General features: G+C 37.5%; 6 protein-coding genes and 1 pseudogene across 12 annotated transcripts; 5 read left to right on the top strand and 2 right to left on the bottom strand.

Annotated features, from left to right (window-relative positions):
• Positions 1-5,301: 5,301 nt before the first annotated feature.
• On the bottom strand, positions 5,302-9,971 carry LOC126604542 (formin-like protein 6). Its single transcript, XM_050271831.1, has 4 exons — positions 8,321-9,971; positions 8,038-8,237; positions 6,692-6,933; positions 5,302-6,596 (listed from the first exon to the last, which is right to left on the bottom strand). Exons 1-4 carry the CDS (start codon positions 9,751-9,753, stop codon positions 5,805-5,807), a joined length of 2,667 nt encoding a protein of 888 aa, XP_050127788.1. The 5' UTR covers positions 9,754-9,971; the 3' UTR covers positions 5,302-5,804.
• Positions 9,972-20,716: 10,745 nt separating this feature from the next.
• LOC126602875 (uncharacterized) lies at positions 20,717-21,385 on the top strand. Its single transcript, XM_050269711.1, has one exon. The coding sequence runs from the start codon at positions 20,717-20,719 to the stop codon at positions 21,383-21,385; it is 669 nt and encodes a 222-aa protein (XP_050125668.1).
• A 6,462-nt stretch (positions 21,386-27,847) lies between these two features.
• On the top strand, positions 27,848-29,636 carry LOC126605228 (uncharacterized). The gene is made up of 3 exons (XM_050272598.1): positions 27,848-28,014; positions 28,131-29,255; positions 29,351-29,636. The coding sequence occupies exons 1-3, from the start codon at positions 27,954-27,956 to the stop codon at positions 29,380-29,382; spliced, it is 1,218 nt and encodes a 405-aa protein (XP_050128555.1). The 5' UTR covers positions 27,848-27,953; the 3' UTR covers positions 29,383-29,636.
• Positions 29,637-29,743: 107 nt separating this feature from the next.
• On the bottom strand, positions 29,744-33,085 carry LOC126605229 (uncharacterized). 3 transcript variants are annotated; one of them, XM_050272600.1, is made up of 6 exons: positions 32,918-33,039; positions 31,295-31,397; positions 30,975-31,113; positions 30,805-30,877; positions 30,657-30,722; positions 29,744-30,020 (listed from the first exon to the last, which is right to left on the bottom strand). In XM_050272600.1, exons 3-6 carry the CDS (start codon positions 31,004-31,006, stop codon positions 29,925-29,927), a joined length of 267 nt encoding a protein of 88 aa, XP_050128557.1. In that variant the 5' UTR covers positions 31,007-31,113; positions 31,295-31,397; positions 32,918-33,039; the 3' UTR covers positions 29,744-29,924. The 3 variants fall into 3 exon arrangements, with proteins under 3 accessions (XP_050128557.1, XP_050128556.1, XP_050128558.1); XM_050272599.1 differs by lacking the exon at positions 31,295-31,397 and having other exon boundaries at positions 32,918-33,085; XM_050272601.1 differs by lacking the exons at positions 31,295-31,397; positions 32,918-33,039 and adding an exon at positions 32,083-32,209 and having other exon boundaries at positions 30,975-31,108.
• A 5,498-nt stretch (positions 33,086-38,583) lies between these two features.
• LOC126602874 (oil body-associated protein 2A-like) lies at positions 38,584-39,148 on the top strand (annotated as a pseudogene).
• Positions 38,988-39,508, top strand: LOC126602873 (uncharacterized). The gene is made up of 2 exons (XM_050269710.1): positions 38,988-39,155; positions 39,308-39,508. The coding sequence occupies exons 1-2, from the start codon at positions 38,988-38,990 to the stop codon at positions 39,506-39,508; spliced, it is 369 nt and encodes a 122-aa protein (XP_050125667.1).
• Positions 39,509-57,259: 17,751 nt separating this feature from the next.
• Positions 57,260-70,771, top strand: LOC126605385 (BTB/POZ domain-containing protein NPY4-like). Of its 5 annotated transcripts, none has more exons than XM_050272770.1 (6): positions 57,260-57,792; positions 57,918-58,012; positions 58,730-58,900; positions 68,139-68,208; positions 68,455-69,615; positions 69,776-70,771. In XM_050272770.1, exons 3-6 carry the CDS (start codon positions 58,839-58,841, stop codon positions 70,361-70,363), a joined length of 1,881 nt encoding a protein of 626 aa, XP_050128727.1. In that variant the 5' UTR covers positions 57,260-57,792; positions 57,918-58,012; positions 58,730-58,838; the 3' UTR covers positions 70,364-70,771. The 5 variants fall into 5 exon arrangements, with proteins under 5 accessions (XP_050128727.1, XP_050128723.1, XP_050128724.1 ...); XM_050272766.1 differs by having other exon boundaries at positions 58,195-58,900; XM_050272767.1 differs by lacking the exon at positions 57,918-58,012 and having other exon boundaries at positions 58,775-58,900.
• The last annotated feature ends 472 nt before the right edge of the window (positions 70,772-71,243 follow it).

The following is a 71,243-nucleotide window of genomic DNA, read 5'->3' as shown; positions in this document are numbered from 1 at the left end:
TATGGTTTCTATTAAAATTTTATTTCTAGGGTCACTCACCCTTGTTTTGTTTTCACCTTCCAAGTTTTATTAGCTGAACTTTCTTATCGTCCAAGATTCGTGACGATTCTTAGTATTGGAGATTCTTTTGAGGGTACGATTCTTAATTCACTCTACTGTACTTACTTATGCTCTAACGTCACGTGAGAAGTGGGTTCATTCCCGCTCACCAGCGCACTCTGGTATTTAGGCACTCTTAGGTTTAGATTTATTCACATTTTTCCACATCATCACACTTTATGACTTCGTCACCTTCTAGGTGTTGGCCAGCCCAGCTCGATTAGGAATCCTAGTGGACATTCCGGGTCGGGGTGTGTCACTTTTCATTTTTAAAACAATGAAAAAACTAAAAACCAAAAGTTGAAAACTGAAAGGTAAATGTTAATAACTCAAGAGAGTAGTTTTCACTTTTTGAGTTTTTTTTTTATATTTCTAAAATTGAAAATTGAAAGTAACTATCAAACGAGTTTTCAGTTTTAAAAAAAAAAAAAAAAAAAAAAAAAAAGAACTTAATACTAAATGGTTATATGCCTTGGTTTCTAATTGAAAAGGAAGATCACGCTTAACTCCAAACTATACACATTTAGCTAAATAAATCTCAAGTTTACTTTATAATGGTAAGTGAGATTTAAAAACCCACATGCATTCCTATCCTGGGTAAAGTCACACAATCAAACATAGCTTGAATGGGTAAAAAATTCAAAATTTTCATAGTAATTCTTGCGTGAGATTTGTTGTTTCCTAAGACTATTTCCAATGTTTCAGCGTAAAGTTAAAAATATAGTCATATTGGACTTCAAAAGTTATCTTCAACACGCATTTTAGTTTTTTAACTTCTAACTTTTAAATCTTGTGCATCTGCAATGATTGAACTTAAAGCTAAATTTTTGTTTTATTTCAAATCGTAATCTACGATAACATGTATATTTTGTTCCATGACATAAAAAATCATCATCGGCATTCTCCTTGTTGATTCCACAGTGGAAGCATCTTGAGTAATACAAAGCCAAGCCTTATAAGTAGCAATATCTTCTTCATGAGAAAATGATAGACCTTTTGATTCTTTTGGTTTCCTGACTCGAATACAAGTAGTTTCCATGTTATGAAGCTAATTGGATAGAATGTACTTTGGATGAAAAGAAGGGTATGCATTTATAGGATATTTTAGAAATAGTCGTTTCTGATTTTTTGCAAGATATATGTTATGGCCATTGAATACATGTTAGGAGGAACTCTTTAGAAGAAAAAAAATGGCAGTAAGTATTTGAAATAAAATAACCGTAAAGCAAGAATTTTATAGTGTTGATGGCAGTAAATAAAATTATATTTTGTGTAATTCAATGAGTATCCCACTTTAACTCTAGAGTTAAATCTCAATCAAATATGACTCCACACTTGACTTCAAAGTCATGTACAACTTCAATTTTTCAGTGTACTGGAGAGAGATTGTGTCAAATTTGGAGTCGAATACAGCTTTAGACTCCAAACTTTTCGGCTCATTGGAGATAGCCTAAGAGGGTCACATAGTTTTTTGTGAACCAAATTTTAGGAATTCAATAGTTTTTCGTAACAGCAAAAACGTAGTTATGAAAGGCACCAAAAACCCTGCTTAAAATTAGGGGTAAATTACATAGTAGCCCCTCAGTTTTGAGGTCTATTACAACCCCATACAACATCTTTAAAACATTTCACTTTCATATCTCATGTACTATTTTATTTCAAAATAATACATCCGTTACATTTTTCATCCATTGATCCGTTAAGTGCTGACGTGGCTGCCAAATGTGTGCCACGTGGTAAAAAAAAAGTTTTTTTTTATTTTAAAAAACCTAAATCTTCAACAACAAAAAAAAAGACTTAGAAAACCCGTATCCCATCACCCCACCCCCTGACCACCCGGCAAAACCCCATCCCCTTCATCATCTTCCCCATCCACCGTCCTTCCCTACAACCCAAATCCAAAATCACTCCCACCCATCCTCCACCTCCTCCGCGCACCCATCTTCCCATCCCCCCCCCCCCCACCTGAGCCCAACATGCAACCCAGAAAAGGAAAAAAAAAAAAAAAAAAAAAAAACCCATCTTCATCTTCCCCGACCCCCCTTCCCTGCAACCCATCCCTTTCTTCTCCCTCCTGTCTTCCCCAAACCCACCGTGCATCCATCCTCCACCTCATCCTCCGCACCCACTGACTGCAACCTAGAAAAGAAAAAAAAAAACTCATCTTCCTTTCCCTGTAACCCAGATCCCGTGTGTGCGGGTGGGTGGGAGGGTGGGTGCGGAGGAGGATGTGGAGGATGGGTGCCGTGGGTTTGGGGAAGACGGGAGGGGGAAGAAAGGGGTGGGTTGTAAGGAAGGGGGGTCGGGGAAGATGAAGATGAATTTTTTTTCTTCTTCTTCTGGGTTGTAGGTTGGGTGAGGGATAGAGGGAAGGAAGACGAAGTGGGGGTTGCAGGGAGGTGTGTTTCAACTTTATATATATATAGAAGATTCAAGTTTTTAAAAAATAAATTTAATTGTTTTTTTTGCCACGTGGCACACATTTAGCAGCCAGATCAGCACTTAACGGATTAATGGATTGAAAATGTAACGGATGTATTATTTTGAAATAAAATAGTACATGAGGTATGAAAGTGAAATGTTTTAAAGATGTTGTATGAGATTGTAATAGAACTCAAACCTGAGAAGTTACTATGTAATTTACCCTTAAATTAGCTTTCTCCCACGCCACTTTTTTAACCAAACACCATAAAACGTCAAAACTTTCAGAAAAAGGAGAAGCAACTCCACAAAATCCCCAAACGGCCACTTAATCTTCTCTATGAAACTGCCATACGGCCATGTTTTTATTTTATTTTATTTTATTTTATTTTTGATAACCTCATTCTATTGGAATTTATAACCTCTAATTTTCTATTTTATTTTTCCATGTAGATAACTCGATTTTTATGTTTGTAAACCCGAACAAAAACATTGGAACTTGTCAACTAAATATTTTGATTTTTGTCCAATTTTAAGTTTATTTCTTCCATCTATTATTGGAGCAAGAATTTCGTCACGATGATTAAAGAAGCCTTGCAAGTTTGCAACCCTTAGATTGGATAAGGAATTTGCAAGTACTAACGGATTTAAGGAAAATAAGTTAGAAATGAACAACAAAACAGTAGACTGAGAGATTTAAATTGCGCTCTACATGATCATTATAAGGACATAAGCAAAGAATATAAATAACTCATTTCAAATACTCGTTTGCAAATTCCAGTTAATGCATCAATCCCTTCATTTAAACTCTTTAAGTGCATTTCTAAGTAATTTAGCCTAACTGTCTTGGTACTTGCAAATTCCTCATCAAAACATGACCTAGTCTTCTCCTGTGAGAATTTAATAACCACTTGGAGATTATATAAACTGGTAACTATTTAATCTACTAAAAAATATCGAACTAGACCAATATCTGATTAAAGATAACTCAAGTAGTAATGAGACACATCTTCAATTCTCATCCTGCCTTATTTCGGGTTTACTTGAATCCCACGGATTGTCTGAATTTCAATTTAATCTAAATGCAGTTGCAAAATCGATTAGTTAGAATGCTACTGTGAGTTCACATTTCTGAAAATTTGTGGTAATTGGTTAGTCAAAGACATGGCCAGTGTCTCATCACTTTAGCAAAATTTTATTAAAATGTGAACTAGGGTTGGTTTTTTATTCCTCCACAAAATACGTAGACAGTCTAACCTAAAAGTAAGAATTACACGTAAAATAGACTAAAATGCATAAACGCTAGAGTTAACTCAAAAGTTAGTTGTAGGCGTAGAATAGAATATGAAACAGTATTTTGTATTTGTCATCAAAGTAGAAAATACAATCACAAGAAAGAGAGAAGATCACTCACTAAAACTTTCACAAGCGGAACATCAAAATTCTCAATGAAATCATCAATCTACTGGGGTGGACCGCGTAATATCAAACTTGCCAAGTAGGAGGAGAGTTAGGTCAACATATAAAATGGGTGCTCGGCCCACATTGGTTGGCCGTAGACTGTAGTCAACCTGAATCCGCCCAATCGGGCAAGGCCATGGAAAGTCTCGCTAATGGAGCTCCTGTGCACGTATACAAGGATGGTCGTGAACAATTCGCCATTTTGCTGCTTGCAGGTTGAGAGTCCCAGGCGGTTGCATCCATTGCAAGGGAATGTGGCAGCTGCTGGAGTTACACTCTCGCCTTTTTTCTAATTCCCATCACTGCAGGGGGGACGCGAGAATCAAACTCTTGGTGTGGGCATGGCAGTAGCAAGTGATCCAACCACGAGACCTATAAGCCCCGATCTTTCCCCCCATAGTTTCATATTTACATTGCATGCTTGAGTTTAGACCATCTAACCAAAACCGATAATGGGCTATGCTCTCAACATGCCTCCTCATGTGTAGGACTTGAGCCGAACATGTAGACAACTTATATTGGGCCGACATTGACTGTCTATTTTGTACCATGTAGAATTAGGAGCATCCAACCAAAACCAGTTGTCAATGGGATGGAGAGGCCCGCGACCATATATATTGCGAGACGTGTGACACAAGGCTCGAGAGTTCCCGATGTGAGATTCTATACTAAACAAGGTCAGTTAAAGGAAGCATGGAATACTGAGTTTTGTTTTGCTTTGAGCATGAATGTTCATATTTCACGTTCTGGATTGTTTTGTTTTGTTTCGTTTCGTTTCAAACCGCATGTTGTGACAAGAATTTAAATGGGACCATTCCCTTATGATACATTTACATTATGCTCGTATTTGATTGGAAAAGTTTGCTTCGAAATTGAAACTTCTTAGGCCCTGCTTACAAGGAATGAGATCATTCTCATACATGCGTTTACTAAGACCTAAGGAATGTATAAATATAAGTCCCACATTGATCATGGTGACAGACCGAAAAATCAACGTACGGGATAACCAAAGAGTTGTTTGTTTCATACCCATTCCTTCTCATCCCCGTTCATTCTCATACGGTCACACACATAACAAGTAAACTTGTCGTTAAGATACGCACAGAGCTTGATTCCCTTCAGTGTAACAACAAACAATTTCATTATTTCTGGAATTATTTTTCTTTTTCATAAAGGTGATTAGAACTTTAGAACGATGTAGTCTTTGTTTGCTTTCCTTAAAGTGGTTAGTGTTTTGAACATAAATATGAAGACATTGACAATATGTCTCCTCCTCCCCCTCAATTATTTTCATCAAACAATAAACAAACAAGACAATACTGAAGAATAAACATAGCTACTAATTATTATTGAACTATATTTTAATTTGTGAAATAAATGCAGACACCACCATCAAAACATTCTGCTTTTCCCTTCAAAATGTGTGGGACTCTGGATCAAGATGAAGAATCCTATCCTAATTATAAATGTTTGTAATTTCCAATTTTTCTTTCCCTTTTCTTTTTCTTTTAGCATGAGTGTAAAGCTCTTCTAAGTATCGTTCGATGCTTAACTTTTCGGACAATGCATCCGATATTCTTGTACAATATCTCAAGAGACTTACCTGATGAACTGACTGGGGAATCTCTCCGTCTGAATTGGGATTTTCTTTATACTGGAAAGGGTATCAAGAGTGCCTTCCCTCCTCCTGCGTTTCTTCTATTCCTTTTACATGCTTGTAACAAAACAAATATACCGGTGCGGCCGCTTCTTCAGTTTGGACGTGTTGATGACTGTGGTACTATCCTCTAATTTATGTGTCTGTGTGCTTCATATACATATTTTTATGGTGACAAGCTTTCATCATCCGAACTGTTATCTTGTCTCACGTTATACCTGTTGAGAACTGGTAGAGGAGCAGTTGATGTTATGCGGAATGATCTAGCAGAGCCCACCAGTGTTCTATCCTGCAGCATCCCCACTTCCTTGCAAACTTGGTCCAGTACAGTTAGAAAATCTCTCACGATCATGAAGATTCTGAAAGGATGGGCTTCCTCCTTTGTTGTATCCCCATGAAAATATTCGGTAACCTCTTTCACCAGAATTAAAGCCTTTCTTTCATCAGCCTTGACCCTAAGAATTTCATCCTCGGCCTCTTTTAAAAATACCTTCATCGAGTTGAAGAATTTCCCTTGCATATCGGGCTTCTCATACTGCAAAACCTGTTTGACCTTCTGAAGCCCCATTTCAAGCTTCGACACGTAGCTACTTAGGACATCTGAGTCCATTCCTGCTGCCTTCTTGACGTTGCTGAGGTCTCTGCCCAGCCCTGCAACCATTTGTAATCCTTGCTTTCTGAAACCATCTTCCTTGGTATTGACAGGCATGTTTTTAGCATTCTCATTTGTAGAATCAACAACTTCACCTTCGGATTTTATGATCTCTTGGACCACAAAATGGAGCAATGTGGTCTTTCCATCTGTTGCCTTTACGTCTACTAGTTTTAAAAGTGTATCAAGTTTGAAAGATTTAGCATCACCACGATTGGTCCCAACATTCATTCGGTTCCCTGTCTTGAGAACAGCTTCAAGGAGTTTGAGGAATAATCGACTGCTCTTTAGTTCTTCACTTGCTTCCTGAAGAATGACAAGATATTATGTATCAGGTTTTATGTCAATATTCATGGATTTAAGAGATCAAAAACCAAAATTTTAAATTTCAGACAAAATACCTCCAACGTTTGAAAGGACTTTCTCAGGTACTTCACTTCTGTATCAAAATTAGCTCTGTATAGCATTGCCTCAACTCTCTTAAAGGCAAATGGGATATCGAGCACAGCTTTCAGAAAGCGTTCAGCAGTCCCTAATTTTGAGACGTCACCCTTGTAGTCTCGAAGCTTAATTTCTTCTTCCTTTGTTGGAGCCATCTTCACCAGAGTTTCCAACAGCTCAGTGCCCAAGCCTTCGGGGTTACCTGTTATGTATAAGCAAATAATGCACATGATGTAGCAAATATAAATACCACCGAAAAGTGGAGGGTCGAGAGAAGGTCAACTAGTGGCTGTGACACATTGACATCAAGTGATCGAACTTTCTAGAGGTGAATATGAAACACTGATAAAAAAGAGCATTTGTTTTTGTTTGATGTAAGCTTTTCTGTGTGCTTGCATTTTGAGTTCTGAGGAATAAGAATGTTTCGACGATTGTTCCTGTTTATTGGAATGTGATTACATAATGGGTTAAGCTGTTTGTGCAAATCAGATTTCACACATTAATCAGATTTCTACGTGGCTAAAATTGAAAGCAAACCAAGACACGCTCGCATGGTCGCACCAGAGACCTTTAAGAATGCCATTGATAGGAGCACAACCAAGTATAAACATCAGTTGCAGCAATTATTGCATTTGCAGTTTTAAGAGAGGATAAAACTTCAAAGTATTCCTCATAGTGTAACCTTCATATCTATTGAAAGTTTTAATCAACAGGGCAATGCATTCCTGTTGACAAAGGTTTCACCTGAACCTATTGCTTCTAACGGAACACTTCAATTTTTACAATATGTAATTTTCACAAGGGAGGTTGTTGGGAATTGAAAAAACTTCACAAAAATTGCTGGGTTAGCAGCTACAGTCAGTGTTAGTAATTTGCTCTTACGGCTCTATGGTGCTTTCGTTCTCTCCTCTTCCTTACAAACCAAAACTGACATAATCATGTGTGTGGAATCATACTGTTAAACTGCTTTTACTCTTATTTTCCAAGTAACAATAATGACTTCTTGCTTAAACCTTTAACTGTAACTTCTGTGTTGACATCCTCCATTATCTCCTCTTCTTTCCTTTCCCAAACAGTGGCTCGATATACAATGTGTGCCTCCGAACAATTTGTGCTACTAGAAACTCATTTAATTTATAATTCCAAAACGCATTAAGAAATTCATGATATCCATACTAGTTTAATGGAGCCCTAACATTGATATGCTTTCAGTAAAGTAGGCAAACAATTTGATGACAAAGTTTATATATCGCTACGCAGAATTAAGGAGCTAATTACTCATCGGAAATGGAAAAGAATCACTTACCATCTAAAAGCGCTTCAGTGACCTCATCTCGTGCTACATTCAGTGCTCTCAATAGTATTGCTATGTTCTGTGACTTCTTTGGATCCAAAACCCTGTTCTCCTGCTCAACAGGAGGAAGAACTGATCGTCTAGTAGTCTCTTTCGGGACTGAATTCGCCGGGTTACACCCGAAAAGAGTCTCCATCATGTCCTCATTTAACCTGCAAACAGATTTAGACATCACCAAAAATCAGATTGCGCACACATTATGCAATTAGCTTGATTTCGGCTTAACTTTACTTACTGGAATGAGCTCGATTTCAGCTGATCCCACACGGTAGCGCGGTCGGAGGTTGCCCGGACCTTGTCCCAGTGCAGAGGCTTCAGCTTGGGCTTTGCCCCTCCTGAATCTTCATTCTCAAAACTCTCTGAAGACGCCAAGCTCTCATCAACAAATCTCTCGGCAGGTTTTCTTGTCCCATTTTCGAAAGGCCCTTTTGGGATTGCTGCAAAGGAGGATTGTGGCTGTGGCTTTGCGGGAGCTTGGGCTGGCCTTGCAGAAACAACCCTTTCTGAATCCCCAACTTGCCTTAATATCGTCGGTCGCGACGGCGGCGGTGGCGGAGGAGGCGGAACAGGGGCTCTAGATACACGCACCAAATTTGGTGGAGGTGGTGGAGGGGAGGAGAATTTCGGCCTCTTATTAGAAAACGATGGAGCTCCCTGTTGGGCGTCGTGGGTTTGAGTCTGAATTTGCATTGGCGGCGGGGGAGGTGGCTGGGGAGGCGACGGAGCGGCATGGTTCCTTGTGGTGGAAGAAACCGAAAGCCGCGATTTCGGAGAAGTTCGTTTCGAGTGGGGAATTGAACTGGCAACGTGAATTGGAGCACAATTGGCGACTCCATGGTTGCTGCTCTGCTTCGGCGTGTAGTAGCTGTCATCGTAGCTGATGGAGGAGCAGTTCGGCGAATGAAACGCCGTTTCATTGCTCTCTTCATCGGAAGACGACATAGCTGACGGCGAGTTGAGGTTCTGAGGAGGTTTGGTCAGAGGAGGAAGCGGCTGCAACTCGGGACTCGGCCGGTACCGATCCGATCTTTTGACAGAGTTCAGTCTGTGATACGGAGACCGGTTCAATTCCACAGTTGTTGGTCCGCTAACGGCTTCGCTGCTCGTCGTCGACGTGTGGCTGGGTTCGACTGTGCCAATGTAGAGGAAGTTCGAGGGTGGGACACTCGGGTCGTCGGCGAATCTCTGGGAACCGGGTCCTCCGCCATTGACGAGTTTCTGAGACTCGGACGGGTGTTTGACTCGGTGGCGGTAAAGGAAGAAGGCGAATCCGGAGAGCATTCCGAGAGTCACAATTCCGACCAAAGCAGCAATGGCGACTTTCTTCGTCCCCTTGGTCGGTTGCGGCGCTTGTGGATTCTGCACAGTGGTGGCGTTCGACGGCAGCGGTGCGGGTTGAGTCTGATCTGGGGTCGACCCAGATGGCAATTCATGGAAAAATGGCTGGTCGCTTGAAGTGTCCGGCGGAGGCGGCGGTGGAATCGGCGGCGACGGGGTGTCCGGCGGAGGGGAGGAGCTGTCTGGAAACAGGGGCTGGTGGAGAATTCTTCTGTGAATTGCAGTGAGCGTTTGAAATTGAAGAGCGTGGAGGGGAGTGAGGGAGAGAGAGAGGGAGAGGGAGAGAACAACGGAGAAAATGAGATGGTGAGGAGGAGCTTGCAATTTCATGGTGGAATTTTAATGGCGGAGTGATGGATTCTGGTTTTGTTTTTGTTTCGGAAAATAAACCCAATTCATCGTCGTCGCCTTCTTCCTTCGTTCGCTCTGTGGTTTAGTTGTAGGGTTTTGGATTGTTTCTGTTTGTTTTGGTTGGATTGGAAAGACAGAAATTGGAAGAGCGAGAGAGAAGAGGGGGGTGGGGGTGGGGGTTGAAGTGAGAGAGTGAGTCGAAGCTTCTTTTGGCTGCAAGATCTGGGAGATGCCAATAGTAGCCGCTGACCTCAGCAGGAAGCCACATTCTTTTTTCTTTTTCTTTTTCTTGTTGCTTTTCATTTACATTTTATTGGAAGTTTTAACGAAACACTTCTGTTACTGTTCATTTTTTAAGTTAACGATATGTTTACTTTAAAAAATCTCTCTTAGTATTATTCACTTATAACACATTTTTATCCTTTTGGTTAAAACTCAAAATTTTCAAATCATTTTCATTAGTTTTCTTTATTTTATTTGGTCATGTGGATTTGTTCATTAGTCATTAAAAAACTAACGTCTTAGATTAATGAAATGATACATAAATACTTTATTAGTGGTTTTTTGTTTAAATAATCCCTAATAGAAAACTAATCTATATCAAGAAAATTAGAATGTATTATGAACAATATTAAGATGATGTCATCCGATTCAAATAAAATTGAGTTTGTAGGGTAATGATTGTGGTTGAGATGGAGATACCAAGATTTTGAGTCAGACTGTATTCATATAATAATTTGAATTATTTAATTTTTTTTAAATTTTAGTGAAAGGGATGCAAAAATCTTATGTAGCTTAAATCTGACTCATTTCTCCCTCAGCATCCATCATAGCTGACCCAAAAAAAAATTTGTATGTAAATACAAATTGGTCATTTTTTTTTTTTTAACAAACGATATTATTTATACTATAGGAGAGGGAGATTGGCTAAGCCTCACAATGAATCAGTAATAATGTGTTTCAAATTCGCCTTTAAGGAGAATCAAACTTAAAATCTCTCACTTACAAGTGAAGATAAATACCACTAGACCGTATTAACGGTAACAAATTGGTGTTTTAAATCGAGGGAAAATGATTAGTTTATAGCTTGTGCTAGGTTATGTGAACAAATTATTAGTAACAATGATACTAGAGGTGTTTTAGAGTGTTGATATTAAATAAATAGGGTAATACTAAGCAGATTAAAATTATCGATGAAATTTACAAATCAAATGATGTGTCACCAATAAAAAATGAATACGTTTATTATCCCTTAAGTAATAATCCAATAATCAACTTTTATGTCATTTAGTTTACAAAATTTTATCTACAAATTTAACTTTTCTAGCATTATTCAAATGAATAATATGAAATAAATGGAGAAGTGAGGAGAATTTAGTTTGGTGGTCGATATCAAATAGATGAAGGGATGATGATGACGACGTAGTGCTGATATTAAAAAGTAAGAGTGTGATATCCACACATTTCTTATTAATTTCTGTTATTTGATTTTCTTCAATTCGATTGTCAAAAATTAAAATAATGTGTAAGAAGTAAACAGTGGTATGTAGGTAGCACACCCTTAAAAAGTTTTGTTGTCCATTCTTTATTTTTAACTCTTATTTTACCATTCATCGAGGTGGAGGCCGATGCCCAACAACGCAAAGGCACATAATCCCTTCACCCTCCCTACTTACGCTTTAGTCATATTTTTTTCAATTATGTAAATAAAAAGTTTTACGTTTAACTTTTATGGATAACGAACTTAATAAACAATTATAATAAGCGTACGTAATTTGGGACTACATGCACGTAATTTTGGAGGAATTAAGTATAATATTTAAGCTATTTATATTATAATATGTGAATTGATAGTATCTTGTGTAGTTGTAACCGCGAAATCTAAATATTTTTCGGTGATTTTAGTACAAAGTTAAATGGGCTAAGTTTCAGTGTTTTGTTTGTTAGTGCTTTTCTTAGTTTCTTTTGCTGATTAGATTTGATCCACCGACCCTCTGTACACCCCCTTTTTTTATGGCGGGGACGGTTGGGGGGACATGCACACGCCCAAGGGCATATGCTTTCTCACTTTGACTTGTCCCTTTCCCTTTTGTAATGGTATTTTTTGGGACAATCAACAGTGTTATCCTTCAAAAACGTAGGTTCTACAAGGTTTTTTCTGTCAATGCCTTTTATGTCCCAGTCTCCAAATGTCCTAGGGCTGTCCAAATTGTGTTTTCCAATTCCAGACTCTCCATTTAATCTGTTGTGAGGGATGCTAACGGATTCCCAAAAATGAAATTTTTTATAGACTCTCTGTTATTTTGTAGTTTAACACTAATTTTCGTATCACATTATAAAATATTATACAAAAAATATAAGGAGACAAAGAGTTTATGGAGACTTCCACTTTTGAAAAATCTTCTTAGTATTTCTCATATTTTTATATAAGAAATGCTAAGGATACTCTCAAAAAACCTCATATTTTTTGCACAATTGCCAATATTATGAAATATTATACAAAAAACATGAGGTTGCAGTACTTTTGAAAGAGTCTTTTTTATACACTAATGTTGGAAAAAAAATGAGAATCTTTTTTATTCACTAAGGGGTGAAATAATAAAATGGTAGTAAACTCGTTATTTATGAAATTATGATCTGCCATTTACAAATAAAGATAAATACTACTTAACTGTAGTTCCAAGTAAAAGAAAATTGAGATTTAACTGTTGAGATTAATGTAAGAATCTAAAACCATCCATTTTCCTGTCCTTATTGTTTGAGATTTAAGATTGAGGGTTATAATTTGCATGTCCTTGTAGTATATAAGGATTGAAAAGCTATGCAGACTTCTTATGGTGCAAGCATCTCATTCCATCCAATTATGTTCATATGGATTTAACAGTTGAGATTATCGTAGTCTCCACAAAACAATATATTGGTGTCATAAAAGACAATTTTTAAGCAAGTTGGGAGGGTTGAAAAATGTAGGGATTTGCTACGATACTTATATGTATTTAATACAATCATCATTTAAAGGTCAAATATAATTCTTATAAATATATGTATTTTATACAATTTATCTGACCGTTAAAACAATAATTGTATTAAATATATGTAAATATTGTGGCTAAATCTCCGAAGTGAAAATTGATCCTATTCTTAAACCCTATTCAGAATGAAAGGGTTGAAAAATTGTAATTGGAATTAAACAAGATGGGTTCTAACGTATTTTTCTCCTCTGTCTAGAGTCTAGTGCACTAGTACCATGCCATAAACACTAATAAGAAGAAAAACAAAATTGACTCCTTACATGCAGTGTAAAAATTCTAAAATGCATCAGTGAATGAGTAGTATGTGTGTAAAGGCTAAATTTACATGATTAAATTTTGATAATCACCAATTTAACGGTTCAAGCACTAGTACATCTCATACTGATTCTAGTGAAAACACACAAGACGTCACCATCTTAGACCATATATATGTTTGGATGGTGGAGTATGCTTCTGCCAGTGTGTAAACAAATACGTACTAGGAATAAGATCAAAGCAACACTCCTTAATCACGTATATTATGCTAAAACAGGGGGAAATCGACGATTAATTGGCTTTTAGCTGCCATGAGATCCTATTGACCGACACTTTTATTTGGTTTTTGAGTTTATTTATCTTTTAAAAATGTCACTAACAATGTTTTATTGTTACAATTTAATCATCGAAGTTCCAATTATGCCTTTTAAATCATTGAAAAGGTTAACTGTAGTATAAGTTTATTGTCGTTGTGACAGCATTATCAAACAAAATAAAGAAATAATATTCAAGAGGGCAATTATTAATCATGGAATGTGGTGGAGGCAACCAAAGCGGTGTGTGATTTCTTTGCACTTGGGGGCCTACTGTCTTGGAAGTAATATTAAACTCATGGTTGTGGACTCAATTTATTATTTAATGGCTGAGGCATAAATAATTAAGCAGGAGATTTTCCAACAAGGAATTGGAATATCCATTAAACAAGTAAGCAATACTACTAATTAATTAAGGATTAAAGCTAAGTAAATGACGTTTCATCGCAATAACGAAAGCAATTATGCATATACATTATGGTGCGAAATCAATTTCCATAAATTCCTTCCCTCTTAACAACTATAATTTAAGTTTTAACCTAAATGACGATGTATTAGAATATAAGTGGAAAGAATTAATGATTCAAGGCTAAAAGCAGTAGTCAAAACACTACATCTTTAATATACGTGAAGGAACACTAAAAAATATATCTATTCTTTAATTATGATATGACACCTGATATACTAGCTCGTGCTAAATACACGAGAAATCTCTCATTCACTAGTTATATGTGACGGTTTTGTCTGCATCCCTCCTTACGTAAAAATGCCCAAACTCAAATAAAATATAGAATAGATTATATTTGTATCTCTCGTAACGAAATTTCTTGCACTGTACAAAGGGATACTAAGGGCTGGTTTGGTATTGTTGTGCTTTGAAAAAAAGCTGCTGTGAGAATAAGCGGCTGTGCTGTGAGAATAAGCGGCTGTGAAATAAAGCCAGTAGAGTGTTTGATAAACTTTTTTGTGAAAGTGCTTTTGGAAAAAAAAACAGGATGATAGTGTGTCTTTTCATTAAAGGAGCACTATAGCTCCGTGTGCTTTGAAAAAACTGGTTTTTTTTCAAAGCAGCAAATAGCAGCTTCAGCTTTTCCTTTGATTTTCAGCTTATTCTCACAGCAGCTTTCAAAATAAGCCCTTTTTTTTCAGTTTACCAAACACAAAAATGACCCTCAGCTTTTTTTCACAGTGGCTTTTTTTAAAATCACCTCAATCCCAAACAGGGCCTAATTCTCGTGATGTGGAGTGTGGAGGTTCTAGTCTCCTATGCCACGTCAAGGATCTAGGTTTGCTTCATTGTCATGCAATCAGAAATAAAAGTGAATTGGCATTTGGCAGAGAGGTGGCAATAAATTCCCATATTAACCATAGAGCAAGCACCAAGGTACAATCATTAAGGAAAGTCTAAACACACACGTCAAGTATGTCCCATTACATCATCTTTCCTTTACTTTTATTCTCAGGTGCATGCATTATTAGAAAAGAAAGATTAATTCCCAAGATTTTGTAATTTGCTACCGTAATGCTTAAACGATATCAACTAGTATATACCGTATAGTTGGAGACAGTTTTAGAGACAGTTTTAGGGCTATTTTCGATCATTTTGCCGTTTGGATCCTTCGATTGGAGATAGCCTAAGGATGGACACTATCTGAATTGGATCAATTTCAACCCAAAATCATAATCAAACTTATTAAAATATAAGAGTAAACTGTCAAATTTCTCCATGAACTTCACTTAGCTATCATTTTCTCCCCTAAACTTTTTAATTAGAAAATCAAGGACTTTAAACTAACTTTTTGGCCGATTTCCCCCCTACGGTTAGTTTTCCATAAATTTCATTCAAATTAACGTTAACTCTTATCACGTGCACACCACATTACTCTCATTTGAAGACAAAAAGCGTCACTTCGCTAGACCTTCAGACACAAAAACGATAGAATCAAACATATTTGCATAGGTCGACATTTTAGAAATCTAGAGTTTTCAATTATTTTAAAAAATGAAGCGGCTAAGCTACATTCACATGTTGTGCATATACTTCCATTTAACAAAAATTTGGATGGACTGAATGAAAAACGAACACTAGGGGGAAATCGGCCAAAAAATTTAGTTTAAATCCGTAATTTTCTAATTGAAAAGTTTACGAGGAAAATCGAAAGTTAAAAAGGGAAAATTCAAGGAAAGAATTGACAGTTTACACTAAAATGTAACAATTTAATTCGGTTTAATTTTGACTAAAATTACTAAACAAACCAAACTAATGTTGAACTATTTGATTTGGGCCTAAACTCAAATTGTTTCTTCCTTTTCATTTTTTCAACTTTTTAGCACTTCAACAATAAAAAAATTCAGCAATTTTCTACATGGAAAATTTCTATGGTACATCAAAAGCATCCTAAAAAATTCAACATACTATCCCATCAAACTTGAAAGTTTAGTAACTAAGATAGTTACAAGTCAAAGATCTTTAATGCTCTATCAACCTTCAAATTCAACATCCTTATCTAGTTATTACTTATTAGCTAATAAAAAGACCAACTCGTGTAAAATAAAATCATTCAAATACCAATATGTAAGTGATCAATCCGGTTCAATTTATGTCGGTTTACAAAAGTTAAAAACCTTAATCATATCAAACCGGCCCCCATGATTAGGATCGGCCGGTTTGGTTTTCCGAATGAAAAAAAAAGTACAATAGTAAATATCTGAGTTAGGAACAAGATCTAAAATATCGATGATATCGGAAATATCGATAGTCCAAAAACACAGAAATTTTGATGGAAATATCGGAATATTATCTGACACACCCCGACCGGAGTCGAGATGTGTTGGCCGTCACGTGAGAGTGACGTAGCCATGAGCGCAAAGCGGAAGCGATAAAGAGTAAGAGAAATACTAACAATTTAAAACCAAGCGACTAACAATCCCAACTAAGAAAGGATACTAGTGAGAGTTTAAATGTATAAATACACTTTCAGAGCAATAAGAAAGTCTAGTTGCAGTCAAGTAGGACAATTACTAAGATACAACACCAGAGGGTGAATCCTATTTTTTCGGGATCTGTCAGAATACCGTTGAATTCCTCGTGACCACCAAACTCTGCTAACTAAAACCTAGAGGGGCAAAAAACAAAGTTGAGTGGGTCAGTAAAACACATTTACATGAAAACCTTATTTTCCTTTGAATATACTAACACCTTGCCGTAAAACAAATATAATTTTTCCCAGAATTAATATATAAGAATATATATAAATATATATGTGTAATTATATCATTTCAATCATGCTTCACATAATCATAAACATATGTGTGTCAAGCCACGATATAATAGAGTAAGCAAATCAGGTAAGAATATTTTCATAGAAATATAACATGTTAGCGGGAACCCCTGAGGTAGTCTATACGGCTGAATTTCTTAGCTCAAAAGTCATTCTAGCCGGAGTCCCTACAATGACCTATATGGCAACATACTGCACAATAGTCAGAATCAAATGCAAGGGTTTGTACGACGATAATGGATGTAATATAATTATGCTCAATACTCCTTTCACATAATAGTTGGCGCGATAAATCGGTAGTCACCTACGAGTCGGAACCATAAATAAGGTCTATACGATAAGACTGTGCACCTAAATTGAATCCAATGTGAGCATATGGTGCGGGAGGTGACATAATAAATAGGCATGTACTTCATATCTCTGGCTAAATTACAATCACCCTAAGTGCATTTTTATGAGCTCAACATTATTCAATCACATATCACATCATTGACAATTCCCATAATCAAAACATAACTCACCTGAGCTTACTTGGGCCTCCACAGCACCATGCAACAATATGCATAATTATGATAATGCATATACTAAAATAAAATATAGGCATTGGCATAGCATGACATTTAAATCACATTTCCTTTAAATACGTTTTCTGGGAAAAATGTGAAGATATATATATATATATATACTGAAAATAATTGCCCACTCACAGATATGTCGATGGGTCGTAGCCCCCGAGCCTCGATTGATTACACACGTCCTGAGAATAGGTCTCACATATAGGCGTAATAACCGAATAAATGTTATTTAACGCACATAACCAACAATAGGTAATAACTTCTCATATATTGCTCAATTTTGGTATATGAATATACCATAGTGACCTACACAACCTCAGGATCATCCCTAAATTTTTAGAATATTTTTCCTAGCTCCCACGCGCCGCCACGCACCGGCCAAGGCACGGCCAGACGCGCCCCCCACGCATGGCCATTTGCCAAGCACACTGACGATGTCAACTGACGCCGTAAGGTATATTCTGGAATATTCCATTTATTCCTTAACAAAACCTAACGGCATGACCTAACGCCGTTAGAATATTCCGTTAAACTTAACGGAATATCCTCTCGTCTTCTACCTTCAGCTCAGGCAACCGTCGCTGTCGCCGGAAACTGGAAAAATTTCATTTCTTTATATCTTCTTCATTTTTAACCCAAAATTTATGAAACTTGAACCATTTTAAAGATCTGACAACGACGAACAAAACCATACTTGATTCGAGCTTTGAAACCACCGGAATCCCACCGGAAAAAGCTTCGATAATCCGGCAAACCTTAAAACTCGTTGTTCTCACGATTCCGACGTCCAATTTCTTCAAACGAAGTACTCCAAGCTTCGTAAGGACCTCCTTAAGCTCTCTATGTCCTTTAAATTCCCTAAAAATCAACATTTTACGTGTGCATGAATAGTAACCCAAATCGGGTTTTGTGGTTCGACGTGAAATCAAAGGTAATCTTACCTGTAATTGGTACCTTTGAACTCGTGAGGACCTTAGGAACACAATGGTACCATTTTTCTTCTTCAATCTATCACGTTTACAAGGGTTTCTGGTTGTGTATGTACAAGAGAGGAAGAGAAGAAGAGAGGGAGAGTGTGAGTTTGAGAGAGAGAGGGCACGAGAGTGAAAGAGAGAAAGTGAGGTGTAGTGTGTGGACCAAATCTCTCCAACCAATCAAAATTTAGTCTTTCTTAATTCCTAAGTGGTTCCAAAAACTTAGGAAATCATAATTAAATCCAACTTAAATACAAGTCATACACCACACAATTTAACGTCCTAGGGTAAACTAGTAATTTCACGTCAACGGAAATTATTTTCCGGAACAAGCTGTCACATTATCGATATCGATAAAAATTGAATAAAAACCACAGAAATTGTAAGAAAAACATGGAAATTTTTATTGAAACTTTGCAAGATGTTTATTTAGTTAATTATCTATTAGTTTATCACAAAAAATTGGAAGGAAAAGCATTGCATGATGGATTTAACTGATTTAAGTTGATTATATAGCGAGCTGGCAAACATTGTGAGTGTAGAAAATATGTAGTAATTAATGAAAGAAGTTTAAACACACCATAATCATTTATATATTATACATTGCATGGTAAGATACATGAGTGACTTAGTACCACATAGAGTTCCTATCAAGGTCTAAAATATCGATGATATCGAAAATATCGGTAGTCCAAAAACATGAAAATTTTGATAGAAATATCGAGATAATGTCGATATTTTAGACCTTGGTTAGGACATAAAAAGGGAGGCCCAACAACCGAGTTCATTTGAAAACCAAGCTTAAGCTAAAATTGGAATTCAAAACCAAGTTAGCTATCACGCGAGCTGTTCTAACATTAGAAGCATGAAGGTTTCAAGGGCCAATATAAAGTTTGGATGGTTGAATCAAATCGAGTGGTTGCAGGGCCATTTTCATTTTTACAAGTCTAATATGGCCCAACCCAACTTCTGTCTCTGTTGTCTAATATTTTCTTGGCCTCCAAGTTGCCAATCCATGGGTGATGGGCCCCATAAAACCAGTCTTACAAACAAAACGGCTAGATTGACTCTTGACTCGAATAATCAATGACAGGACCGAAAATTTTCCTGCACTGTTTTTAAATTTTTAATTTTTTTATTAAGTAAGATGTCTTTCATTACATTAAAAATTAGTATAAGGCCAAAAAAAGAACCGGGTAATCAACAACAAATAAAGTAAAAGGTTCAAACAAAATGAGAACAGCGACTTAAGATACAACGGGAGGCTCATACAAGTTTAGACCCGAAGATTGCAAAAAACAAACAATAAAAAACCCTAATCTCCAGCAGCAAAGATTACACCGCCGCCGCCATCACATTCTCGGTGGAAGCTAAACTCCAAACCAAGAAAGTAGACACCAATGGTTTAAATTCATTTGAGAACCTTGTTGAATGAACCGTTGAATCAACCAACGGTTTAAATTCAAACTTTTTTAAATTTTAATTTATAAATTCATAAAATTCAACGGTTGAGATCAAAATAATCAAATCTAACGGTAAAAAAAAAAAACTGATGTCCCAAAATTAAATATAACGGGTAAAATGACACACCCCGGTCCTAGAATCAAGGCGTGCTGGCCGTCACGCCTTGATTTTAAGATCGAGGTGTGTCAGATTGGTATCAGAGCCTAACCCTGGCCGTGATGTGCCGACAAGGACGTCGGGCCCCTAAGGGGGTGGACTGTTGTTGACCATACATCTATGACTCACCTATGGCCAGCTCATCAATCAATAGTTAGTTAAACTGTTGGGATTGTGGCTGAGTCGTTATCTGATTAGTTAGTTAAAATAGCTTACTATGCAAGATAGTCAAGATGGCTATATAAACTGTATTCTCACAGTGTTAAAGATTCATTTAGAATTAATACAATCATTTGCTTCTGTTCTTTCTCTTTCTAAACACTCATACTGTTCTTAGTAGATTTTCTGCATTCTTTGATACTTTGTTAACATGGTATCAGAGCCGAGTCGATTCTTAGTGACCTTCTTCCGCTGATTTGTTATCGAAAGAGAGGTGAAGCTCTTCGATTATATCGTCTCTGGTTAGGGTACAGTTCAAGAACGCAGTATTTTCAGGTTCTTGGTTCTTTATGATATCTTGCACTCTATATGTTTGATGAAATGTCGCAGTCACATTTTTTGCTTCAAATTGCATAATTGTTAGAGGCCCATAGCCATTAGTGTTGCCATCATGGAATGGGTAGATCAATAAGGTGTTTGTTAGGATAGAGAGGCCGATAGCCATTTCCCTTTTATGTTTCACTTTAGAAAGGCCGATAGCCAGAAGTTTCTGTCATTTTTTTTTGCTGTGATTTACGTACGAAAGTCGAGATTTTATCACTTCAGAAAGGCCGATAGCCAGAAGTGTGTTTTACATCCTAAAGTTGAGATCTTATTGCTTCAGAAAGGCCGATAGCCAGAAGTTGTTAAAGAGTTTTTACGAAGATTCCATTTGTTGCTAAAGTTGATATAATGGCTGATTCAAGTGTCAAAATTGAAACATTTTTGGGAATGTTGACTGTCAAACTTCAAGATGATAACTTTGTTAAGTGGAGCTATCAATTTCAGTTAGTTTTGAGGGGATATGATTTGTTTGATTTCTTTCTTGGAGAAAATCCTTGTCCATCTAAGTTTGTGATTAATTCAGACACCGGTGTAACAAAGGAAGTCACTACAGAGTATAAAGAATGGGTGAGAAAAGATATGGCATTGCTGAGTCTTCTTATCGCTACTCTATCCGATGAGGCTATGGAGCATGTCATTGGGTGCAGAACATCTCATGAAGCCTGGACATGTTTACAAGAAAGATTTGCATCGATTTCAGTTGTTCGAGTTAATCAGTTAAAGACTGAATTACATACAACACAAAAAGGAGGGGAATCTGTGGATAAATTCTTAATGAGGCTGAAGAATATAAGGGATCAACTTGTTTCTGTTGGAGAAAGACTTTCAGTTAATGATTTGATGATTGCTGTGTTATCTGGTTTACGTGCAGAATTTGAAATGATTCGGACATTGATCTTAGCAAGGGATACAACTCTGTCTTTAAAAGATTTCAGGGCTCAACTTCTTTTTGCAGAAGGGAGTATTGAGTCCAAGATGCAATCTTTGACAAGTTCTATGGCTGCAATGTGTGTTTAAGGGGCAAGATCTAGCTCTCAACGATATCAGGGCTATGAACATGGTGAAAGCTCAAATACACAAGGGATGCAAAGAGGCTATAATGGAGAGCAATTTGGAGATAACTTTCAAGGTGGATCTGATTTTCTGGGCAATAGAAATAACAGGAATGGCAACACCAATTACAATACTAGAAGTGGCAGCAACAACAATTTCAAGAAGTTTGGGAATGGAAATAACAACTTTAAGAATTCATCTTCCAGGTTTCATAACAGGAATGGAAATGGGGGTAATAACAATCACCTTGGGAATGGAAACAACAACTATTCTGGAAATGGAAAAGCTCCCCAGAGTGGGAGAAATGGATATTCTGGCAATAGTTATGGAAATGGAGGTTCTTTTTCTAGCAATGGGAGTTCAAATGGCTACTCTAAGTCAAATTGGGCTGGAAACACCAATTTTAAGTCTTCTGTGTCACCAGAGTGTCAGATTTGCTCAAGAAGAGGACATACTGCACCAAACTGTTATTACAGATCTGATAATGGGAATGTTCAGAGTTCCGGTCCTGTGATATGTCAAATTTGTGGAAAAAGGGGGCATATTGCTCTTGAATGCTATCATAGGAACAACTATGCTTACCAAGGTAATCCACCACCTTCTTCTCTTGCTATGACTGCTCAAGCAAACATTGAGTCAAATTTGGCTACGGGTTCAGTATTTCCAAATGAAAATGGACATGGTTTTTCTACTGAAGATCATTGGATCATTGACACAGGAGCTACTCATCATATGACTACTAATCTAAATCATCTCAATAATGTCACTCCATACACTGGTGATGAGAAGATTACTATTGGGAATGGTATAGGTTTATCAGTTACTCATATTGGTTCAACTTCGATATATGTGCCTCATAATGATATAGTATTGAGAAATGTGCTTTGTGTACCTACAATTGCTGTCAATTTGTTATCTGTTAAAAAGGGTAAGGATAATGGTTGCTGGTTTATATGTGATGATATTGTGTTTTTTATACAGGACAAGGCAACAAGGAAAATACTTTACCAAGGAAAGAGTGATGGTGGGGATTTGTTTACGATAACAGTAAATGTGTTTGCCAGATCGTTTGCTGCAAAGTTGGGAAAATGTTTAGCTTTTCTGGGGAAGAAAGTTCACGTTTCAGTATGGCATCAAAGGTTAGGACATCCATCTGAGGAGGTTTTTGCTGCAATGCTAAAGAAGTCAAAGGTGATAGTTAATGCCTATTGTTCACAATCCTTATGTTCTTCATGTATTAGTGGTAAAATGACTAGGCAACCTTTTCATGTAAAACAGTCTAGAGCTACTTTTCTTTTTGAGAAGATTCATACTGATGTATGGGAGCCCTCTCCAAAGGTGTCTGTACAAAGATATAGATACTATATTAGTTTTGTGGATGAATTTTCTAGGTTCCTTTGGATATTTCCCATGAATAATAAATCACAAGCTTTTGAGATATTTGTGAAGTTTAATGCCTTTATTTTGAACCAATTCAATGCTACAATCAAGTGTTTACAATCTGATGGAAAGGGAGAGTTTTTGAGTAAGACATTTATTAATTTTCTGGAGAATAAAGGGATTAATCATATGATATCTTGTCCATATACTCCTCAACAAAATGGCCTTGCAGAGAGGAAACATAGACATGTGATTGAAACTGATGTGACTTTGTTGACTGAAGCAAATTTACCAACCCAATTCTGGTATCATGCTTGCACACATGCTGCATTTCTTATTAATAGGATGCCAACTAGAAATCTAAGTATGAAGTCACCATATCAGGTAATTTTTGGAATAGAACCTGAGATTCAACATCTAAAAGTGTTTGGTACTGCAGTTTATCCATTTTTGAGACCATACAATGAGAACAAGCTGCATAAAAGATCAATTCAGTGTGTATTTCTTTGTTATATGATGGGATATAAGGGAATAGCTTGTTACAATATTAGTACTAGTAAAATAATCATATCAAGACATGTTATTCATGATGAGGAGGTTTTCCCATACAAAGTAAAATTAGTCACAGAAATGCAGAATTCTGTGGAATCAACACAGAATAATCCACACAATTCTTCAGTTCCAATTGTGATACATATGCCATTTCCCAATGGTAATGGTTATACAGGACAGGTTATGGAAGTACAAAATGGGAATGATAATACATCAGTTCAAGCAAGTGAATCACTTGAATTCAGTGGTGCAAATTTACCATCATCTTCACACAAAGATGGCTCTCACAGTCTTGATCAGCATGCTAGTTCCCATCACCATCACTCTAGTATATCAACTAGTATTTCTCCTATGTTGCCTGTCCATCACAATTCTCATTTTGAGGTAATTCTGCCTATCTCACCATTAACTAGTTCATCTTCTGAGCATTTACTTGCTGCAATACCAGAAAACGTAGTTCAAACAAGGTTGAGAACTGGAGCTATTGAACGCAAGAATTATGCAGCATTGCTATCTTTCTGTCCTTAACTTCAAAGTTTACAAGTCACAAATGAAGATCCATTTGTTGGAGGGTTTTCTTTTCTGTTTGAGATTACAGATTCAGTTGAACCTTCATGTTTCAGAAAAGCAGCTTCTATGACTCAGTGGCAAAATGCAATGCAAGAAGAGTATGATTCTCTTCAAGCTCAAGGTACGTGGAAACTAGTACCTAATCCTGAAAATAGATCTATAATTGGCAGTAAATGGGTGTATAAGGTGAAAAAGAACCCTGATGGTAGTATTTCAAGATACAAGGCAAGACTTGTAGCTCAAGGTTTTTCACAAGAGCATGGAATTGACTATTCTGATACTTTCAGTCTCGTTGTGAGGCATACAACTGTAAGGATCATTATTGCATTAGCTGCCATGAATAGGTGGGAGTTGAAACAACTTGACATAAAGAATGCTTTTTTGCATGGGGAGTTGCAGGAGGAGGTGTACATGAAACAACCACAAGGTTTTGTGGATCCCAGTCATCCAACTCATGTTTGTAAGTTGTTGAAATCCCTATATGGTTTAAAACAGGCACCTAGAGCCTGGAATTCAAAGTTTACAAGTTATCTCCTAGTAATGGGATTCACTGCATCAGTTTCAGACACAAGTTTGTTTATGAAAACAGACTCTGCAGACATAATCAACAGTATTTTGACTGGATCATTACTCTTGTATTCAATAAATGGCTTTCGTCACCCTCAGGTGTCGGCCAACACGTGCCTATCAGGGTATTCAGGGAATATCAGGGTCGGGACGTGTCACCCGTATTGTCAGTTATGCAGATGCTAGTTATCTGTCTGACCCACATAAGGCACGTTCTCAAATGGGTTATATCTTTACCGTTAGAGACACCACTATATCTTGGAGGTCTACCAAGTAAACGCTAGTTGTGACTTCTTCGAACCATGCTGAGATTCTCGCCTTGCATGAAGCATTGCGTGAGTGCTTTTGGTTGAGAGCAGTCATAGAACATATTCAAGCACTAGTGGTTTTACTTCCGTCGTTGACCTTTCTACGACGATCTTTAAAGACAATGCAACATGTATCGAGCAGTTAAAGACGGTATACATCAAGAGAGACAACACCAAGCACATAGCGCCGAAGTTCTTTTATTCTCACCAGCAACAACAACATCAGAACATTGAAGTCAAGCAAATCTGTTCCCAAGATAACCTGGCCGATCTCTTCACCAAGTCATTGCCCAAGTTTACTTTTCAAAAGCTCGTGCAAGGAATCAGTATGCGTAAATTATCTGAGTTGAATTGCTTATAGTTCTTTTATTTAGAAGTTATGTCTAATTCAGGAGAAGTATCCTAAAGCATACTCATTTGATCTTAATGTACTCTTTTTCCTACTATTAGGAGCATTTTTCACACTGGGTTTTTGCTACCTAACGAGGTTTTGATGAGGCACTCATCCCGGGATGATCATACTTCGTTGAGTTCGCTACTTTCGTTATGTTAGACGTTTGTTTTAGACATTATGCATACTTTTCACTTTTCTCCTTAGTTTATGGGTTTTCCCCATGCCTTGGGTTTTACCATAACGAGGTTTTGTGAGTTTTACTACCAATGCATACTTACTTTCTTATATTTAAGACTTGCATTCACCTGTTATGCCAACGACTTCATCAACTGTTCTACCTTATTTGCTGAAGATCTGATGCGACGTTTTGTTTAAGTATTTACGCACTCAAGGGGGAGTGTTGCAGTCCTATTGGATTAGGAATATGATTGTGCAAATTCTAGTGTATCTAGGAGTATCTTGTATATTCCCTTTAGTAGTTTAATTCCTATTAGAGATGTAATCCTATTATGGTAAGGATTCTACCTATCATACTACTATAAATAAAGGCATAAGGGGGTGATACAACACACACCTCAGAATAACATATCTCTCTTCTTTCTTTGTTTCCGCCGACCCCTCTCTCTCTGTCATTTATACAGTTTAGTCAAATAGGCTTACAACAAATAACAATATATATAAAAATTCCTAATTTTTTAAATTTTTTTGCTGTTGGATTAATCATGGTCATGGATTTTCAAATTGATGTGGACTGGATGCACCAGAACATATCCCAACGTAACATTTCCATTTTTTTTTACTGTTAGGAATTCAATGGCCCTCATAAAGCCACGTCAGCTAGCCATTGGACTACTGCAACATGATCTATTGCTGCAGTTTCTGTCGGCCATTCACCCCTTTTCGCGCGTGTATTACAGGCGCATGACAAAAAAAAAAAAAAATTAATACAAGGTATGGCTCATCTTGCTTGGACTTTTAGAGGGATAGTGTTTGGTCCACCACTTGCCCTTGTCAATTTGGACCTGTGGAGGTGGTTTTTTGGGTTGAAGGGAAATTTTTGGGCCTTTGCTCTTGCCTTCTACCAATAGGTGGATATATTTTAAAGTTGAGAGTATATTTTATGCAGAGCCAGCCCTGAGGGTAGCCGGAGTAGGCGCTCGCCTAGGGCCTCCATTTTGGAAGGGCCCTCAATTTTTAGGCGGAGCTAGGCAGGTCTAGACGGGGATGGGCGGGAGCTATGTGGGCTTATATGAAAATGTCGGAATCTGGAAATCTTTTGTTGCAGGGTTGGCCTTGCACGAAGAAGAAGACAACCCTATTCCCAACATCATTTTAATTGCACGATTTTACTTAAGATGATCCCACTATCTTTTTTTTATAGCTGCACGTCTTCTCCCTTTTAAATAGTGCCCACCATCTTATTTTTACTTTTTTGCTTCTCTCTTAAATATCACATTTATATTTATTTTTATGGGATTTTATTACCCTATTTTAAGATCACACCACGTATATCTTTATTATGTACCTAAAAGGCTAAAACTCACATTTTTGAAAAATGACATTATTTAATGTTCAAATTAATTAGTTTATATAATATATAATAAATTATTCAAATCCGCCTCGTCTGCCTAGACGCGTATACGAAAATTACTATCATCTTCACTCTAGTATTTTCCGTAGCTGTAAGATGTTATCTCTGTAATTCAACCATTCATTCATTAATTGAATGTAATAAGTAACATTGTAACAATACAAAAATGATTGGAATTTGGCGTACTGAGTAAGGACTAATAAGTTGAATTGGTTGAAAAATTAGATTATATAAACCTAATAAGTGCATTTGCATCTAAAAACGCAAGACGAGTAATATTTGAGTAATGTTTGTACATATTTCTTTTTTCAATATTAATTTTAAAGATATTTGATGTAGAAATAGACTTTTTATGTATTTAGTAAATTTTTTTCACACATGTCAATGTACAAAGGGTTGGGAGTCAGAGAACTCTAGGGGCCCACTTTGAAGACTCGCTTAGGGCCCCCAAATTCTCAAGGTCGGCCTTGATTTTATGAGACTATCTTATAAGGCGTTTCAACTACCAGAATTATCTATATCTTTTAATCATGATCGAAAAGATTACTTGTACAAAAAAATCATTTGAATCCAACAATATTTATTCACTAAAATGTGAAAAAATCATGACCTACTAATAAAGTTGAAATACAAATATGGATAATCGAACAAATAAACAATTGTCGGTTTATTCAATCTTTTATAGAGATAAACCTTGAAAGAAAATACAAAAATTGAATGATTCAGATTGTTGAATCCACTAAAAGAAAGTGTCCTTAACAAAGTTAGTAATGTAGAATGAATGTAGTCACATCTCCCATGGTGCTGTATAGCATCAATATTCCGAGATAAAACATGTAAAATTGCAGAGGGTAATTCTGCACAGAGCGGACAAGGACGACTCTGTTGGTTGGGTCTTGGACTCTTGACCATGCCAATGTGCTGTGCGCATAGAGAAAAGGACAATGCTATCCCTCCTTCCAACTTCCCTAGGCAAACGTATTGGATGCTCTGCTTTGACAGCTTCTTGCCAAATTTTCGTTGCTTTTTGTACTCTTTATTGGGCATCTTCGTCTTTTCGCTTTGTTTTTCGTACTATTACTACCACAGTACCTCTTCGCTCCAAGAAGTAAAACTAGAGAGAGAGAGAGAGAGAGAGAGAGAGAGAGTTGATGCTCTGCAACTACAACAATGTTGAAAAAGATGGTGTTCTTCTTTCATCTTCTTTTTCTCCTTTCGTTTTTTGTTTCTGGTAAGCAGAAGCTTCAAAAACTTCAAAAAATCTCTCATTGTGTTATTTAATTCTTGGTTTTTGTTTTTAATTTTTAATTTTTCTGAAAAAACTCTGGGTTTTTGTTTTCTGTGCAGGTGAAAGGCAAGACTCCATTGTTTCTGTAAAATCTGGAGATCTCAGTGAGGTGGCAAGCAGCATTTTGAAGGCAGAAACTTGGCTTAAAACCCACGTCCTCGCTCACTACCCTTCCATCTCCATCACCGCCATTGTCGTCGGCGGTGGTGGTGGCCCTCTTCTCTGCCGGAAAGAGCAAGAAAACACTCTCGCTCTCGTCCTCCCAGCCCTCAAGAACTTGCACCACTCCCTCACACGGTGGGGCCTCCAGGAACACATCAAACTCTCAGCCACCTTCGCTCCTTCTTGTTTCGACAGAAGCTCCTATATTTTTGGGAAATTTATTAGGCCTGTCCTAGATTTTATCAAGGGCGCATCTCCAACGTTTGTGTCTTCTCACTCCGAAAGCCTTGAAGATTTTATCGGCGTTAGCTTTAACTCCGACGATGTTCCTGTCGTTCTCGACAACCCGGGAGAGAGAAAACCCAGCGGCAGAAAGCTCTCTGCCGACCCCTTTCCGGCGAGACCGACTCCGTTGCCTGAAATCTCGGAAACCCCGCTTCACTCTTCCGTTGGTTTCTCAGTCCCCGCCAATGTGGCTAAAAACCCTCATCCTCCACAGCCCCAAACGGCCTCTCCGCCACTCCAAGTGCCTTCCCCACAACCCCGAACCGCCTTTCCTCCGCCGCCACTAATGCCTTCCCCGGAGGCACAAGCAGCCTCACCACCACAACCGCAAATAGCCTCTCCACCAGATATGTCTTTCTCCTCAGCCCCCGAAAACCCTCCTTTTGTTGATGAATCCCCTCCTCCTCCGCCTTCCCCTGCCACATTTCCACCCTGCCGCAATCCGATTCCGACACATGTGCCGCCTCCTGCCCTGGCCCCTCAGATGGCGGTGCACAAGCTGTGGTGTGTGGCCAAGCCTACCGTTCCTTCAGACACTCTGCAGGTGGCAATGGACTTTGCCTGCGGAGACGGCAATGCTGACTGCAAGGAGATCATGCCAGATGGCAACTGCTACAACCCTGATTCTGTTGTGGCACATGCTTCCTATGCCTTCAACAGCTACTGGCAGAAGAACAAGAGGACCGGAGGGACTTGCAGCTTCGATGGCACTGCAATGCTGATCAACAATGATCCAAGTAAAAAAAGTCTTCCAGTTTTTGAATTTTGATTAGTTTGCCAATGTTCCTCTTCTGCAAGATTGTTGATATGGAGTTTTGTTTTTCGATTGCAGGTTATCTTCAATGTCGCTTCGTTCTCACCTGAATGCGTTCGGAGCGGAAACTGAGACTGGTGGCTGTTGTTCTATGACGGGGTTTTGAATTTTTGGGAAATCGTATTCTGAGGTGACCTTGTAATTTTGCAGCCATCAGTTTTTGTTACTAGTTTACTTTAGCATTATTTAGTTCTAAGTAGTTATATCTGGTTTCTTTTGATATGTAATCCTCCCCTTTTAAGTGCGAGGATCCGAAAGACAAGTGCTAATTCCGAAAGAAATCTTGCGGATTTCTGTTGTTCGACTTTGTATGGAGTGATTTATTTCTCACGAAAATTCTACAACGCTATAGTGCATGGAATGTGCATCAGTGTGTTGGACGGTTGGATTTTGAAATTTCCAATCTGGATGTTCAAACAGCTGTGCACCCCCGTACGCCATAACAGTGCACATCAATTCTTTCATCTTGTATAAGCCAAGTGCAATCCTTTACATGATCAAACGTTGATCGAAACTTCCCTTAAGTAGTAAAAGGGTACAATATTCAAAATTATATGTAGAGTCATTCGACAATGAGAAACACAACTTGAAGTCATCGGCAATCCTCATCGTTACTTGTTTTGGCTATGGCTAATGCTGTGGAACTTCCAATTTCACCATCATCTGAAACCTTACCACGATCTTCATTCTGCAAAAGCGCACACAAATCAGACGAACCAAAAGTTAAGAACTTCATAAATTGAAGTAACAGCCAGGATTGAAAAAAACAAACAAACTAATGGTCTAAATGCCTAAATACAAGAACAAAACTGCGGGTTCTTTTCTCACCAACCATGTATAATCATGGACCGAATTTTACCAACGTTTAATTATACGCATCAAAGGTTGCTGCTAGTCAGATTCATCATACTTTTTCCTTCCTATATCAGTTATTTCTCACTCCAAAGTGGTTCTTTTATATATTTGTACTTCATTTCAATGCATTCTTATAATCCCCAAAGGAAAAAAAAAAAATAGTTAAATTTGTCAAGTCGCTCTTTGATATGTAAGAAACTTCAGCATCAAACAGATTTCCACTTAAATAATTGTGATCACTCTCCAGACAGCAATGTGTAACCAGAGGCTATCGCCATGGTTAATTCACGGAATAGGCACATGATAGCCCTTCCTTTTTTCACCCTTTTTACAGGCTCCTTGGTTATGAAAATATAAAACATAATTATGCAAACAGTTCAGAAAACTTAAAATGATAGGTCCAGATTCCAGAACTACACAACCCATGTAAGCAGAAGCATACAACGAGAGAACTAAGAAAGAATTGTACCCTTTTCACTTTACCATGAGCTGACATAATCTCATAAAACTTACGCATCAGCATTTCCTCTTCTACCTGCAGATTGAACAGCACACTAAATTAGAACCATCTAGAATCTGCAGATTGCACATCATAATTTCCTATATGAACAAACAACCTTCAGTTGATGCAATTCCTCAGACATTGATATTTTGGCTTCTGTGAGGAGCTCGTTTTGCTTCTCCAAATGCCTATACACCAAAAATAAACCAAAATGAACTTACAAAAAACAAAAGATAACGTATCAAAATTAAATTTCATACGAAGAAAATTGGTTGAAAATCTTACTTCAATATCTCTCCTGTGTATCTAGGGTCCATGTTAATAATCTGAAACACTAGCTGTTGATGTGAGCTCAGGATTAGGATCCTTGGGGTACGTTTGTCTAGTGTTATGTTGGACTCAGTCAAGGTATTTCCGCTCTGTCCTGCAAATATCAATTAAAGCAAAGAAAAGAGAATCAGAGATGGATTCAAACCGAATTCAAGCATAAAATCCAGCAGTAACACAAAAGAAAAAAACTATAACACCATTTCACAAGCTGACAGTGGCTTAAATAATTATAATGAATTTACAACCCAAATCTACACAATAAGCCAAATGTATACCACAAAAGAGCTGACACTAGGGTTCACGTTCAAAATCTGAAATCCTAGTTGCTAATGCGTGCTCAGGACAGAGCTAACACTAGGGTTCACGGTCAAATCATCACTGAGAAACAAAGAGTTTCTATTAGTCAACAAAAAACAAAGATTTTCTGTTACTGTCAAATAAATTAATCGGAGAAACCAAGCAGGAGCGGAGCCAGCCTGCAGTACAGAAAGATGCAAAACAAAATAATGAAAGAAAAGAAACCAAACAATACCGTTCACCAATATGAAAGTCTGTTCAATATCTATAGTGATTTAAGTGTCGAATTCTAAAGCTGTGAGAAACAGAAGAAGATATAATGCCAGAGTGCATTCAAAATCTGTACAATAATTTTCTAGCCATCTGATTCGTGTATCAGCGTATGTATTTTGATTTCAACTGAAAATTTAACACGACCATACAACTGCATGCTCCAACTATTTTAGTAGTAAAACTAGGAAATTCCTAATTCTTACTGCTAGGGTATGCTTCCATACATTTATGGTTCCCTATTCTGACTTACCATGAAGAATTATGAGCCGCTAAGGTTACCTTGATGGTAGAAGATGTAGAAATTCATGAGCTACCGGAATATAAGCAGGAGGGGTTTGTTTAACAAGATGAAAATCATTTTTTTTTTTTTTTTGTCAAATCTGAGAAAGTCTGGGCTGATTGATTGACAAGAGAGCGAGCAGAAAGTCGAGATCCAAAAACATGAACCAAATCTACCAATCCGCCATTAAAAGCTGTGAAATTGAGGAAAAACATACAGTGGAGCAAAACCTAATTTGAGAATGAGATTGCATGAGGGGAAGAGATTGAATTACAGCGGTCCGGAAGCTTTCAGAACAAGCAGAGATGAGAAAGAAGAGCAACGTTGAAAAGTTTTTAATTTTTATTTATTAGAAGTTTACGAATAAAACAAATGGTTAAATGGATAGCCGCGATTAACACCTATAATCAGTAATCACCCAGTTATATTTTACGGGAAACAGTTTTAGTCATAATCATGTATTTGTTTAAACGATTATCTATAACTGTAACCATAAGTTTAAATGGACGAATAACCGTGGGTACCACTAGCGGAGTTGTATTTCCCACCCTAGGCTAGAGGAAATATAGCCTCCTTGAAGATGAGGGGTTCGACTTGGAAAACTTTGGATCCATATTTAGCAGGGAAATATGGCTCATAACATAGTTAAGCTCAAGGGATTGAAACAAAAAGACCCTTACTACATCCGAATTTAAGCTCGATTCTCAGAACCAATTCATCAAATCAAATATTACACTTTCAAGTGCAGCAAGTTTACAGTTCATATCAAATTTCCTTCTGCAAGATTTCAGTTCGCATCCAAAGTTTCATAATTCAAACACGAAAATAATTAAGGTATCTGCCATATGAGCTTTCGTCCTAAAAGAACACGGGATAATCAAAGTTATCAAATTGCATACGTTGATAGAGAAAACAATGAAAACTTAGCACAACTTTGAAGGTTTTATATAAACCCTAAACCGTCAAGAAACAGGTACGATACCAAAATTTGCACCGAAAATTTAAAACAAAAGAAAAATGGAAAATTTTCATGAATCCTGAAACTTACCAGCGGATGGCGACGACAATGCAACTCGACGGCGGCTCAAGAGTGTTGACGAAACCGCGGGAAGGCCTTCGACTGCGTTTATCAGAGGGAACGCTTGACGGTTGAGAAGGTATTGGGCTTACAAAATAGGGCCTTGTCGTACTTAGTTGATTGCGAAAGAGGGCCTTTTTGTTGAGGTGAACAACTCGGCCCAAACCAAGCATGAGCACGAAAAATATAATCTTGTACAAGAATATCATGCGGCGCATGCTATAAGACTCACCGTGTATCGTTTCTAATTTTTTTTAGGAAAACTAATGAAAATGTCTTCAAAAACTTGAGTTTTAACAAAAAACCACCCACTAACTTTATTTAATGATAAAAACTAGAGAAAGAAAAAAAATAAAAAAATACCTAGCAAAAGCACGTGCACGCCCTGCACCTTTGTCAATACATGATCCACCACATACAGAGAAGAACAATATGAGGAAGGATTTTTTCAAACTGTTAGTTGGTAGTCTTTTTCCAATCAAAGGTCCATCTCTCTTCAAATCTCTTAGAATTCAACTCTATTTCAATCTCCAAGTTCCGAACATCCAAACAGACCTCAAAGTCCTATTGATTTAAGCAAATGAAGTTGAAGATCAACAAAGCCTGCAATTTCCATACACCTGTGTCAATATGTGATCCACCATCGTGACGATAATGATGATGATCTTCCTGCTCATCAAACTGATCTGAAGGGATAGACCCTATCAATCACATCCCCTTGTTGTAGTTAAACATTATCATCTTGTGTTGGTGGGGTATTGGGGTAGTGCTAGTAAACTCTTGTGATGTCCTCCTCCTCCTGCATGATTTAATAAGATTTTCCTGCTCCCAACTCCAACGGCCTTGTTGATGGTATGATGGAAATTATGATCCCAAAAGGAAAGTTGTTGATGCTGCTCACCTTCAACTTCTTTTCTATGGCAGTTGCAGGCATATCGGTTGAGGCCTTTGAGGGCTTTGATTGTGCCCTCTTCTCCATTGGGCATGAATTCGCCACAACCATCCGTAGCAGTCCCTCCTATGACTGCTGCATGGTTCTTGAGGCACTCCTTGTACCTCACCCCATTGTGCCCAACTTTTTTTATTATTAAAAGTGTTGTGTTTGTAGGGCACAACATTTGCATTTGGTGGAGGAGAAGAGAAAGCTGCATATGGGGGGACAATAGAAGAAAATTAAGTAATTGGTGTAGAAAGTTAAGAAATTGAAGAGATAATTTGATGAGTATTGAAGAAAATTAGAAGAAGAAAATGTGTTTGGAAGGTGAAAATGTGCCAAGAAAATTCAAGAAGAGAAGAGAGAAGAATGTAGAACCATTAAGTTTCATAAACAGTGTCGTAAGTTTTTATAAACAGTGTAGTAAGTTTCATAAATAGTGCCTTAAGTTTCATAAACAGTTTGTGTAAGGACGCGTGGGTCCACGCATCAGTTTTTTTTTTAAATATTAAAATTATGTATTTTCATTAAAATTTAAGTTCTTTTGTCATTTTTATTAAAATTTAAGGATTTTTCATTAAAATTTAAGTCTTTTTAATTAAATAAAGTTACAGCATGGTGTTTTATTAAAATAAACTTAGCCCAAGCCTTTTTCATGAAAGTTCCCTTTAAAAAAAAAGATTTGTTAGATTAGGGAGGGTCATGGTGCAAAGGCAACAATACTTTCCACAACTCTGGTAGAGGGTCACTTGCCCATGTATCTTTTCGATTAAGTACAAATAAAACCAACACGCTTTTTGCTCTCGTTCATTCTGATATTGGGGACATTTTCCTATACCTACTGCTTTTGGGTTTTGATGGTTTGTGACGTTCGTGGATGGTTGCACACTGATGACATGGTTATACGTGTTGCAAACCAAGAATAAGGTCTTTATTTATTTTATTTTTATTTTTTATAATAAAAAGGGGACCAACTGGTGGCTTCGCCACGATAGTCCATCCTTCAGGGGCCGGGATGATCACAAAAGCATTTCAGCCTCCCCCTGACCACCATCGTGTGATTCATCAGTGCCAGGAATAAACATATTTAAGGTGTTGCATAATTTTTGTAAAATGATTCAGACTCAGTTTTCTACTACAACAAGAGTCTTGCATTCTGATAATGGTGGAGAGTATGTAAATCATGATTTTTCTTGAAATTGCACATTCTTCACTTGTTGTGCTTCTTGTAGTTATTGGAATGATAATATCGTTACTGTTGTTTATTTGTTGAATCCCTCTAACACTACTACAAAAAACACTTTGCGCGACAGAATAAATCTGTTGCGCAAAGTATGATTTCGTTGCTCAAAACCTTGCACGATGAAATTTTTGTCGCTTTCGTCGCACAAAGCTTGTGACAATAGGGTTTGCATGACAAAAATTAATCTTCGTCGTGCGAAGGTACTTTGCGAGACAAAATATTTCGTTGCACAAAGATTTTTGGTTTTTAATTTTTTAATTAAATTAATTTAATATTTTGCAAAACAAAATATTTTGATGGGCGATGTTTTTGACTTTTTTATTTTTTTAATTTAATTATATTAATTGTTTGCGCGACGAAATATTTAGTAGCTCAAGATCTTTCAAATTTTTACTTTTTTTAATTTAATTTAATTGTATGACTTTATTTTTTTAATAACTTTAATTTAAATTGATATATTCAAAATAAAATTACATATGAAAAATAGTGATCAAATTATCCAATATATATAATATATTTAAAATGTACACATAAATTAACAAAGTACAATAATAAAATCCTATACAAGTCTATTGTGGTGGTAGTGGCAGGGGATATGGTCCAATAATATCATAATCCTCAACTTTCACTGTCAAAGTCTCGATAATTCCCTACAAACAAAACAAACATGGTCAAATAACAAAAAAACAACATAAAATAATACCAAAAAATGGGCATAATCTCCCCTAAAATTGGCATACCCCAAACTCCACCCCACACCAAACCCAATTAATTAACTCCAAAAACACATATTAATGAAAAAAAATTAAAATTTGGGAAGAAAATACCTTTTAGCAAGATTGAGAGTGAGTGAGAATGAGAGGGATGAGTGAGTGTGAGAGAGTTAGAGGAGATAGTGAGAGAGATGAGATAGTGAGTGAGAGTGAGAGATAGAGAAGAGATAGAGATGAGATAGTGCGTCCCATTTTTGGCGCCCGCCCAAATTTTTAGGGTTTTGCGTGATGAAGTGTTGGTCGCGCAAAGTCTTTAAAAATATTTATAAAAAAAAAATCCCGCCTCCCATTTTTGGCTTTAGGCGACGAAATACTTGGATTTCGTCGTGCAAAGGTTTTAAAAAAATAAATTTTTATTTTTGTAAAGGTTGTGCGCGACGAAGTTTAAAATTTTATGGCGTAAAGTAACTTGACGCGATGATGTTTGTTTTGTCGCAGTGTAAAGTGCTTTGAGCGACGATGTAACATCCCACATCGTCCAGGGGAGTGGATCCTCTAAGCCTTATATGTATATTCCCATCTCTACCTAGCACGAGGCCTTTTGGGTGCTCACTAGCTTCAGGTTCAATCGGAACTCCGAAGTTAAGCGAGTTCGCGCGAGAGTAATCCCATGATGGGTGACCCACTAGGAAGTGCTCGCGTGAGTTCCCAGAAACAAAACCATGAGGGCGTGGTCAGGACCTAAAACAGATAATATCATGCTACGGCGGAGTCCCATGATGGGTGACCCACTGGGAAGTTCTGCTCACGTGAGTTCCCAGAAATAAAACCGTGAGGGCGTGGTCAGGGCCCAAAGCGGACAATATCGTGCTACGGTAGAGTTGAGCCTGGGACGTGGTGGAGCCCGGGTCAGGATGTGACAACGATGTGTGTTTCGTTGCACAAGGTTTTTTTTTTTTTACTAGTGTAAGGTCTTGAAAATTCCAGCCTCCATTGAAGATTATTTCTACTTATGGCCCCTTGCCATATGATTTATTGCTTTCTCCATGAATTGTTAGATGTTTTGCTTATGTTCATTTCCATAAAAATCAACAAACCAAACTTGACTCTTATGCAACATAAAGAGACTGTTTTTCAAGGGCATGTATTGTAAGTGAGAGTTTGATACCAATTTATTCCCTACACCCATTAGTGTAATATATCGTTGTGTAAAAACAGTCACATCATTTCAATTTGGATTAAATAGTCATAATCTTAATTAAGAATAGTCACAACTCAAACAACAATTTTTATTTGAATACATAATTTAATTCCTATATGAATTAATAGGTTAAGTTATGAAAAAACAGAGTGCCAAGAGGCACAATGGTGTTGTAAAAGTTGTGGGAATGAATGCCCACATGTTTTAGCTAAAGATGAAAACTGAGGAAGACTTAAGAATAGTAGCATTGTTGTTATTGTATGATATTTTTTAAGATGCATTCATTTCACTTTTATGATTCTTCACGAATATGGCTCTATATAAGAGCATTCCGTGTATGATCACAACACACAGAAAAGAAAAGAAGTGAAGGCAATAAGATCAATATCTTGTCCTTCCCTTATTTACCTATAATTCTTTTGTATCAGTGTTACGAAAATAAACAGTGTGATACATTGCACCCGTTTCACTCCTGTCTCTAGCAAAGGTTTCTCTTTCACTTTTGCCTATTTATAACACATTAACAACATGACTCTTTAACCCTAACTAATTCTCATTTCCCTTCGTCGAAAATGCTTCCTCCAAGGATCTTACTATTCTTCTTCCTCCTCTGCCTCACTTGCTTGATGTACCTTCACCAAGATCTGCTAGCATCATGCCTTCTTCTAGTTCTCAATATAAAAATTACTTATATTTTTTTATTTCTTATTTGGTGTAGCTCCTGATTACTAACCTAGTGTTTATTTATATAAATTTTATTGCGATTGTAGATGGTGCGGTACAATCGCCCATCTCAAACTACAGATTTAATTTTATTGCAATTTTAGGTGGTGCGGTATAATCGCCCACCATGCACTGCATATAATCGCCCATCCTACGTTATATTGTTTCAATGAGAGTGGTGCAGTATGTTTGTACCATACTTAGGGCCTCTGTATTTATATCTCATACAAATACTCGGGGGACTTAAATGTAATTATGTAATAAAGGAAGGGGCAAATATGTACTAAGTGAGGAGCCCTTATTCTATAAAAGGACTCCTCACTCTCTTCATTAGGGGAGGTCATTTTCTTAGGCCATGGGAAGAGTTCTCTCACTCTCAGAAGCTCTCTCCCTCACTCCCCACACCTATCAGAGAAATACAATATCAGTGTGGACGTAGCCCAAACATTGGGGTGAACCACAGTACATCTTGTGTTATTTACTTTCTTGCAAATTCACGGTCGGGTTTACGTTGTTCTAAGACTTTCGGTTTTGTGCATCAACATTTGGCGCCGTCTGTGGGAAACGATAAGAAAAGTTGTGTTGGTTCTCTTTCATTTTTTCACTTCAGCCGTGAATCTGCAAAATCTGCAAAAACCCAGAAACAAAAAAGATCCAAATTCCAACACTCGTGCTCTTCCCTCCCTATCTATTCTTGTAAAAGCAACATCCAAATGATCCATCTGTTGAAATCTTAACCACTCATCCTTCTTTGTTTTATTGATCTCGTCATCGCCCACATCTTTCAGAGAGATCAGAAGCAAGACACAACGTCGTTTTGAGATGGTTTCAAGTGACAAGACGCCGACTCCGAACCTCGCCTTCAGGCCGGGAGATCAGCCAACGCCTCCGAGGAAGCCGATGATGATGAGACAGCACGTCCTGGACAAGGGCGTTGAGATGATGCAGTCCCTCAAGCTAGTGAAACAGATGAGCTAGCACGTGTGCACTTTTGCACTCTACAACCACGACATGACTTGTCAGATTGAGACCCACCATTACGTCACTTGCCTCAACCACTCGTCAGATCCAGAATTTGGCCAAAACTTACGGCAAATTCTGGTGCACATGGCAAGTTGACCAAGGTGACCGACTTCCACTGAGAGTACCGGCTCGTATGATGTCACCTCAGCCGGTGAATGGAGGCAGACGACGTCGTGTCGGTTTCTGATTAATTGTTTTTCATCATGTCCTGGTGCACGATTGAGTCCGACCCAAGGGTGTTCACTGAACTTATTCAGCAGATGCAAGTAAAAGGCGTGCAGGTTGAGGAACTGTATTCATTGGACCTCAATTCTCTGAACAATCTGAGGCCAGTTTATGGTTTGATTTTCCTATTCAAATGGTGTCCTGCCGTATGTGCCTTGTTGAGGTTGAGAAGTCGCCGAAACTCGTCGCCTCCTATGCCATGCCTGATGATTATTATACCAGTGGTGCAGTACGCGTAAAATCTGGAGAACTCAGATAGCTTAAGGCACTAGGAATTTCTACCGAATTGAAATCAAAGGGCTATGCACTTCTCTGTATGGGTTATCCGTCATCTGATCTTGAAGTAGAAACGCAAGAGGAGGATGAGATATGCTGGCTTCAGTTTGGCAGATATTTTGCTCGGGGACTAATTGAAAGAGATGATTATGCATTGGAGTTAGCTATGGGGAACATGGGTGGGCAGAGAAGGAGCGGAGAAATCAAGAAAAGCAAAAGATAACCTTGCAAAGCAAATAGGTGGTGTCGGACCAAAGAAGATGCCCACTGAATGAGATTTTGTGAAAAACATGTTCATTTGAGCAACATCTATAGCATGCAATTAACAAATTAAAGGCGGAATCATGCTTGCATGCACTCAAAACAAAACATTACCCATTAAATTCAAAGCCTAGTAGATTGGTAAACCTTGACTCAACTTAAAACAACATTTGTTAGTTGAGAAATTTTACCTTTGTAGATTCCTCTTTGCACAAGCAAAGGCTAATCACCCAAAGAGAGGGCCTTCATTCCTTGCATCATAGATCTATGGATTTGGATGGATGAAATGGTTCTCCAAGTTCCCAAAATTGAAAACCTCTAAGTCTCTTCACCAAGGTTAGATTGGAGAAGAAATGAGTGATCTTGGAGTAGTAGGATTGCTAGCTAAACCCTCCAAGGAGGCCGGCCACTTTAGAGAGAAATGAGAGCTTATGTTCTCATCTTTTCCCCAAAAGAAAACCCTAAATGAATTTTGGCTATAAAGTCATATTTATACCTTAATTCATTGGAGTGGCAAACATGTAAATAAGTCCAAAACTCACTCAATCTCTAAATGGCCGGCCTTAGGGTATTATTGGGCTAATTGGGCCTTTGTGAATCATTATTCATTAAGTTGTCATACAACTTAAGTCAATGAGCTTGACGTTCGAAGCCCATTGGGCTTTAAGGTCCAAAACTATCCCGAGGTCTTTAACGAACTTATTCGTTTGATTAATTAACATATTAATTAATCTTTGCCATAAAAAATTAAACCATTTAATTATTCTTACTCATCTCCATTGTTTCTTCAATCTCCACCTTACACGGTATACGATCCATTAGGTTCCTTTTAGCGAGGCAGTGGGCGATTAAAACCATTTGAAATCGATTATGAATTGAAACTTACTTTCAATTCTCCCTTTAGTGATTATACACGTTTAGGGCTTCCACAAACCATGAGTGACACCTAGCAGCATATCATGGTTACCCAAACTAATCAGAAGAGGTGGAGAACCTATTCAGTTTAGGATTACAAATGCAATACGGTCTTTCTCTAATACAATACTCTTGACCACATTGTTTGGTTTGATAGTTTATTCATGTTTACTATCCAATGTGATTCGTGTGCTTATATGCTTACCTTGAATGTGATTTGGAACGACTTCCTAAATCTCATTCATACTCTGGCCAGAGATTCTTAATCATATCATAGAGTATTCTCCCCCAAACGGTTTGAAGGTTAAAGATCCCTTGTTGCGCATTCACTTACCTCCATGGCTAAGTGGCTTAACCCCGACGATGCTATGGACATCCGCGGATGGGGTGACTTTGACATAATCAAAGATCAAGTACCTAACCATAAGACAACTATGATGCCTCAGGTCAAAGGACTACTTTGCATTATCCCAACCATGAGTTCTCATGTGACATGAATATGAGAACTCTTTGTTGATCGTTTTCAGTGAACTCATTCTCTATTGAGCACCTACGTACTTGTCTTGATGTCACACACACCAATGACTCGAGACTAGTCACTTTCCCTGAGAGAAGACACAGCATGTACTGATCTTAACGGACTGTCAATGCCCAATTGGCAATCCTATGATCAGGAACGTTTAGGATGTGTCTACGAAAGAATGGTCTCATGAATCTAACTTCTTTAGATCGCATTCTCCCAATCACATATTCCTTGGACTTATCGTTTAAGCGTATAACATTTATATGAGACGGCTCAAACAATAATCTTTGCCCTTGATATTAAACTAGATTAGTTTAACATGTGAAATGTCCGTAAAGTATCATCATATGATTGGTTTTAGGGCACATTTCCAACACCCACACTCTCATCATGAAGGAGTGCATGTTCCCACTCTTCACAGACAATGATGTTAAAGAAAAAGGAAAAGAAAGTGAAAAAGAAAGGCTGCATGTGACTATGTCTGCAAGTGAAAAGAAAAAGCATGCATTTATCCCTCAGACAGCTCAACCACTCCCACAAAAGCAAAAGCAAAGTAGAAAGCAAAAAAAAAAATAAAAAAAAGCAAACATTATGGGTGTGACCCATTGAGTAGAGGGTTGGATTTATTTTTGAATGATGTAATTTATTTTTCTTATCTTTCCGAGACATCTGTATAAACCCCATCAGAGGGTAATAAAAAAGACACGGCAAAGCCCAAAATAAATGGGTTGGAATGTTGGGTGGAGGGCGAAGGCCCATAAGCCCAAAATAGCACCAACCAGGTGACCAAAAGTACTCACAGTACTACAAAAATTATTCAGCACCCCATCGCTATTATCGCCAATCAGGTGATTAAAAGTACGCCCAGTACTCCAAACAGCACCCCACCGCTATTATTGCCAACTAGGTGATCAAAAGTACACCCAGTACTCCAAATTATTTGGCAGCCTGCCGCTATTATCACCAACTAGGTGATTAAAAGTACGCCCAGTATTTCAAATTATACATGAGCATTACTCATGTTAATCATACATAAACATTCATGAACATCACTCATATCAATCATACATAAACATTCATGAGCATCACTCATGTCAATCAGCTTCAAAAGCTTCATATATAGAGCTCTAGCTTCGAAAGCTTCATTTACAAAAGCTCTAGCTTCAAAAGCTATTTACAAAAGCTATTTACAAAAGCTTTAGCTTCAAAAGCTTCATTTACAGAGCTCCAGCTTCAAAAGCTTCATGTACAGAGCTTTAGCTTCAAAAGCTTCATTTATAAAAGACTCTAGCTTTAAAAGCTTCATTTACAGAGCTCTAGCTTCAAAAGCTTCACTTGCAAAGCTTCACCTACAAAGTTTCAGTGCAGGGTATACAAATACCGCATCCAAACAACCGCCACTTCGGCCCATACATGGATTCAATTTGAAGTCTCTAGCCAACAGACTCTATTGACCGAAGACTTGGGGGACTACATTATATACCATATATTGGGCCTCAACTGGGCCTCATGAAAAATACTTGGGGGACTTAGCCCATTATTTATGTATTGAGGAGCGAACCCTTATTCTATAAAAGGGACTCCCTCACTTTCTTTAGAGAGCACTCATTATTCATGTATTGAGAAGCGAGCCCTTATTTTATAAAAGGGACTCCCTCATCTTCATTAGAGAGCATCGCCACTAGCTGAGCAACTACCTTGCCGCGAGCATCACTCCTAACCCATTATTCATGTACTGAGGAGCGATCTCTTATTCTATAAAAGGGACTCCCTCACCATCATTAGAGAGTATCGCTGTCTACTGAGCAACCGCTTCGCCGCGAGCATCAACTCTAGCCCATAATTCATGTATTGAGGAACAATCCCTTATTCTATAAAAGGACTCCCTCACATTCAGCGAGCCAACCAAGGCAACATAAGCCACAAGCCGAGCAGCCTCTCAACCTCGCAACATGTGCTACTTCTAGTTGAGCATCATTTCAGATTGGGCACCACCTCATATCGAGTATCAATTCTAGACAACATCTAGTTACTTCGGCCCACACATGGACTGAATTTCAAGTCTCTAGCTAAAAGACTTTCTTGACTGAAGACTTGGGAGACTACTGTTTGTACCATTCCTAGGGCCTCCGTATTTAGATCTCATACAAATACTCGGGGGACTTAAATGTAATTATGTAATAAAGGAATGGGCAAATATGTAATAAGTAAGGAGCCCTTATTCTATAAAAGGACTCCTCACTTTCCTCATTAGGGGATGCCATTTTCTTAGGCCATGGGAAAAGTTATCTCACTCTCAGAAGCTTTCTCCCTCACTCCCAACACCTCTTAGAGAAATACAATATCAGTGTGGACGTAGCCCAAACATTGGGGTGAACCACGATACATCTTGTGTTATTTACTTTCTTGCAGATTCACGGTCGGGTTTACGTTGTTCCAAGACCTCCGGTTTTGTGCATCAACACTCTCAATTAAATTAAGACGAATGTGGTATAATTGTCTCAGTGAGTATTTAATCAATAATCAAAGAAGGATATACCAACAATATCATTTGCCCTTGTGTGTTCATTAAGAAATCAAATTCTGGATTTGCTATAGTGGCAGGATATGCAGATAATATGAACTTAGTTGGAACCCCTAAAGAGCTCAATAAAATTGTTGAATATATGAAAAAGGAATTTGAAATGAAAGACCTTGGGAGAAACAAAATATTGTCTCGGCCTGCAGATTGAGCATTGTGTTAATGGAATTTTGGTCCCTTAATCAGCTTACATTGAAAAAAATCCTAAAGTGATTTGCATGGATAAGGCTTATTCACTCAGCACGCCAATAGTCATTCATTTTCTGGACATTAAGAAAGATCAATTTCATCCAAAAAAAGATGATGAAATGGTCTTTGGTCCAGAAGTACCATATCTGAGTGCAATAGATGCTTTATTGTATTTAACACAATGTACTATACCAGATATAGCTATTTTAGTTAACTTGTTAGCAAGGTATAGCTCTGCTCCAACAATTTGTCATTTGAAGAGAGTCAAAGATGTTTTACGATACCTTCGTGAGACAACATACATAGGTCTAGTCTACTCCAAGAAATCCATAAATGACCAAAGCCTTGTTGGATATGCAGATGATGGTTTTCTCTTTGATCTGCATAAAGCCCGCTCATAAAATGGATATGTGTTCAATTATGGAAATACAACAATTTCATGGCGCTCAACAAAGCAAACATTAGTTGCTGCATCTTCCAATCACTAGGAAATACTTGCTTTACATGAAGCCAGTCGTGAATGTTCTTGGTTAAGATCAATGATCCACCACATCTGGAATTCATGTGATCTACCTTCTAAGATATACACTCCAGCTATCATTCATGAAGATAATGTAGCGTGTGTTGCCCAAATAAAGAAAGGATTCATCAAGGGCAATAAGACTAAACATATATCTCCAAAGTTTTTCAGTGCACATGAGCTTCAAAAGGCTAAAGTTAATGAGGTCAGACAAATTTGTTCCAATAAAAATCTGGCAGACTTATTAACCAAATCTCTACCAAAGTGCATGTTTCAGAAGTTAGTGCATGGTATTGGATTACATCGGCTCACCAATCAGTTAAATTTGAAGAATGCGGAATCAGAGGGAAATGCATATCAGGGGGAGCATTCATGATACATGCATGTTATACTATTTTTCCTTCGACTAGGATTTTTTCCACTAGGTTGCAACATAGGCATACTTAACACTATATCAATAATCTAAACAAAGTTGTACTTTTTTTTCCTTTGCTACAGTTTTTCCCACTGGGTTTTTCTGAGCAAGGTTTTAACTTGGCAACTGATGTTGATATGTAGGCATCCATGGGGAGTGTTGTAAAAGTTGTGGGAATGAATGCCTACATGTTTTAACCAAAGATGAAAAGTGAGGAAGACTTAGAAATAGTAGCATTGTTGTTGTTGTATGATGTTTTTCAAGATGTACTCATTTCACTTTTATGTTTCTTCAAGAATATGGCTCTATATAAGTAGCATTCCGTGTACGATCACAACACACAGTAAAGAAAAGAAGTGAAAGCAATAAGATCAATATCCCTTCCTTCCCTTCTTTACCTTTAATCCTTTTGTGTCATAGATACAAAAATAAATAGTGTGATATGTTGCACCCACTTCACTCTTGTCTTTAGCAAAGATTATCTTTCTCACTTTTGCCGATTTATAACAATGGAACAATGTTGCAAACTTCTCATATGAGTTTTTTCTTTCTTATAGGCTAAAGTTTGAGTTTGGCCTATAAGAAACGTGGGCCAATTACCATACTATAATTATACTAGCCTTCATGCACTCGCATCTTGAAAACAAAAAGTCAAGAAAAGTCAACTAACGGTAAACAGTTAACTTTAACAGAATATTCCATTCTTAGATGGAATATTCTGTTAAAGTTAATTGAAAGGTTAACAGAATATTCCCTCCAAATCAGAAAATGATCTGGGGTCGTATTCAGGTTTAGGTCGGGTCGGATCTGGTCTATGGATCTGGTTAGGATTAAAGGGTCATGGGTTTGGTCCCTGTCGTGGTCGCGGTCACCAGTTTCTAGGCTGGTTGGTCGGGATAACTTACTGAGCTCCAATCAAGCTCAAATCTTAACCATAACTCACCATTTAAATACCAAAATGAAGCTAGGAGGGTAAGGATTCGAATTATACTATTTTGGTTCTCCATTGTGGATGGAAAATGGCCAGAAAAGGCCTGCAACACACGAGTCATTCGTCGAAAAACTGGGAAATAGTTTTCCCAAATTATTTATGTCACAAAACCTACCCAAAATCACTTATCACACTTAGATTTACACTAAACAACTAGAGATATTCATCCCAAGGTATTTCCGACTCACCTTCACCGAAAATTTGCAACATCTTGTCGGTGTCAGTGGTGGATGCATCATGTTTTGAGTGCATATGTGCAGTGAATGCATGGAGAAGAGAAATGGCCTCAAGGTTTGAGATGAAGAGAAGAGGGAGAACTGGTAAGGGTTAGGTGGTCACTGGCCTAGACGCTGGTGGTTACAGTCTCATGGTGTGGGTTCGATGGAGAGTTAGAGTGAGAGAGAACCGGAAAAGATGAGAGAAAGGGAAAGTTTGAAGGAAGAGAAGGTCGAGAGAGACAATGTGAAGTGGCAGCAAAAGATAGGTCCCAAAGGTCTAAAAGGGGACACATGAGCAAGGGAAAAGTAGGGTGGAGGCCCCACATGGCTCACAAAACAAGACACAAAATATCTCTAAATATGAAATTACCAAATCGCCCATCATGTTTCGTAGTTCTGTAAAATCTTCATTGTAGCTCCAAATTCGTTTCCGCTTATGCCTATGTATTCGTATCGTCAAATACTTCAAGAATACAGTAAAATAGTGGATCATCCACTTCACAAAATGATGATAAACAAAAGTCAACAATCTCACCTCTAGGGGTATTTTCATCAATTCACTCTTTTAAAATTAATAACATCATAAAAGTAGGGACAGGTTGTCACAATCTACGCACTTTAAAAAAAAATTCATCCCTAAAATTTGAAATAAGTTGTTAAAAATAATATACTCAAGACAAAAAGAGAATATATAAAGAAGAATTCAAGCTAGAGCGGTTGCAGAAAAGAGAATGCCATTCATTCGCGATCGGTGTGCAATGATTCCACTTTTATGCCTCCAACCTCATACTTTCCTTCTCCTTCAGCACAATACTATAATATAATATTTTATAAAAACATAAGGTCAAAAATAGATATATAAAAACATAACATCAAAATACGTATATACAATAAAATAGAATCAAGATAGTTGTACTGAAATAAAAACTGAACATAGAAAAATGTCACCTACGCACTTGTAGCATCATGTACTTCGAGAATAAGTGCAGTATCCTTGGATCAAGCCCAAACAATAAATGAATAAACTAACGTAAATAGCCTTATTGTCCACTTGCTTAACGAATCCAACAAATAAATTATCGATATTACGGTCTACAGCTCGCAATACCAACAACTCATTGTTGTCACAATAAGCAAGCAAATAATTCTTGAGGATGCAATATTACCATCTTACCCCTCATTGGAAATACGCACAAATCATCATATTAACACCTCGATCGCGCTCACGCACTACCCTATCAGGCGACATTGTCAATAGCTCACAATTTGCTACATCTTAATCTCGATCATTCGATTACCTGTTAGCAATACTCGTCTGTAAAGCATGTTCCGTGCGTAAAAATTTCTATACCAAGGCTCAAACAGTACCATAGCCAAACTAGAATAATAAACATCATCATACGCAACATAAGCAGAGATAGGTGTCTAACATAACTGGCTAAAACTATAAAACATACAAAAGCAATATGTTCTCTAAGGTCCGAATAGTTCATTCAGATTGGCCGTTAGTCTGAGGGTGAAATGTGGTAAGTGGAAAAACTTAATACACATGGCCTTCAAGAAGGTTTCCCAAGACTTGGAAGCGAAACGCGCATCACAGTGAGATACAGTAGTGTCATGCACACTAGGCAACCAAACATTGTAATTCACATATGCCTCAAGAAGTAGATTCATTATGAATTTCCACTTGGGTTTAGCCAAAAATTACGCCGAAAAGGCTAAATGAACACTCAAGAATTTGAGAGTCAAAACAAGTCCATCAAATCTAAAGTACAAGATAGCTAGAATGAATACATGACATCTTGCTACAATGGTAGCTTTCGGAAGATTCAATCACCAATGATAAAGATTCATTTAGCAAGGTATTTATTGGGTGATTAAGGAATAAATGGTCTCAACTGCAATTCCAATGTCAACAATTCTTCTAGACAGTCGATCGGCTTCAAAAATAATACGAAGTGTAGTTGAGTAGACACGTACTCAAGTTGACTGCATTGCCTTTCGTCACAAAGAGGTGACTCTGGAATCAAGATCAAGGTAGAAGGCAGTTTTTAAATCACAGCGTACTACGCGCGACTTATATGTTTTAAATGTATTTATATGAGTAAATTGACAAAAGGAAAGTCAAATATTTGAAGTAAATGAATAATTTTAGATCATGCTAGAAGAAACACCTTAAAGACCAGTTAAAGCAACTGAATTCACATAAAAAATCGGTCTCTATATAATTTATATTAAGAATAGAGAAAATAATATTTAAAACAATTGATTGAATCACATTATTGCTAGCCCATTGTGAGGCTAAGCCCACCCCCTCCCCCTTAGTGTAGATAATATTGTTTGTTAAAAAAAAAAATATTTGATAATTAATTTAATCACATTATTATTCGCGTGCGAAAGACATTTTTTATAATCAGCATTACACGCCTTTTAAGATGTTTTGAATTATTTTGGGATGTCTTTGAAGTTTTTTGTCTTGGAGGTATTTTTGTCCAAATATTTTTATTGAAGCTTGGTGACACAAAAAGCATTATTGACAACATTTGATTGAATCACATTATTGCTAGCCTATTGTAAGGTACTAATTTTTTTTAAAAAAAATTGTACTAATTTATCACTGGCACTACGTGCCTCTTAAGATGTTTTGAACACAATATTCATGATTTTCCTTATTTTTATTATATTTTTCTTTCCCCTTCACTTGAGCACCATCAACTTTCACTCATCCTTACATTTTTTTTTATTCTTTTCTCTCTTTCCACTTATATTTATATTATATTTTATGAGACCAAATTACCCCTACATTATTTGATATATTATATTGGGCTGCTTTTGGAATTTTTTTGGTTGAGGGGCAATTTTGTTCTAATTTTTTTGTCGAAGCCATGACACCAAAATTGGCCTTTGACTTTATATATAGACTAGCCTTCATGCACGTGCAAAATGCATTTTTTGAAGCACAACATGCTACGCGCGACTTACACGTTTTAAATGTATTTAGCGTAAATTGACAAAAGGAAAATCAATTATTTGAAGTAAATGAATAATCTTAGATCATGCTAGAAGAAAGCTCTCATAAATCAATTAAAGCAGCTGAATTCACATAATAAAATTGGTCTCTATAGAATTTATGTTAAGAATAGAGAAAATAATATTTAATAAACAATTGATTGAATCACATTATTGCTATCCCATTGTAATGCTAAGCCCACCCCCATCCCCCTTAGTGTAGATATATCGTTTGTTAAAAAAAAAACAAACATTTGACAACTAAGTTAATGTACTATAATCACATTATTATTTGCGTGTGAATGACCTTTTTTTTTTTTATAACCGGCGGTGTCTAAAAATAGAAAAAATAATATTTAATAAACAACTGATTGAATCATATTATTGCTAGTTCATTGTGCGGCTAAGCCCACCCCCTCCCCCTTAGTGTAGATAATATCGTTTGTTAAAAAAAAATCATTTGACAACTAAATTAATCACATTATTATCCGCGAAAAACTTTTTTTTTTATAACCAGCATTACACGCCTTTTAAGATGTTTTGAACGTGTTTAAAAATAGAGAAAATCATATTCAATAAACAACTGATTGAATCATATTATTGCTAGCTTATTGTGGGGCTAAGCTCACCCTCTCCCCTTGGTGTAGATAATATTGTTTGTTAAAAAAAAACAATCATTTGACAACTAATTTAATCACATTATTATCCATGTGCGAATGACCTTTTTTATAACCAGCATTACACGCCTCTTAAGATGCTTTGAACGTGTTTAAAAATAGAGAAATTGAATCACATTATTGCCAGTCTATTGTGAGGTACTAATTAAAAATAATTAAAAAAAACCCCAAAAAAATTAATTATTAAAAAATATTGTTAAAATGACGAAAATGCTCCTACTTTATTTGATGCATTATTTTAGGATGCCTTTAAAGTTTTTTTGTTTTGGGGGTATTTTTATCCAAATATTTTTGATAAAACTTGATGACATCAAAACCACTATTCACTTTTCCATTCTCTTTATATATAAAAGAAGATAACAAAACCGTGGTCAGGAGGTCATGATTTTGGTTAGTACTTTGGCAGTTGGCACTCGACAAAAAATATAAAGCTAAAAAATGAAAGGCTAACTTTCAGGGTTTGGACCACGCAGGCAACAAAGTATCGTTAACTCTTAATTAAAGTTATAAAGAAACCAAGTAATTAACAATACAAAATTCATGTTGTATGACATGCTTGTTTTAGTTTTGAGCTCATGGGATCAATAGGAGCTGCTCATAGAGTGTTCGTATGGCATATTATTTTTTGAAAGCTTATATCTAGAATTGATATATGTATACTATATATACATTTACATTGTCGGCACATATTTTAAATAGTTTAGGTTTTTAAGACCGATGATTTTCTAACTAACGATTAATATGCACTTTAAGTTTGAATTCTTCTCTTCGTCCCTCTTGTTTTTCACCAACAAGAACTTCCATTTGTGAAATGTTATGCTGTGATTCATTTGGAAGTCCATACAACCATGTCATTCAGTAAACCAAAAACTTGAAGTTTGCAACCAAAAGAGAAAATAATTGACGTTTGGAAAATTGACATGCACACTATGTATTATTAAGCCAAACCTTATTCCAACATAATTATTGCTAGACAACTAATAACTGCAAATTTTAAGTTGTTAGGGAATAAGTCAACAATGTATATCAAGTTTAGACCATCCCTTATGTACACTCTCCTCATGCACGTGAAAAGTGGACAAACCGAAAGATAAACATATGGATGCAGTCTCAAAAATTTTAAGCTATTAGGAAATGAAGCAAATGTAGCTGCTTGCTAAAGGATAGCATCTATGGCCAACCAGCCTCAGAAATTAATATTATTGTGCCCAAACTCACCTTAGAAACGATGGAAATAATCATTTCATGCTTTTGGGCTTGCTAATGAAATAGAAGTAGTACTTCCTAAAGGGTTTGCTCAACAAAGCGGACTCCTAACCATACATTAAGAAAGGCAGAAATGCAACTGAGAAAAATTATAAAGGGAGACTTTGGATGCGGTCCTTAACTATGAATATTCTTTGATTGAAATTTTATTGGTTTTTATTTTTGATCGAGGTCCCTGAAATTAATGTAATAATTTATTTCTATGTACGTTACTATATTTTTTAAATTAAAAATTAGAAATTTTAGTTGTTTATATAAATGAGATTTTAAATAAAAAACCATAATTTGTGGGATTAAAAATATTAAATATAAATATTGTGTGTGTGTGTGTGTGTGTGTGTGTAAACATGGGTACATTGATCAAAATTAACCAAAAAAATTCTTCAAAATCACAAAAAAAAAAAAGAAAAAGAAAAAGAAAGATATTAGGCTTAATAAAATTAGTAAATTTCTTTGATTAAACTTGACATGGATACATTTTAAAATCAAAGAACAACGAATTAATGTACCCATATAAGTTTAAAAATGGATTAGAAAAAAATTGAATAGATTTTATATAAAAAAAGGTACATTTTACATATAACAAATTGGTATATTTAAGAATGAGTACATTTTAAGATTAAAAAGTTTTACATGAATGGGTACATATAATTAGCATGGGTACATTTAGCAAAATAAAAAATACAAAAAAACAATTATGGGTACAAATACAAATAAACTTTAAAAAATATGGGCACAAAAAGAAATTAATATATTGGTACAAATTAAAAAAGAATTACAAATTAAAAATGGGTACAAACTAAAACTAAAAATATATGATAAAAAAATTTAGTCATAAATATAAATATACTAATTGCAACATTTTTAACATTAACTGAATATATTTAGAAATAAAAAAATATTATTGAAATAATTAATGATGTTATTAATACCTAAGGACTATGATAAAAAATTGAAAATGAATAGGATTTTAATTAATAGAGTAGCAAAAGGAAGGACGAGAACCTAATTTCCCAAATTCTAAAATTGATCTTTTTAGGGTTACCAACACCAAACTAGTTGGCAGTGAATTTAACTTTTCAATTTCCAAATGCAATTTGTATGTTGTCTAATCTTGGAAGATATGATTTAGTTTATCAACATCTAGCTAACTAAGTTGCTAGCTAGTCAAAAGGAAATAATTAGGACGGCTACATGGAACAGCTTTAAAATATTTATTGAAGATATATGAACTTTGGAAAAGATTTCAGCATCAAAATATAAGGATTACAGATAACAGGTCACTGACTATAATGATAATAATTTTGTAAAGAATGTCAAAAAGGTTTTCTAATTAAGCTATATATATTGTCATGAAACCATTAGCTACCATAATGAATCCATATGGTCCTCACAGTATTACAAGAACATATATATAATTAAGTCTTCTGATGCCATTAACATTAATTATAAAACGATCTGTGGCCATGTGCCTTTCCATAATTACGTGAATTCAGATAAAGCGCTGTTCCTCCTTCTTCATAATGCTGTCTGCAAATAATTTAAGCCTCTCTGATGAGTTGTAAAATGCAGTTCTTCATCTCTGCTTTAACCAGTTTTTCATTTGGTTGCTTTTTTGGACTACAAATCACGTAAATGAAGTAGCTACTTTGGATCGTATGAAATTTCCACTCAAACCCTAGTGCCAAATTATCTTGTGGTTTTAGAATATGGAAAGTCACCATCATCTGCATGAAGATAAATTGAACTATCTCAGTCACACAAACACACAGCAAGATTCATAAGTAGGGTTAATTACTGCTACTCAAGTGGTCCATTACCTTGAACTAGGGAACTTTCCCTTCTGCTGGAAGGAAATAATTTTATCAGGAATAAAAATATATTGTTCTTTTTCTTTCTTACCGCGCGCCTACCACTATGTAATAGTGATGCTCACCACTCCTATTGAATGTCGTTAGATGAGTTGAATTTAATATATGTACTATATAAATGTCAAAAATTCAAACTCATATTACAACAATCAATAAGATAGTAAGCATTACCATCAATTAAAGGTGAAGTACTGAGCAAAAATTCAAACTCATATTACAACAATCAATAAGATAGTAAGCATTACCATCAATTAAATGAAGTGTTGAGCAAAAACACACACACACACACACACTTAATAATAATAATAATAATAATAAATTAGATAATGTTGGGCACAGAAGCTCAAATGGCTTGCAAGACCACTTGGTATGTGTCACAATGCACATATATAGTTCAATCAAAGTACAATTGACATCTACATGTTTCCCCATCTCCTTCTTGTGGTCAATCCTAAGATTTCTATGGTATTCCAATGCCATTGAGATTCAAGTCCAACTTTATATAGCCAGCTAAGTTTAGATTGTAGGACCTAAAAACTTTCAATGACTTGTACAACATGATGTGCAAATTTGCAATGTGGGATGATATAATGTAACCCTTTTGACTAACCCCTAATAATGCTTGTCTCAACCCGACCATTTCTCATGGAGGAGATCTTACCAAAGATTTGTGACTCAAACTTTGTTTCAGAATTTGTTGAGAGTCCAGACATTTATTCAGGAATCAATCTCATCTTGCATAGATCTTAAGGGTGCAACGTTCTTTTACATCTGATATTAATATATATATAATCTGCAGGTGTGCCAAATACAAAGGTATTAAAAAAAGGAAAAATTAGTATCCGGTCCCTAGTTTTTACTGTTCATTGACTAAGACCTTATTAGTTCTCAAATTTTGATTCAAGTCCCTAACATTAATGTGATAATGAATTTACTTGTTTATTATATAAATTTTTAATATAAAAATTAGTAATTAATTTAGGGTTTAATACTCACACCTCTATTAAACTTCTAATTAATTTTCAATTCAAACATTTCCAAAATAATAAAAAATTAAATTAAATTAAGTTTGTACCTATTAGTTTTTTTTTATATATCAAAAGATTCTCAATTTTTTAATCTTAAATGTACCCATTCATGTAATTTTTCAATTTTTTAATCTTAAATGTACCCATTCTCAAATATATCAATTTGTTATATGTAAAATGTACCCTTTTTTTAATATAAAATCCATTCAAATTTTTTAATCCATGTTTAAACTTATATGGGTACATTCTTTTTCGTTGATTTGAGAATGTATCCATGTTTTGGTACAATAACTTTTTTTTGTTAATTTTGGTTAATGTACCCATACATATATGTATATATATATACACACACACAATATAATAGAGAGTATAATTTATATTTTATTATTTTTAATCCCATAAATTATGGGTTTTATTTAAAATCTCATTAATATAAACAATTACAAATTTCAATTTTTAATTTTTAATTAAAAAAATATAGTAACTTACATTATTACATTAATGTTAGGGACCTCAATCAAAAACTAAAAACTAACAAGGTTTCAATCAAAGAACATTGATAGCTAGGGACCGCATCCAAAGTGTCTCTTAAAAAAAATATTACGTGCAGGTTATTAGATTCTCGATGCTAATATAGTAAAATTACACTATGAAAGCATTATTATGGGGATGTGTATTTGGAGGAGAATATATAATGATATACGATAAAAATAACCCTAGTGACTGGATAAAAATTTGGTTAATTTTGTAGTGACATTGGAGAAGTGGATTGGAGCATTGCATGTGTGGGAATTATAAAAGATTGGATATTTCCAGAAAACAAGACTGACTGAAGTTATATAGCAAATTAGCAACGGAATGCATCAACGGATCTCGTGGTTTTCATGTGCAGTTGGTTTTCAGACCATATTTACCACGTTAAAAAATGTAAAACTTGAAAAAAAAAATGTATTCGGTTTTAAAGGTGAAAAAACGTGCCTTGAATGACAAAATTTGAAAGTACTTGAGAAGATTTTAAATGATACTAAAGGGAGGTAACTTTCACCTATGGTAAATTTGGCAAATTTTTATAAGAAAATAACAAAAGAGAAGCAAGACAGAAGGGCATGCATCATGCAAAAACCCCTAAGGGGAAGAACGAAACAACTCATAGACAGAACCAACTAAAACAAAAGGGCCAACCCTCCTCGTACTTAAATCTATAAATATAACAAAAAAGTCGAGTAAAGTATTGAAGAAAAGCATCCCTTGCCCCGCATTATGGCGGTGGAGAATTTCATTGATCAGAACAAACACGTACAATGAATGTATACAATGAGGTATTAGATGGGTACATTTTTTCAGTGATCAAATATTTTAATATGAAGATAAATCTGCATGCACAGATTCGCAAATAAGAAAAACCCTACACAACTACCACAACACAAAACCATAAGTTACCCTTATAGATCTACCACGCGTTGTGCTTGAACATATATATAGCATACATTTTTTTAGTAACAAATATAATATATTCTACATTGTTTTTTATATTATGCTTAATGTATAGGTATCATGCATATTTAGTATATAAGTTGCCAATAAGAAAGGGAGAGAAGAAGAAGAAAATTATTGCAAACGTTAATATAAAATTCTAACCATACACGTAGGGTAGTTTCGAATCCGAGACAAATGGGTGGAAACCCAACATCATATCCATTATGATACTGGATAACATGCAAATTAACCCAAAAATCTATCAAGAATGAGATAACTATACACATAAACAAAAATGTAGGTCAGACCTAAGGATATGTTGGAGGAGATGAGTTCGACTCTTAAATTGATTTTTGCGGGTGTGAGTTCAAATTCACATCTTTTACAAAGCAATGAGTTTATAACTTAAGTGGTTACGCACATTTATCTTTGTTTTAAGTTTAAATTTATCCTTATCTATTATCATTTGAATTGATGCACAAAATCTTACACTAGGTTTGGATGAAGAAATTTAAGATTACTAAGAAATTTTAAAATGACGGAAATTTAAATGATGAAATTTTATTCTATATAATTTGTGGATCTTTTTGTTTGGGTAACCTAAAAGAACAATGAAATTGAATCCGGAATTTGTTGTTTTTAAACTCTCAATCATAGAAATTGGAAAATGACATCTATTTACATGGAATTTAAACTTGGGAATTGGAGGTCCCAAATTCCAAGTTTTTTTTTCCATGCAGAAATTCTAAATTTCTATGTTTATGAATTCAAACAAGAGAATTGATGCATGTCAATTTATAAATTCTATCTTTAATCCAAATTTCAAGTTTATTTCCCTCGTCCAAACATAGTGTTATGGTACAAACAACTTTGATAAAAATAATAATTGAAGAATGATCTTCTAGATGTCAATTAATATTACATTCTACACAAATGAAATAAGTTAAACGGAAGAAGACGAGGCGTGCCTACGAGAGAATGAGGGAGTAAGAAAGACGACATGGTGTCAGTGACAAAGCAGTGAGGCATATAGAAAGTTCTTTTGATGTGCTTCATAGTGTTTTTAGAGAGTAATTAGGTTTGCAAATTGAGCGAATGAAGAAGGCAATGAAAGCTGGACCTATTTGAGGTGACGGATCCTTTGGAAATATTTGAATCGGTTTTATAGTCGTACCGAATTAAATACACTTAGAATCTCGCTCTTTGTAGTTTAGATGAATTTAATGTAAATTAATCAAGTTATCTTTTATCAAAAGAAAAGAACACGAATGGAGATAGGTATGGGTTCCTATTTTCTTGCCCACCTCATAGTTTGAGAGCTGAAAAACATTAGCATATTGCAACTAGCATTACAATTTAATGTTATTCCTCTAATTTGTGAATTTGTAAGTGAAATTTTTCAAGTTTATTAAGTTCAGTACTTATGTTTTGAGGCTTAGCTTTAATCCCCTCTCAATAACGTGTTATATATATATATATTATGTATACGTATATGTATAAACAACAAGCATATATGTTATAGAAAACAATAATATATATATAGATATATATTATGTATATGTATATATGTATAAACAACAAGCATATAAGTTATAGAAAACAATAAGCCTAATATTAGCAAAAGTATAAATTTAGCCTAACTGCACCTAACTTTCGTTTCATGCTATAAGGGAAAAAAAAAAGGGTCTTTTGATATGGGTTCAATTGGACTAAAAATTAGACATATTTCAAAAGATGAGCTATAAAATTGGACCTCTTTCAAATTTTCCAAAAAAAAAAAAAAACAGTTAGCCCATTACTATATCAATCTTTGATATTTTAATCGTATTGCAATGGGTATAGTATAGGCGATTAGACTATGGTATGCACCACAAAACTATACCTAACAAGTAATGAAGATTTATAAGTTCATTTTCACAGTTAAGTTGCATGTTTATAGGAAAAGAAGAAAAAGAAGTTGCATGTTTTCATATTTAACCGTTTGATTTGGAAGTGTCGGGAACGGAAAATGATGTGCATGTGTGGTGGGGGCGGCGGTGTTGATTCCAGAGAGAGAGAGAGAGAGAGAGAGAGAGAGAGAGAGAGAGAAAGAGAGACTGAGGTGGGAACAGACTGAGGTTGGCTTTAAGTGTTTTGTTGCTCTGGTGGCTGTCAAAGATAAGCAACAGCTCATCTTTTTATGGCGGGTCTCTTTCTCTCGCTTCTGCTTGCCTGGTTTCTTTCTACTTTCTGGGCTAATTTCAGCTTTGCTAGCTGCTGCTGCTCTCTCTCTCTCTCTCTCTCACTTCTGATAAAGGATATATTCATATATCGTGCAGCCTCATGCCTTGCCTGTCTCTCTCTAAGCATTGTTTTTGTTTGTTTCTGCCACTGAATATTTGATTCATTGTACTTTACCAACCGCAACCCACTACTTCCTACTCCCACACTTCAGTTTTTAACCTCTCTTCTTCACTTTCTTCTTCCGCTTCACACACTCTCTAATTCTTCTTTTGCCAAATACCATCATTCAGTTTCTAAAAGTTGAAACTTTTTGCTCGATTTGGTCCGGTTGATCTTAATTTGAGGTGGGTTTTAGGTGCTTTCTTGTTTAAATTTATGCAAATTCCAAAATTAATTAATCTTGGGTTCTGCTTAGATTTCTTGCGTTTATTGTGAAATTACTAAAATATGAACCCCCACCTCTCCTCAGCCCCAGGATGTATTGTACGCATCAAAACCACGTGGTCCCATACTAGAAAATCTGCAGCATGAGTTGCTTTGGGTGGAATTTCAATGCTTTTTTTGGTAAACTACATGGGATATTCTGAATACCAATTCTGATAATCCTCTAAAAGAAAATTTCACTTGTTGGTATTTGATGCTGATGCTTAAACACCCCTAAAGATTGATTCTTTCTGTCTATTTTCCTGGTGGTTAATTTAATTCAACTAATACCAAAAAATTGTATTTTCCATTTGACATTGCAGCAGGTGTTCTGATTTCAAAAAGGAACATTTTTTTGTGAAGGAATGTGGATTGTGGTGGGTTTTGGGTTCTTAAAAAAAGTATAAGTAGCCAAATATCTAGAGTGCGAGAAGCATAAACAAATAAGGGCAAAGGGTGGTGGTGTCAGTTTTAAGCAAGTGGTTTTTTTGTTTTATTTAAAATATTTTTTTCTGGATTTTTGAGAATTATATACATTTTGGGAAGGTCGGTAATGGCAAATGTCTCCTGAGATGGCAAATGTCTCCGTAGTCATTGGGATGTGTAACCATTTCAGGAAGCAACCCCTTCCCTTTTGGTCTCCTTTCATTTAAGAGAAGTGAACATTTCGTTGAAAAAAAATCACTTCATCACATCTACTCTTACTACTTTCGTTTGCCGTGGTTTGTCGGAAAGATTCGGTCATACAAGGAACAACACCACCAAAGTTTTCCTAAGATCTGTTCTCTTTTTTACCTTTAAATCCAAGGTTTTCAGTTGTTCAATCGCCACTTTCGGGGTGTTTCCTTTTGTTTTCAGGGGGATTTTGGTATTTAATTCGCAGCAGTGGTCGGACATTTGCAGGATTAGTGGGATTCAAGAATTGTGAGGGGACAAAACTAACAAGTAGATCTCTTCCTTGCCAAAAATGAAGTTCATGAAACTTGGATCGAAACCGGATTTCTTTCAGACCGATGGAGACAATATAAGGTTAGTATCAGATCTTATTACCTGAGCAACATGGTTTATTTTGCTTTAGTTTTTGCTGGAAAATGAACCGAACGTGTGCTATTTACCCGGTGGTTGGTATTTTTAGCCCTCTGCCAATGTTTGTGAGATATGTACCAAATTACCAATGTACTTTACTGAAAATTTAGATGTAAAACATTTAGTGGAGGCATAATATTATTGGTAGAACTGTGAATAATACAGTAGTTGACCTTAGGCTTATTTTAGCTACGCCCATGGAATTTGATTTTGATCCTAGATTTGATCCCACGTTACCCCTGAAATTCCGAAGTCACCACTTTACTCCATGAAACTCAAAGTTTTGAGTTTTGGGGAGGAAGTGGTGACTTTTGAGTTTTAAAGGTTAAAGTGGAATCAAAATCGAATTTCAGGAGCATAGCTAAAAATAGCCTTCACTCAAATTGAATTAGGTAAAACTTCCAGAATTTCTGAATAATCCTGTTTTATCTCTTAGTCTCGTTAACTCCGCCTATGTCTTACATGGCCGGTCCCAAGCCCGGATAAAGGAGGAGGGGGAGGGCGTCAGGTAGTCGACAGCCGGCACTCCATGATCACGTCGAATCCTTATGAAAATGAATCCAGAACAAAATCGCGCTAAAGCTAGGGCGTCACCCGTAAGTGGCGCGCTGTGTGGCCCGAGCACAGTGATAAGTGAGCAAGGGTCGCTGTATCTCCATCGGCACCCGGATGCAGTGTTAAATGAGCAAGGGGGCCATAAAAACTTCTTTTCGAACGACTCCACTCAAAGTTGTTTGGGAGCATATGCTCCTATCAACTTTACCCGGGACACACAAAAGAAGTACTTTGATCCTATTAGACGGGGGAGGGTGAAGAAGCTAGGACAGAAGGGTAGAGTTCAAGAGAGCAAAATGCGTTTAGGAACGTGGAATATAGGAACCTTAACGGGAAAATCTATGGAAGTAGTGGAAGTTATGGTGAGGAGAAGGATAAATATTATGTGCCTACAAGAAACTAAGTGGGTTGGTAGTAAGGCAAAGGATCTAGAAAACTCAGGGTTTAAACTTTGGTATTCGGGCACAAATAGAACGAGAAACGGTGTTGGCATCATCGTGGACAAGACCTTGGTACAAGATGTTGTAGATGTCAAGAGGGTAGGAGATAGAATCATGGCAATCAAGATTGTAATAGGACTAGAACTTATCAATGTGATTAGTGCGTACGCACCTCAAGTAGGGTTGGATACGAGTTCGAAGGAGAAATTTTGGGAAGATCTTGGAGACTTGGTGCAAGGAATTGCTCAGACGGAGAAGTTATTTATAGGAGGAGATTTAAATGGACACGTGGGCAGGGAGACAGGCAACTATGGAGGTTTTCATGGTGGCCATGGTTTTGGGGAGAGAAACGAGGATGGGGAAGCTATCTTGGATTTTGCAATGGCATATGATCTCTTCTTAGCCAACACCTTCTTTAAGAAGAGAGAAGAACATGTGATCACCTACAAGAGTGGGTCGTCAAAAACACAAATAGATTTTCTTCTAATGAGGAAAGGGGATCGTATAACTTGTAAGGATTGCAAAGTTATACCAGGAGAGAGCGTGGCTAATCAACATCGCTTGTTGGTGATGGATGTACATATCAAAAGAGTAAGACAAAAGAACAAGACTTGGAAGTGCCCAAGAACTAGATGGTGGAATCTAAAAGAAGAAAAACAAGTCATTTTCAAAGAGAAGGTAATCACCCAATGTGTGTGGGATAGAGAGGGGGAAGCTAGCCAAATGTGGGATTCCATGGCTAGTTGTATCCGAAAAGTAGCAAAAGAGGTATTAGGAGAGTCCAAGGGCTTTGCCCCACACCAAAAGGAATCTTGGTGGTGGAATGAGGAGGTACAAACAAAGGTGAAGGCTAAGAAGGAATGTTGTAAAGCCTTATACAAGGAGAGGACCGATGAAAATGGTGAAAGGTATAGAAAAGCGAAGCAAGAGGCGAAGAAAGCTGTCAGAGAAGCTAAGTTAGCGGCTTACGACGATATGTATAAACGACTAGATACCAAAGAAGGAGAGTTGGATATCTATAAACTAGCTAGAGCAAGGGAAAAGAAGACAAGGGACCTAAACCAAGTGAGGTGCATCAAGGATGAGGATGGAAAGGTTCTTGCTACAGAGAACGCGGTTAAAGACAGATGGAGAGGTTATTTTCATAATCTTTTCAATGAAGGACATGAAATGAGTGCTTCTTTAGGGGAGTTGAGTAACTCAGAAGAGTGTAGAAACTACTCCTTTTATCGTCGAATCCGGAAGGAAGAAGTGGTTGTAGCTTTGAAGAAGATGAAGCATAGAAAAGCAATAGGCCCAGACGATATACCAATCGAAGTGTGGAAAGTTTTGGGAGAGACAGGTATAACATGGCTCACTGACCTTTTCAATAGGATTTTGAAAACGAAGAAGATGCCAAATGAGTGGCGAACGAGCACTTTGGTGCCTATCTTCAAGAATAAGGGCGACGTACAAAATTGCATGAACTATAGGGGTATTAAGCTAATGAGTCATACAATGAAGCTCTGGGAGAGAGTCATTGAGCATAGATTGAGGCAAGAGACACGGGTTTCGGACAACCAATTCGGGTTCATGCCAGGGCGCTCAACCATGGAGGCAATCTATCTCTTACGAAGATTGATGGAAAGATATAGAGATGGGAAAAAGGATTTACACATGGTCTTTATAGATTTGGAAAAAGCGTATGATAGGGTCCCAAGAGACATTCTTTGGAGGATTTTAGAGAAGAAAGGAGTACGAGTAGCATATATCCAAGCTATAAAGGATATGTATGAAGGAGCAAAGACTGCCGTAAGAACTCATGAAGGACAAACCGAAAGCTTTCCCATAACTGTAGGATTACATCAAGGCTCATCCTTAAGTCCTTACCTTTTTGCGTTGGTAATGGATGAGTTAACAGGACATATTCAAGATGATATTCCTTGGTGTATGCTTTTCGCAGACGATATAGTGTTGATAGATGAAACTCAGGAAGGGGTAAATGCAAAGCTTAACCTTTGGAGAGAAGTGTTGGAATCTAAAGGTCTTCGCCTAAGCCGATCAAAGACAGAATATATGGAGTGCAAGTTCAGTGCAAATGGAGGCCAAAACGAGTTAGGGGTGAGGATCGGAGATCAAGAAATACCAAAGAGCGACCGTTTTCGTTACCTAGGATCTATCTTGCAAAAGAACGGAGAATTAGATGGAGATCTCAACCATAGAATACAAGCTGGATGGATGAAGTGGAAGAGTGCATCCGGCGTGTTGTGTGACCGCCGTATGCCACTGAAGCTCAAGGGAAAATTTTATAGGACGGCAATAAGGCCGGCGATGCTGTATGGCACAGAATGTTGGGCGGTGAAACATCAACACGTACACAAAATGGGTGTAGCGGAGATGAGGATGCTTCGTTGGATGTGTGGGCACACGAGAAAGGATAAGATTAGGAATGAGGATATCCGGGGTAAAGTAGGAGTAGCCGAAATTGAAGGAAAGATGAGAGAAAATCGGTTACGGTGGTTTGGACATGTGCAAAGAAGGCCTACTGACGCTCCGATTAGAAGATGCGACTATGGGACAGAGGTTCAGGGCCGAAGGGGTAGAGGAAGACCTAGGAAAACTTTGGAAGAGACTCTAAGAAAAGACTTAGAGTACTTGGATCTAACGAAGGACATGACACAGGATCGAGCACAATGGCGTTCTAAGATTCATATAGCCGATCCCACTCAGTGACTTGGATTTTCCAAGTCTCCAACCAAGAAGTTTTCCTCACTCGGGAAATTAAGGGAACACTACCCCAACCTACATGCTCCACTCAGAAAGCTTCAACATACAAGCTTCAACAAAAGAAAATTCAAAGAACTTAGCGAAGAAGGCTTTGGTGTATTTAACACAATACGTTGAAATGAAGGAAAGCTTATTTATTGATATCCCCGATAAGCTACAAATATGTACATATACATGAGTCAAAATAAACACACAAGAGGGAGCCTTCACAAAGGTTGCTTAGGAGAAGTCTCAGCAGTCGGTAGAGCCCCAGAAAGAGAAGGCACCGGAGGGAGATCATTTGGAGCCTCAGTACTGGACAGAACCCTAGAAGGAGGAGGCATCAGAGGTTGATCATTTGGAGCTTCATTACGCGGTACAGCCCCAGAAGACGAAGGCAATAAATGCCTTTGGAACAAACCCACAAATCTCTGATGATCAAGTAAAACCTGACCATCAGTTTCCTTCATCTGGTCAAGCTTCCTCTTCATGTTTGTAGCATAGTCATGTGCGAGCCGGTGCAACTGTTTATTCTCATGCTTGAGCCCTCTAATCTCCTGTTTGAGACTCATCACTTCAGCCGCCAATGATTCAACTTGGCGGGTTCGAGCAAATAGGCGTTGTGCCATATTAGACACAGAACCTGCACACTGAACACTGAGAGCCAGCGAATCCTTAACAGCTAACTCATCAGACCGTTTGGAAAGTAGTCTGTTATCTTTGGGAGTGAGAAGGTTCCTGGCCACCACCGCAGCAGTCATATCATTCTTCATCACGGAATCCCCAACGGTAAGAGGACCAGTTGGGGAGACGAAGGATGGGCGCCATATGTTGTCTGGAGAAGGCGGGGCTGCCTCTTCAACAAGGTTCAAGTCAAAACGACGGTCGGAGGGGCCAGACATTTTCAAAGGTGTTGAAGAGAGAAGAGGTCGGACAAATCAAGATCTTAGAAGTGCAAGAATGAAGCTTCTACTGGTGGAGATTCAAGTGTGCTTTGGAACTTAATGCCAGCCTCTATAAAAATCTGCACTCGACGGAGCTTCAGAAATCAAAGAGGCGCCTGCTCAGAAATCGAAGAGGCGTTTGCTTTCTCAAAAGTTGGGCTGCTTAGAGATCACGAGGGTTGATCTCAGAAATCGAAGAGCCGTTTGCTTTCTCAAAAGTTGGGCTGCTCAAAGACCACGAAGGCCGATCTCAGAAATCGAAGAGGCGCTCGCTTTCTCAAAAGCTGGGCTCCCTAGAGACCACGAGGGCCGATCTCAGAAATCGAAGAGGCACCTACTTTTCCAGCCTTGTCAGCACCTGTCACACGCACACTCAGCTTTGCGGAAATTATGGGCATTCTGTCAAAGACTTCTGGGGAAGTAGAAAACACATGAATCTTACTGTTCAATCACCCACTTCCCACACGCAACAATAGCTCATGGGTACCACAGATAACTTTGCCAAAGTTCTCTGCCAAAGTTGAGCACGTGAAGCTTGCAGCTCCCACTACATCGCTCTGACCAAGAAGGGTAAAAGAATAGCAAAGAAACAGCACTAACAAAGTTTAGACCCATAAATTTTGAAGGTATAGCTACCATATTATTACCCACAAGGGTAAAGGAACAGTACCACTGCTGGATAATTGGAAAGTCCATGTATGTCAACCTCTGTGCTTCGTGGCAAGGTAGACTAGCAAACATGCCCAACCTTTACTCACATTCGAGAAAACACTCCCAATAAGATTGCTTGCTCCAAAATCGAAGAGGCACCGTCCTCCGAATCTAAAGAGCCAGACTCCCAACATGACTACTTTCTTAAAAATCGAAGAGAGGGTAAAGGAACAGTACCATTGCTGGATAATTGGAAAGTCCCTGTGTGTCAACCTCTGTGCTTCGTGGCAAGGTAGACTAGCAAACATGCCCAACCTTTACTCACATTCGAGAAAACACTCCCAACAAGATTGCTTGCTCCAAAATCGAAGAGGCACCGCCCTCCGAATCTCGAGAGCCACTCTCCCAACATGATTACTTTCTCAAAAATCGAAGAGACACTGCTCCCCGAATCTCGAGAGCCAGACCCCCAGCATGATTGCTTTCTCAAAAATCGGTGAGGCACCGTTCTCCGAATCAATCGAAGAGGCGCTCGCTTTCTCAAAAGCTGGGCTGCTCAGAGACCACGAGGGCCGATCTCAGAAATCGAAGAGGCATCTACTTTTCTAGCCTTGTCAGCACCTGTCACACGCACACTCAGCTTTGCAGAAATTATGGGCATTCTGTCGAAGACTTCTGGTGAAGTAGAAAGCACATGAATCTTACTGTTCAATCACCCACTTCCCACACGCAACAATAACTCATGGGTACCACAGATCACTTTGCCAAAGTTCTCTGCCAAAGTTGAGCACGTGAAGCTTGCAGCTCCCACTACATCGCTCTGACCAAGAAAGGTAAAAGAATAGCAAAGAAACAGCACTAACAAAGTTTAGACACATAAATTTTGAAGGTCTAGCTACCATATTATTACCCACAAGGGTAAAGGAATAGTACCACTGCTGGATAATTGGAAAGTCCCTGTGTGTCAACCTCTGTGCTTCGTGGCAAGGTAGACTAGCAAACATGCCCAACCTTTACTCACATTCGAGAAAACAGTCCCAACAAGATTGCTTGCTCCAAAATCGAAGAGGCACCGTCCTCCGAATCTCGAGAGCCAGACTCCCAACATGACTACTTTCTCAAAATCGAAGAGAGGGTAAAGGAACAGTACCATTGCTGGATAATTGGAAAGTCCCTGTGTGTCAACCTTTGTGCTTCGTGGCAAGGTAGACTAGCAAACATGTCCAACCTTTACTCACATTCAAGACAACACTCCCAACAAGATTGCTTGCTCCAAAATCGAAGAGGCACCGCCTTCCGAATCTCGAGAGCCAGACTCCCAACATGATTACTTCCTCAAAATCGAAGAGACACTGCTCTCCGAATCTCGAGAGTCAGACCCCCAGCATGATTGCTTTCTCAAAAATCGAAGAGGCATCGTTCTCCGAATCTCGAGAGCCAGATACCACAGACCACTTTTTCAAAGTGCTCTGACAGAGTTAAAACATGTGAAACTGGCAGCTCCCACTACCGTGCTATGACCAAGCAGGGTAAAGGAATAGCATTACTACTTGTTGTTAGGGAGACTCCTATATATGTCGACCTCCATCCCCAACGGACAGGCAGACCTGCAAAAATGCTCAACCCTTCATCATATCTGAGAGGGCACTCCCAACAAAGCCTTTCGAAATATTCAGCTTTCTTTCCCCCCGATAATACCTCTGCAAACAAGCTATACTAGAGCAAGAATATCTCATATCATCAGGGTTAAAAGCAAGAGTATCCCATATCATGCTTTTTCCCTGTTTTTTCTTTTGGCCTTGTTTTTACCTGCAAGACAAGGAGAAAGAGAGCAATCAGTCAGCACTTGGAATCAAGCTTCCAGCCAGGAACTGACTGCCTGGAACCCCTTACCTGATTACTTACCTGGCATTGCTCTCGAGTACTCATCTTCATCATCTTATGTTTCCAGGGAAGATTCCGCATCTGCTTGAGGAACAGATAGGGCAAGTGCGAAGGATACATGGAAGCATGTGGAGACAAGCGTAACAGCACACGTGCCGATACATCCATTACTCTGTCAAAAGCAAAAGTATCCCATATCAGCAGGGTGGAACGTACTCTAGATTTGATGGACTTGTTTTGACCCTCAAATTCTTCAGTCGGCCTTATACTCTGGAGGAAACCAGAAAACCCTCCAGCTCAGTTCAAGAATAAGCCTGTGGAAAGTTACTTCTTCAAAAGCAAAAGTATCTCATATCATCTCTTCTCATTTTTCTTCTCTTTATCCTTCATGCTGCTGCAAGATGGGGAGAAGGTGAACAATCAGTCGGAGCTCTGATTGCTTACCTTGTCTGTCACCTCTTTCAGCAGACCCCCTAGCTCGGCGACTTGGGGGACTCCTACTACATGGTTTGTATCGCGCTTGACCAAGCCTGAAACTACAAGTAAGCTTCAAGTGAAATTGATACATTACCTTGTGCATCTCCACCAGTTAAAGATACCATCCCTGGATGGAGGAAGAGTACTTCCAGAGAAGATGCCACATCTACCTATGAGACAGATAAGGCAAGTCAAGACGACACCACACTCCGATACTTAGAAGTTTCGTGATTACGAGATCATTCTCCCACAATATTTCCTAATGTCATTTGTACTAAATCATTCACTCGTACTCACTAAAGGAGAGCTTGAACCTATGTACTTGTGTAAACCCTTCACAATTAATGAGAACTCTTCTATTCCGTGGACGTAGCCAATCTGGGTGAACCACGTACATCTTGTGTTTGCTTTCCTATCTCTATCCATTTATATACTTATCCACACTAATGACCGGAACAATCTAGCGAAGATCACAAAAAGCGACCGTTTTCGTTACCTATGATCTATCTTGCAAGAGAACGGAGAATTAGATGGAGATCTCAACCATAGAATACGAGCTGGATGGAAAGAGTGCATCCGGCGTGTTGTGTGACCGTCGTAGGCCACTGAAGCTCAAGGAAAAATTTTATAGGACGGCAATAAGGCCAGCGATGTTGTATGGCAGAGAATGTTGGGTGGTGAAGCATCAACACGTACACAAAATGGGTGTAGCGGAGATGAGGATGCTTCGTGGGATGTGTGGGCACACGAGAAAGGATAAGATTGGGAATGAGGATATCCGAGGTAAAGTAGGAGTAGCCGAAATTGTAGGAAAGATGAGAGAAAATCGGCTCTGGTGATTTGGACATGTGCAAAGAAGGCCGACTGACGCTCCGGTTCGAAGATGTGACTACGGGACAGAGGTTCAGGGCCGAAGGGGTAGAGGAAGACCTAGGAAAACTTTGGAAGAGACTCTAAGAAAAGACTTAGAGTACTTGGATCTAACGGAGGGCATGACACAAAACCGAGCGCAATGGCGTTCTAGGATTCATATAGCCGACCCCACTTAGTGGGAAAAGGCTTTGTTGTTGTTGTTGTTGTTGTTGTTGTATCTCTTAGTCTCGTTATGTTTTCACGTGTAGATTTGTTCTCTGTTTAGCTGCATGAGGAACTAAGATTTAGTGTTATCTTATGATTCAACGGCATTACTGTATTGAAAGTTTTGAGGTTGAAAATGTTCGAACATGATTTCAGTTTTATTAAATGCGTAGAACTACTCCGTGAATGAGTTTTAAAAATCAAGTCAATTGGATGTGCATCCGCACTAATAAGGTAAAACCCATGAAAGTTGATTATATAAATTCTTAAAATTGTGGTCTTAAAAAGGTTATTGCAGGTACAGTCTGTTAAAATTAAAAGAAAATTTACATGATATTGGGTGAACTTTCTGCATACCATAACTAATGTAATTTCTGCTTCATGTTATGTGAAAATTTGTGGATCCAGGTACGTCACAACTGAGTTGGCAACTGACATAGCTGTTAATGTCGGAGATGTGAAGTTCTATTTGCATAAGGTATGAAGCTTGTTTGGTCTTCAACCTGTTTGTTCAGTAGCTTGTTATTTTTCTAACATTATGGCTTGATGGGTACACAGTAATGGCATCTGTTTGATTGCCAAACCTACTTAACAATTGCCAAACTTCAATGGATTTAGACACTTTGATGGGGTTTCGGGATACCAAAAATTTCTTAGTTGAATTGTTTAGCTCTTTAAAACATTACTTATGATGCATTCTAATATATCTGTGATGCTTCTGTAGTTTCCTCTTTTGTCCAAGAGTGCACGCCTGCAGAAACTGGTTGCAACCACAAATGAAAACAGCGATGAAATCCACATCCATGATATTCCTGGTGGACCTGCTGCTTTTGAAATATGTGCCAAGTTCTGTTACGGCATGACTGTCACTCTCAATGCATACAATGTGGTTGCAACTCGATGTGCAGCAGAGTATCTGGAGATGTACGAAACTATTGAGAAAGGAAACCTAGTCTACAAGGTTGAAGTGTTCCTAAACTCTAGCGTCTTCCGGAGCTGGAAAGACTCGATTATTGTTCTTCAGACTACAAGGTCTCTTGTACCATGGTCCGAGGAAGTTAAGGTGGTGAGCCACTGCCTTGATTCCATAGCTTCCAAGGCTACCATTGATACTTCCAAGGTTGAATGGTCGTATATGTATAACCACAAGAAACTACCATCTAATGGGAATGATTCACACTGGAATGGAGTGGCAAAACAACAGATGGTTCCGAAAGACTGGTGGGTGGAAGACCTCTGTGGGCTTCAACTTGATTTATACAAGCGGGTGATAACAATAATCAAGACCAAAGGAAAAATCTCTGGTGATGTAATAGGGGAAGCGTTAAAGGCATATATTACCAGAAGGTTGTCAGATTTTAGCAAGGGCATGATTCAGGGCGATGTTGTAAAGAATAAATCATTGGTGGAGACTGTAATCCACTTACTCCCTGCACGCAGTGTCCCTTGCAGTTTCTTACTTAAATTGTTAAAAGCGGCAAGACTGTTAGAATGTGGAGAAGTCGAAAAATGTGAGTTAATTCGCAAAATTGGCCAGCAGCTTGATGAGGCTACAGTTTCTGATCTTTTGATTCAACCCCCAACTGATGAAACAATGAAATATGAAGTTGACATGGTGCAAAGCCTAATTGAAGAGTTTGTGACACACAATCGAAGTGCTCAGACTGATCCTTCAATGGAAACCGAATTCCAGGAGATTAGAAGTCCCAGGTTATCAGATACTTCCAAGGTGAAGGTGGCCAAGCTGGTTGACAGCTACCTTACTGAGATTTCATGTGATCCCAACTTACCTGCGTCAAAGTTTGTCCATCTTGCTGAAATGGTATCAAGCTTCTCAAGACCAACTCATGATGGACTTTACCGTGCCATTGACATGTATCTAAAGGTTAGTTCATGATACTCCTTCCTGCCCCCATTTCATTTTTGGGGTTATTGAGGCTTCAGTGTACCTTTGTTCCAATGAGACCTGCACAACTGCCAATAATAATTAATTGCTTGAAATTTTGTAAACATAATTTTAAGTCTAAAATTGAGTGTTGATGCAGGAACACCCAGGGATCAGCAAGGGTGAGAAGAAGAGAATGTGCAAATTAATGGACTGCAGGAAGTTGTCAGTAGATGCCTGCATGCATGCTGTGCAAAATGAGCGGCTACCCTTAAGAGTCGTTGCGCAGGTACTCTTCTTTGAACAGATTAGGGCTTCAGCGTCCGGTGGCAGCACCAGTATACCTGATCTGCAAGGCTCCATCAGGGCCTTACTCCCAGGTGGGTCTCATGGGAGCTCAAGGTCAACCACAACCAACACAGAAGACGACTGGGATGATGTGCCGACAGCAGAAGAAATCAAGGCTTTAAAATGTGAGATTTTCACTCCTAGGCTAGGCGAAGTGAATGGAGGAGTTGGCAGTGATAGAAATGGGAACCCCGGTGCTACAAAAAATCTTGAAAAAGTTCCATCTGGTAAAGTGAAAGGTATGATCATGTCGAAAAAGATATTTTCTAAGCTGTGGTCAAGCAAAGAAAGCAGTGGTGAAATCAGCAGTTGTAATACATCAGAGAGCCCTGGTTCTTCTCGCAATGCAGAAGAAAAAAAGTCCACCCGTTCGAGGAGTAGGAGGAATTCGCTGTCTTAGTTACAGGCATGCTTAGTAGATTTAAAGTATAAATTGTTGACTGTGATTTTGAGCCAAGGGGTCATGTTGTTAGAGAACAAAGGAGCTTAGGTATTTCATTTCTTGTAAGAAGAGTTCATGATCACGTTTATGGTCCCAGACCACCTGTTGGATTTCAGTTCTAATAGCTAAGCAACAGGTTCTTGTTGTCCAATTGTCCACCACTCCATTAATCTCCCCAGACGGAGAGAATATAACCCACCACCGAGGATATATTATCTTGTGTCTAGTCATGTGACAACCGTTGTAGAGACAAAGGAATGTAATCTCTCGTGATGAATTAGATTTTCTCCATCAGATGACATTGATAAGATTTGGACATAATGATTCTTTCCCCAAAATAATCACGAAACTTTTTTTCTTTTCCAATTCTCCTTTTCGTCTTCGTTTTGTTATAAATTATTTTGGTTCTATGTTGACTTGTTCAGGTCCTGGAAGGTTTGAGCCCGTAAGTAATTGCAGCCTAATTTAGAAATCTTTTATGAGGCGTTTTGACATAGGGGCACCGTTTTTTAATTTCTTATATTAAGCATCTCTTCTTTTGAAGAATTTGTGAAATATATTGCAGAAATATACCAATTATTTATATGATCAAATATTTCAAATCAAATGTATAATTACTATCAGACTTATGAAAATTAAATTAGGAGAAAAGGAATAAGAATATCTGGCTTGTGAACCAAAGAGAGGTGCGATGTCGCTGCCCTAAAGCCGTAGACGCCTCCCTACGTGCAGATTAGGACAATGCCTACAACTCCAAGATACAACCCAAAGCCTCGCAGGATGTCTGATATGATATGCACGCCAACGGCAGACGAAATTGCCAAGTAGTGATCAATTG

Source organism: Malus sylvestris, chromosome 15 (assembly GCF_916048215.2).
Source record: "Malus sylvestris chromosome 15, drMalSylv7.2, whole genome shotgun sequence".
NCBI classification, from domain to species: domain Eukaryota; kingdom Viridiplantae; phylum Streptophyta; class Magnoliopsida; order Rosales; family Rosaceae; genus Malus; species Malus sylvestris.
Note: the sequence above shows the minus strand (reverse complement) of the source record. Positions and strands in the feature narration are given on the sequence as shown.

Bases quoted from the DNA above. Each gene is read 5' to 3' on its own strand.
- LOC126604542 (XM_050271831.1), bottom strand. From the start codon at position 9,753: ATGAAATTGCAAGCTCCTCCTCACCATCTCATTTTCTCCGTTGTTCTC. The intron at 8,238-8,320 runs GTAAGTAAAGTT...ATCTGTTTGCAG, and splicing joins CTGAAATCGAGCTCATTCCA to GTTAAATGAGGACATGATGG. The intron at 6,597-6,691 runs GTATTTTGTCTG...GTCATTCTTCAG, and splicing joins AGTCCTTTCAAACGTTGGAG to GAAGCAAGTGAAGAACTAAA.
- LOC126602875 (XM_050269711.1), top strand. From the start codon at position 20,717: ATGGCTGATTCAAGTGTCAAAATTGAAACATTTTTGGGAATGTTGACT.
- LOC126605228 (XM_050272598.1), top strand. From the start codon at position 27,954: ATGTTGAAAAAGATGGTGTTCTTCTTTCATCTTCTTTTTCTCCTTTCG. The intron at 28,015-28,130 runs GTAAGCAGAAGC...TTTTCTGTGCAG, and splicing joins CCTTTCGTTTTTTGTTTCTG to GTGAAAGGCAAGACTCCATT. The intron at 29,256-29,350 runs GTAAAAAAAGTC...TTTCGATTGCAG, and splicing joins GCTGATCAACAATGATCCAA to GTTATCTTCAATGTCGCTTC.
- LOC126605229 (XM_050272599.1), bottom strand. From the start codon at position 31,006: ATGGACCCTAGATACACAGGAGAGATATTGAA. The intron at 30,723-30,804 runs GTTGTTTGTTCA...TTCAATCTGCAG, and splicing joins AGGAATTGCATCAACTGAAG to GTAGAAGAGGAAATGCTGAT. The intron at 30,021-30,656 runs GTACAATTCTTT...GCGCTTTTGCAG, and splicing joins CTCATGGTAAAGTGAAAAGG to AATGAAGATCGTGGTAAGGT.
- LOC126602873 (XM_050269710.1), top strand. From the start codon at position 38,988: ATGTCCTGGTGCACGATTGAGTCCGACCCAAGGGTGTTCACTGAACTT. The intron at 39,156-39,307 runs GTATGTGCCTTG...TTGAAATCAAAG, and splicing joins TATTCAAATGGTGTCCTGCC to GGCTATGCACTTCTCTGTAT.
- LOC126605385 (XM_050272767.1), top strand. From the start codon at position 58,839: ATGAAGTTCATGAAACTTGGATCGAAACCGGATTTCTTTCAGACCGAT. The intron at 58,901-68,138 runs GTTAGTATCAGA...TTGTGGATCCAG, and splicing joins ACCGATGGAGACAATATAAG to GTACGTCACAACTGAGTTGG. The intron at 68,209-68,454 runs GTATGAAGCTTG...ATGCTTCTGTAG, and splicing joins TGAAGTTCTATTTGCATAAG to TTTCCTCTTTTGTCCAAGAG.